Source organism: Mauremys reevesii, linkage group 4 (assembly GCF_016161935.1).
Source record: "Mauremys reevesii isolate NIE-2019 linkage group 4, ASM1616193v1, whole genome shotgun sequence".
Lineage (NCBI taxonomy): Eukaryota > Metazoa > Chordata > Testudines > Geoemydidae > Mauremys > Mauremys reevesii.
Genome location: NC_052626.1, coordinates 125,343,762 through 125,414,378, shown reverse-complemented (window position 1 = coordinate 125,414,378; position 70,617 = coordinate 125,343,762). Strand labels below are relative to the sequence as shown.

The window sequence follows — 70,617 nt, the reverse complement described above, 5'->3', positions numbered from 1 at the left end:
GCTGTTCTCACGACCCTAACCCGCCGGTGAGGCTCATCTGAATGAAGAGCACCATGGCCAGGATGTGTCGCCTATCGTCCCGACAGTTGAGGATGGCCACGAGATGGTGGAAAATCCAGTTACGCTCCTGGAAACGGAGCAAAACCATGGCCTTGGCATAGGAAACACAAACACCACATCATCGAGGTGGGCAAGGACTGGTCCTCCATTTACAAATCTAACCAGACCAGTGCCACATGTAACCCCTCTGGGTTCTTCCCTTTGGAGCCGGAGGCGAGAGGGGGAGGGGGAGGTGGCCCTGGCCCAGCAGGGACCCACGGGACGGCCTGGTTGGCGTACACCCACCACTCGGCTTGCTGGGCTGCCTCATGGTGCAGGGGGCAGTCTGCATCGTCACCCAGCAGCTGGGGGACGGCGCGGTGTCTGGGGGCTCGGCAAGCACAGCTTGGGGGGTCCCAGCACAGCTGGTCACGCAGCTGCTGCTTTGCACCTGGGCCCCAGATGAAGGGCTCCTCCTCTCCCGTGGGAAAAAGATTTAAAGGGGCCATGCTCTCTAAACCCCAGAGGGGTTACACACAGGACAGGGGATCCCGGGCGACTAGTCACACGCAGCTGGCATGGACTAGTTCCTGCTGGCTTAAAATGCCTAGTGGCCTACGTGCTAGAGACCCAAACCCATAATCACTCGACTGGAAGCCCTTCCATGAGGCCAGCTCTGAGCACGTAGTGCTGGGGCTGCAAGAGAACTGCAGACAAAGAAGGGTGTCGGTGGGGTCGGTGGCCTTCCTCATGTGCCCAGAGATTGGGTGATGAGAGACAGAAGGGTGGGTGAGAGAATATCTTAGATTCACCCAAGACAAGCGCTGGAGCTTTCTGTGTTAGCTTCTCTCTCACCCACAGTCACTGGGCCAACCAAAGACATTCCCTCCCCAACCTTGTCTCTCTCATGTGCTGGGCCTGACAGGGCTACACCAACGCTGCGGAAAGACATGGCGGAGGCTGTCTTTGCCCAGCCATGCCTGCCAGAGCCACGCAGGAAGCGGTTTCGCCAGGCAGCGCAGGGTGGAGAAGTAGCCGACTGACCCCTCGGTCAACAGCCTTTCCCTCCGCTCTCCTCTGCTGGAGATGAAGGTCACAGGTCTGCTCTCTTCCCTGGGTTGCCCCCAAACCAGCCACTGCCCTGCCTTTTAACTCCTCCTGCAGCTGGAGCATTTCCTGCAAGTGTGGTGGTGCAGAGAAATGGCTGGGCCCAGAGCAGCTCCTTAACCCCGATTGCCCATTATGAGGTTTGTGCACCCCATCGCATCCCCAGTGGTTGTCTCTTCTCTAAAGTGACCAGTCCCAATCTTTTGAATATGTCCTCATAAGGAAACCATTCCATATGCTTCATCGTTTGTCGCCCTTCTCTGCAGCTTTTCCAGTTCTAATAGATCTTTTTTGAGATGGGGCAACCACATCGGTACACAGCATTCAAGGTGCAGGCATACCATGGATTTATATAGTGGCATGATATTTTCTGTCTGATTCTCTATCCTTTTCCTAATGATTCCCAACATTCTGTTCGCCTTTTTGGCTGCCGCTACACATTAAGTGGATGTTTGCAGAGAACTATCCACAATGACTCCAAGATCTCCTTCCTGAGTGATAACAGCTAATTGAGACCCCATCATTTTATATGTATAGTTGGGATTATGTTTTCCAGTGTGCATTACTTTGCACTTATCAACACTGAATGTCATCTGCCATTTTGTTGTCCACCCAGTTTTGTGAGATCCCGTTGTAACTGTTCTCAGTCTGCTTTAGACTTAACTATCTTGAGTAGTTTTGAATCATCTGCAAACTTTGCTATCTCACCTTTTACCCCCTTTTCCAGATCATTTGTGAATACGATGAACAGCACAAGTCCCAGTAGAGAGGACAGGTCACCTCACCCGGGACACCCCACCCCTATCGGTCATATCTCCTCTTGGGGGTGGGTTAAACACAACAAGTCCTGCATCGTGGCAGGGGGCTGGATGAGCTGACCCTGCAATCCCGTCTCACCCTGAGGTTCTGAGTGCTGCTGAATAGCACCAGGAGAGAGTTTCAGCGTGTTCTGGCTCGACTATAGCACTGGCTAGAGTCACGCTGTCTCTCTTCAACCCAATGACTAGACCCAGTGGGAGGCTGAGAGACCCCCTCAGGCCGTGATGCGGACATACAGCGCTCCCTCCCTTGCTGCAGGGGCTGGTACTTACGGCCAAGGGGGCAATGCCAGCCTCTCTCTGAGAGATGTCATGATGCTGACACAGAGGCTGCTCCGCAGCCTGTTGAGCAGCTCCCGTAGGACCTTTCCCGTGGTCTCGGGGTGGGACGTCAGCATCCTCAACATCTCCGCAGCAATGCTGCAAAGGGAGAGAGCCAATGGCACCTGGTCAGAGTCCTGCCAGCCTCCTTCACCTTCCTGGCACCAATGCTGGGTCTCCCACCACTGGCCAGCCCTTTGTTGCCCTCCTGCTGCAGTAAGGCCCCCATTGGCTGGTGCAAGCTTCATGGGGCCGGATCTGAGTGTCAGCCCCAGGGGAGGCCAAGGGATGCCGTACAGGGTTTTGCAGATTGGCCTGTCTCCAGGGCAAGCCAGCCTGCAAAACCCTCCAGGAGAAGCAGCAGCTCTGCAGGGAGCAGGAGATCTCTGGAGGGTTCTGCACTCCCCTATCCCTGGCAACACGACCAGTCCAGGGGACCCAGAGTGCAAGCAGCGGCAGCCCCAGCCCTGTACCTGTCACATGACAGTAAGCAGCCCAGCAGGGTTCTGACCACCTCCTCGCTGTACTGGTAGCCCAGCAGGAGAAGGGCCCTGAGCAGTTCCTGCTGGGCCAGCAGCTCGCTGATAGAGTCCAGGTTGTGGTACATGCTCCTCAGAGCCTCAGACACCTGGAAGGGAAATGGGTAGAGGGGGGCCTTGGCTTCTTCGTGCTCCTATTGATCTGGGGTGCAAGGGACCTGCTGCACCTGAGAGCCATCTACCATCCCACATCCTCTTCTCCAGCCCCAGACCTAGAGCACAGGACCAGTTCCTGGCTTATCGATTCATAGACTGCAAGGCCACAAGCGGCCATGGTGATCACCTAGACTGACCCCCTCCTTCCCCGCATAGCACAGGCCAGAGACCTGCCCCCCAGTAATGCCTAGCACCCAGAGACAGAGACACTCATGGATGGGCTCCCCCAGCAGGGTGTTCTCACTGCAGCTCTTACCCACTCCAAGTTTGGGCCGGGGACCCCCAGGATCACATGCAGCATGTGCCTGGCTGCCACGGAGTCATGGACTCTGATAGCATTGAGGAGGAAGTCCATGCACTCAGACGGGTGAAAGTACTTCCCAGACTTCTGAAACAAACCTGCCAGTGAAACCCCTTTTGCTGCCCAGCGCGGTTCCAGTCGGTGGCTGAGCAGCCAGGACTGGCTCAGCCAGGAGTGCAGGCAAACCCCACTTTGCTGGGACAAGGCTGGGTTACTGCACCTAGGCAGCACAGTACCCAGCCAGCAATCAGAAGCTGTAGTGTATGGCAGAGGCCAGCATGGCAGTGCACAGGGGCACAATACTGTGCAGCACGGCTACACTCTCTAGTGCTCAGCAGGGGTTGGCACTGATGCACAGATACAATGATGCCTTTTATTGCATTAATCTTTGGGGAAGCTCCCACCACACCTGACAAGGAGCGGGGAACACGTTTGGGTGAGCTCCAGTGCATCTTGGGATGTGGCATGTAGGCAGGCATATTGGGCTGCATTAGTAGAAGCATTGCCTGCAGATGGAGGGAAGTGATTATTCCCCTCTATTCGGCACTGGTGAGGTCACATCGGGAGTGTTGCATCAATTTGGGTCCCCCACAAGAGAAAGGATGTGGACAAATCAGAGAGTCCAGCAGAGAGCAAGGAAAATGATTAGGGGCCTGGGGCACATGACTTACGAGGAGAGGCTGAGGGCACTGGGCTTATTTAGTCTGCAGAAGAGAAGAGTGAGGGGGGATTTGATAGCAGCTTTCAACTACTTGAACAGTGGTGTAGCAGGGTGCACACTCAGCGACGCAGAGCCTCCTGCTAGTTGTTCAGGAGTTAGCTCATCCCAGTCTTGGAGTGCCTCCTGCTGGCCGGCGCTGCTGTCCCTACTTCTCTTTCATTATCAGTCTCCACCACTATACTCCAGGCCCTGCATCCCTCCCATCCCATGGTGCCCTATCTCCTGGGCACTGCCCCATGGCAGTACCCCCACACTCTGGGTCTTCCCTCCCAGGGGAACCTGAATCCCCTAAGCCCACCTTGCAGCAGTGGCTACTGCCAGTCATCATCTAGTCCCCTCTCACTGGGGCAAACCGCAGTCTGTAATGGCCCCTCATCATTGGTAAGGGGGTTGGACCTACTGCCTTTCCCTGCAGCCCCAGTACCTCCCCTGGTCTTTAGCCTGGGGACTCACCTGACCCGAGCTTCCCAGCTCTGCCTTCCTGTCCCCAGCACTGCTCTGCTTGAGATACCCTGTGCTCCCAGGCAGCTAGGCCCTTCTCACTCCAGGGCTGGAATAAGCCTGACCCAGTGCCTCACTTAGGCCTTATATCAGGGCCAGCTGTGGCTGCCTCCCCAATCAGCCTACCTCAGCTGCCTTTAACCTTTTTCTCTGGGAGTGGGGTAACTGCCCCGCTCGGGGGGGGGGGGGGGGTCCAAAGAGGATGGAGCTCGGCTGTTCTCACTGATGGCAGATGACAGAACAAGGAGCAATGGTGTCAAGTTGCAGTGGGGGAGGATTAGGTTGGATATTAGGAAACATATTTCACTAGGAGGGTGGTGAAGCACTGGAATGGGTTACCTAGGGAGGTGGTGGAATCTCCTTCCTTAGAGGTTTTTAAGGCCCGGCTTGACAAAGCCCTGGCTGGGATGATTTAGTTGGGTTGGTCCTGCTTTGAGTAGGGGGTTGGACTAGATGATCTGAGGTCTATGATTCTATGAGGTGGAGTGGGCCATAGGCAGGGCGCTGGCCCAGCTGGATGGGGTCAGTCACACGCCTGGGTCTGTCTCTTCCCCCTGACTCCTAGGGTGTTAATTCCTGATAACTCTGGGCACAACAATCCCATGAAGCACTGACTGTAATTACCATGGCGATATCGCTGGTGTTGGTGAACCAGAAGGTGTTCTCGACTTGCCAGTCCCTGAGAACCTGTAGATACTCTTCACTCTTCTTTGCCAGCATCATGCCTGCACCAGGAGGAAACAGACAGGAGGCAATATAAATCAGATGTTAGGTTAGCAAATGGGGGAGTTTTGCAAGGAAGTTTAGAGAGGGTGTGTGACAGACAAGTACATCTAACAAACATACTGTAAAATCAGGCCAATAATCCCCCACCCCCTCTCAACTAAACAAATTAATCTCCCCTGGAAGAGTAAAAATAAACCAGGCAGAAGTGCAGCAGCAGCGTAGGGCTTTCCAGTTGATTGCACTGAATGCAGGATGTACGATTACCGTCCCTGTGGGCAGGTAGCATATGTGGGCATTTGGCCCAAGGAGCTACTGGCCCTCAGAGACCAGTAGGCCAGAGGGGCAGAACTGCTGGAGCCAAGAGAGATAGTGAGGTACATAGAGGAGACTTTTAGGGATGCAGTAGAGTGGTTCCACCCCCAGTCTGACAGCCTCTGTGCTGCTGCTGAGGAGGGTGAAAATTTCCAGGAAGCAGAACATTGAGCTAGAGCAGAGGGAGATGATCCTGTAGTTGGGACCTACCTTCCAGATGAAGTCATGATGTCCTCTCACACTGAGGCTACCCCACCTGAGGGGGGAACCCCACTTACAAAGAAAAACCAGGTAATAGTAATTGGGGATTCAACCAATAGACATATAAGCAGTTGGGTTTATGATGACTGGGAGAACCGCATGGTAAATTGCCTGCCTGGTGCAAAGGTTGCAGGTATAACGAGACATTCAGACAGACTTATGTGCAGTGCTGTGGTATGTAATCTAGCGTTTAAATCGGCCTCTGTATGAAATAGCTAATGTGACAGTGAATTTTTAAAGAGTCTCCAGATGTGATCCCTAGTAAGCCTGACTTCAGTACCAGGCAAATTGCTGAAACTTCAGGAAAGAACAGAATTATCAGACACATCGGTGAACACAGTTTGTTTGGGCAGAGTCAACATGGCTTTTGTAAAGGGAAATCGTGCCTCACCAATCTACTAGAATTCTTTGAAGGGGTCAACAAGAATGTGGAGAAGGGTGATCCAGTGGATATAGTGTACTTGGACTTTCAGAAAGCCTTTGACAGGGTCCCTCACCAAAGGCTCTTAACCAAAGGAAGCTGTCATGGGAGAAGAGGGAAGATTATCTCATGGGTCAGTGGTTAAAAGATAGGAAGCAAAGGACAGGAATAAATGGCCAGTTTTCACAGTGGAGAGAGGTCAATAGCGGGTCCCCAAGGATCTGTGTTGAGACCAGTGTAGTTCAACATAGTCATAAATGATCCAGAAAAAGGGATAACCAGTGAGGTGGCAAAATTTGCAGATGATACAAAATGACTCAAGATAGTTAAGTCCAAAGCAGACTGCAAAGAGCTACAAAGGGATCTCACAAAACTGGGGGACTGGGCAACAAAATGGCAGATGATATTCAATACTGATAAATGCAAAGTAATGCACATTGGAAATCATAATCTCAACTATACATACAAAATTATGGGGTTTAAATTAGCACTCAAGAAAGAGATTTTGGAGTCATTGTAAATAGTTCTCTGAAAACATCCACTCAGCATGCAGTGGCAGTTAAAAAAGCAAACAGAATGTTATGAACCATTAGGAAAGGGATAGATAATAAAACAGAAAAATATCATAATGCGTCTATATAAACCCATGGTGCGCCCACACCTTGAATACTGCGTGCAGTTCTGGTCACCCCATCTCAAAACAGATATACCAGTATTGTAAAAGGTGCAGAGAAGGGCAACAAAAATGATTAGGGGGATGGAACAGCTTCCATATGAGGAGAGATAAAAAAGACAGGGGGCAAGTCTACACTTCAAACACTGTATCGCTGTAGCTGCACTGGCGCTGTAGTGTTTACGTGAAGATGCTCCTATGCCAACAAGCTCTTAATCCACCTCCCTGAGAGGCGCTAGCTGAGTCAGTGGGAGACATACTCCTGCTGACATAGCGCTGTCCACGCAAGGAGTTAGGTCAGTAGAAATACATCGCACAGGGGTGTGGATTTTTCACACCCCTGAGCAACGTAGTTATAACAATATAGGTCTGTAGTGTAGACTTTGGACCATTTAGTTTAGAAAAGAGATGACTAAGGGGGGGATATGATAGAGGTCTATAAAATCATGACTGGTGTGGAGAAAGTGAAAAGGGAAGTGTTATTTACCCCTGCACATAACACGAGAACTAGGTGTCACCCTATGAAATTAATAGGAAGAAAGTTAAAAACAAATAAAAGAAGGAATCTAGTCACACAATGCACAGGCAACCTGTGGAAAGTGTTGCCGTGGAATATTGTGAAGGCTAAAAGTATAATTGAGTTCAAAGAAGAATTAGATACGTTTGTGAAGGATAGGTCCATCGGTGGCCATTAGACAAGATGATCAGGGCATGCAGCCCCATACTCTCCATGTCCCTAAACCTCTGACTACCAGAACCTGGAACTGTATGACAGAGGATGGATCATTCAAAATTTCCCGGTTCAGTTCATTCCCTCTGAAGCACGAGGCACTGGCCACTATCAGAAGACACAATACTGGGCTAGATGAACCATTGGTCTGAGTCAGTATGTCCATTCTATATAAGTTATGACAAGTAGAATATGGATAAGGGATGCTAAAGCCATCCGGGGAAACGTCATGGCTTGCAGGACTAAGGATAATAAGGAGGTTTTTTAAAAAGGGTATTAGGAACAAAAGAAATCCTAGGAATGGTGTAGGCTCTATTACTAGATGGAGACTGTTTAAAAGGATTCAGAAAAGGCAGAAGTGTTCAATAAATATGTTTTCCATGTTTGGAAACCCCATGTCAGTGTATTTAGGGAGGACAAGGGGTGCTCTTATATTTTTGCAGCATGAAGGAGTGGAGGTGGTGAAGTCCATCCACAGCCTATTGGCAGATCTCCTGCTCCTGCTTCGCACAGCACAGAGTGAGACACCCCACCAGCTGGCCCAGGACTCTGAACTCCTCCACTACCTGATGGAGAGAGGAGCAAAGGAGTCACTCGCCCCTGCAGACCTAGCGCAGCGAGTCCCCCTGGCATTGCCCTAGCAATGGGTTAGAACCGAGGAGGCAGAGACCCACCGCAGAGAGACTGGGGACAATGACAGCAGGAGGAGCCGTGGGGCTCATCACCAGGGGCTGAGGAAAGCTCATCAGGGATGGGGAAATCTGGGCAGCAAAGTCAGCAAATGCTGCCCCTGAATGGGGACCCAGGTAACAACTGAACTAATGTCCAGTCACCATCTCAAGGGCAAACTCCTAATCCCAGCCCTTTCTCCCACCCCACTCCCTTCTCTGACGTCAGGCCCAGGAACTTGGGGTCACCTTGGATTCCTCTGCTCTGCATCCTGCCTCTCTCACTCCATCCTGGAGCTCCCCAGAGCCCTCCCTTTCTGCGCTGTCCCCAGCCTGCTGGCTTTCTCCCCAGGCTGCAGCCTTGTCCTCTCAACTCCCCCTCCTGCCAGCCCTTCCCTTTTCCCTCCTGCAGCTTGCTCCCTCCTCCTCCCCATGTCGCCCCAAGCCCCTTGCCCTCCTCTCCTGGGGTCTGCACAGCTTCCCCCCACCCACTCCCTAGTGCTCTGGCTCCTTTGGCCCCTCCCAGTCCTTTCACTTTGTCCCCTCTCACCTCCCTTCTTCAGTCAGGGGCTCCAGGTTTGTATAATTTTTGTTGGTGCCCAAGCAGGGCCGTGCTGTGCATAGGACGGACCGGGAGAACTGTCCCAGGCTCTTTGCTTGGGGGGCTGGCTCTGTGCTTTGGGGGACCCCACGCTTCAGGGGGACACCAGGCTCCCCTCTTGCCCCCCAGGCCACCCTGGACCCCGCATCCCTCTGAAGCGCGGGGCAGGGGTAGACACCACCATGTTGCACAACGGATACTTGACAAAATTACCGGACTTAGTGAGGAACACTGGGGAAGGGGCGGGGGGGGGTGTATTATGTCATTCAACCCCTAAAATAGCACACCATTTTTCACACTGAAAACCCCCCCACAGTAATCTAGCTAATAACAACAACAATAAAAATAAATTAAACTAATAATGAAAAATATGTGTAGACTGTATATGAGATTATTACATGAAAAATGAAAATGAGCTTACTTTGGGCTTTTACAAGGCACTTATATCATTTAAACACATTTGGTACCCTGAGTAATGATAACACTTCTTGCAAATCACATAACTAGGGAACCCACGGTCACCTTCCCTCACCCCATTGCAAAGGCACAGGGGTTATTGCTGGCTGCCCTAGGGCTGCAGAAAACCTTATGGGCAAAATATATGGAAAGAAGGGGATCAATTTGTACAGAGGGTTGAAGGGGGACTCCCACAGTGCATTAATTAACACTTAATAAATACATCAAAATTAAATATAGTACAAAGATAAGAAGCTGTAATGACAAACTTTATTTCATGAGAAGCATCAGGGAAAGAAACCCAGAAGGAGTAATGGTAGGGGGAATCCTAGGGAGACCAAAGGGGCTGGTAGAGGGAGCAGGCAGAGAACAGGGGTAGAGACAGAGTTGCTGCAGGGTTGCCCCAGTTTTCTGCATCTCCTCCGGAAACACTGATTTCTATCACTATAGGAGGGAACAATAAATGGAATGCCCAGAAGAATGAATGACTTGAGGACAGTTTCCTGAAGGGACCCTTACCCATCTTTTCTAGCTTCAACATTTATATTTCTACTTAGGGTGCTTTGGCCCACAGAAATAAAAATCCGCACATCTTTCATGTGGTTTTGGACCAATGGAAAAAACTAGGTACAATTCAAGTGACTTTTAAAATTGCCTATGAAACCGAGTTAACAAAATAAATGAGCTTATGAACAATTATAGTTTCAAGTGAAAAACTTTGCAAAGAAATTGTAAGTTTTCTTACAGGAAAAGCCACAAACTGTCTGGAAAGAAAGAGAAGACTGAATTACTTGCCTAAGTGAAATTAAATACCCAGAGAATTGCTGGGCCTGCAATGATGATGACAGGGGCTTGCTCACCTGTGGCTCCCCCTCCCTGGGCTGTTGAGGCACAGCCAGGCATGTCTGCATCTGCAAGCAGGCACCCTGCTACAGATGGAGCTCCCCTTAGCCCTGGTGGTTGGGAGCATTCCAGCCAATGGACTTGGGAGGAGGGGGAAGGCAAAGTGGGAGATTGTAGGGAGCAGAGGGGGAGGGGAGCTGTCACTGGAGGCAGAAGCGGGGGCTCTCTGGTGAGGGGTGATGGGGGCAAAGGGGCCAGTGGGGGTCTTTTTGGGGGGCAGAGGGTTGTGTGGGTCTCTGTGGGGTGGGGGGGGGGGTGATGGACAGAACCAGCTGCAGCCCAGGTCTGCTCTGTGGGGGTTGCTATAGCCCCCCCAAGGAAACCCCCTCTGTACTTTGTATTTAACATCAGCCCCGGAGTGCCCATTGCTGCTCCCCCACCCCCAGGGCTGCGTCTGTCTCACAGTGACAGGCTCCTCCTGCTTTCGTCCGGCGGCTCCCTGGTGTGGAGGCGTGGCCAGGCAGCTCTGGCAACGCCCTCCACAGCTGCCATTGGCTGCTGTTCCCGGCCAATGGGCTGGCAGCAGGGTCAGGGCTGGTGTGGGAGGGGGACGGAAGCAACGTGCGGAGCTGCGCTGCCTGTGCCCAGACTCTCTGTGGCGCGCGGGGACGCTGGGGGGGGGGAGGCGAGATCCGTTGGCGGGAGTCACGCCTGAGGTGAGGGGGCCCCCGAAAGCCTTTTTAAACACCCACTCGTCTCTCTAGCTTGGGCCCCTGAATCGCTAACCATTTAAACATTAAAGCCAACTCTTCTAAGAAGACAACCCCATTTAAAAAAGCAAAACTATTTTTTTTTCAGAATAAAAACGAAACTGCTTTTAAAAACCATTTTGACCCCTCCATTTTTTGGGGAGAGTAGGGTGACCAGATAGCCAGTGTGAAAAATCAGGGTGGGGGGTAACAGGAGCCTATATATGAAAAAGACCCCCAGATCAGGACTGTCCCTATAAAATCGGGACATGTGGTCACCTTACTCTCCCCTAACATTCACCTTTGTGATCTGGGGAGGAGGAATTAAGTTGTCTGCATGACTGGGCTGCTTTTGGCTAATTTTTTTCTTTTAGTTAAAATACATTTTTCTTTGGGGGCCTTTCAGTATTAAACATTAAATCACCATACACAACAATCCTTAATGTTACTCTACCAATTCCCAAGTGTAGGGCCCCTTGCAGATATCAACGAATGTCTTGGGGATTGTTTGTTTGTTTTTTAAACATGTTTCTTTCATGCTTAAAATTTGGGGGCTGTTTTTGAAATAAAATGGGTGCATCACAACCATAGTAAGCACCCTACAAATACCCAGAGCTTTTACATGTTTGATTTTCTTTAGCACAAATGCTTGTTCTAAAGTATTGTGGAGGTTTGTGAACCCTGGAAACATTTCAGTTTTGGGTTAGACCCATGTTTATTTTTGTAAATTATTATTTTAATGACTTTGAGTTGCTAGAAAGAGTGAGGCATAGCATTTGACCAACCCCTGGGTTATATTTAAACTGTCCAATAGCTTTCAACCAACTCCTGGGGTCATATTTAAACTATCCAATAGAATTCAACCAACTCCTGGGGTCATATTTAAACTGTCCAATAGAATTCAACCAACTCCTAGGTTATAGTTAAACTGTCCAATAGCTTCTGCTAACTCCTGAGGTTTTATTTCAGTTGCATATTAATCAAAGCTCACCATCCTCACTCACTCTCCTCTCTTACTGTGGGTGTACACCCATCAAATTTAATTACTGATCCCTTATACCATTAACCCCATGGCAACAAGGGTGGCTAATCTCAGTCACTTTGGCTATGACCTGGGGGTGTGGTTAAAACCATTCAGTTCAACAGAGTGGGTCAGCTCTATTGTACTCAAACATGTCTGAACCATCCCTGGTTTTTTTAAATGGTAAACAGATTTTTAGGGAGGTTCCCCCCCCCAGCCACGATTCTACAACATATATTTCAGCTTTTTGTTCTAAATGGGTATCTTTTACACAAAGACAACAGATCACACTGCAATAAGACTGGTGCCATTATTTAGTAAGGACAGAATGGCCAAAGAGTGACATTATGTAATATATATTTTCAAAGTTAAAAACAGGGAGCACACCTCCTCTTGCAGTCCAGCACAAATTCAGTTCAAGATAGTTTCTGTTGAAAGAGGACAGTCTCCAAAAAACTGAGATTTTTACACCAGCCTAACTCTTTGTTTCAAACAGATTTCAAAAGTCTGTAGTTAGCAGGTAGATTCGATCATCACAACTCTGAATTAATAGATACTTAAGGACTTTAGGCCCTCCTCCCCTAACATTCCCTTTTGTGATCTGGGGAGGGGGAATTAAGTTGTCTGCACAACTGGGCTGCTTTTGGCTAATTTTTTTTCTTGTAGTTAAAATACATTTTTCTTTGAGGCCTTCTTAAAGTATTAAACATTAAATCACCATCACAACAACCCTTAACATTACTGTAAAAATGTTTTTGTTTTAGCTTGTGAATTTTCTCTATGCTAAGAGGGAGGTTTATTCCTGTTTTCTGTAACTTTGAAGTTTTGCCTAGAGGGGAATCCTCTGTGGTTTAAATGTTATTACCCTGTAAAATTATCTTTCATCCTGATTTTACAGAGATGCTTCTTTTACTTTTTTTCTTTATAATAAAGTTCTGCTTTTAAGAACCTGATTGGTTTTAGTGTCCTAAAACCCAAGAGTCTGGTTTGTGCTCACCTTGTTTATCTATTTGGTTGGTATATTATTCTCAAGCTTCCCCAGGAAGGGGGGGTGAAGGGGCTTGGGGGGATATTTTGAGGAAACTGGAACTCCAAGTGGTCCTTTTCCTGAATTTTTGTCTAACTCACTTGTTGGTGGCAATGATACTGCCCAAGAACAAGGAAGAATTTGTGACTTGGGAAGTTTTTAGACCTAAGCGGGTAGAAATAAGCTGAGGGGGTCTTATATGTGGGTCCCCACATCTGTATCCCAGAGTTCAGAGTGGGGAGGGAACCCTGACAATATTGCATGTTTATCCCCTCACCATTCTCTAACTTAATCCTTTTAGATTTCTTACAAATAGTCTTTTTCTTAAGCAGGGTTCTGTAACATTTTCCGTGGACCAGACAGTCAATATAACACTGCAAGCAGGCAATGTCCAGTTTGGTCATGTTCTTTAAAACACGGTCAAGGTCTCCACTGAATTGCACAACATTTATCCCTTGCACTAAATGTTCTTGAGTTAAGCACGGACATTGAATAGCATAACCTATGGCAATAACACCAGCATCTTTAGCCTTCTCAAAGAAGTAGTTAGGAATAGAACAATTTCCTAATGCTCTTTTCACTGCATCAGAGGAGTGCTGGCTGTAACAGACAGTTGTGCTGGAGATGTGATTTAGCTTGCCTACTATGTGTGTTCTGGCTGGACTACATTATTGTTGTCTGGTGTTGTTTAACATCTTTATTAATGACCTGGATGTAGGTAGAGAGAGTAGACTGGTCACGTTTGCAGATAACAAAAAGCTAGGAGGAGTTGCCAACACTTTGGAGGATAGAGCTAAAATTCAGAGGTATCATGGTAAATTGGAGGACTGGTGTTCTTAAAGGAACAGCGGGGAAAGTCCTTGGAGATAGAATTATGGAGCTTGACCCAAAGCCCACTGGAGTCAGAGGACAGACCCATCAACATCATGTCATATTAGATTGGACTCCTACGGAGGACCTTGCTGAGTCACTATTCCTGGCCTGGATTTTCCCTGCCAGGGAGTGCTGCATGACGAGATTGCTCAGTGCAGTTAGGAGGCAGACAGAGTCACGTTGAATCTGTGATGACCAGACCATGAGTTTGATCAGCTAGGCGATCCTTTCCATTGTTGTCAGCTGCCCATGCACCTCTTAGGACACGGTTCAGGGGAGCAGGACCTGAGAGAAACAAATTGGGACAAATTGCTAAGGAGAAGTACCAAAAAATAGCTCAAGCACATAGGGAGAAAATCAGCTAGGCTAAGGCAAAAATGAGTTCTAACTGGCAAGGGACATAAGACAATCAGAAGCAGCTCTATAAATGCATTAGGAGCAAGAGAAAGACAAAGGAAAGTGTGGGGCCTGTTATATCCTTTGGGCAGCCGGTTTAGGAATAAATCACTTGAGGCCAGAGAGCAGACAGCTAACAAAACCACCATTTTATTTACAGACACAGAGCTCACCCAACCGGCGAAACCGGCTGGGCTATCCCCTAATAATCTAACTCAGTTGCCATAGGAACAAAAACCATGACAACCAAATACACAACAGGGCCACTACTCAGCAGGGAAGGAGAGCAAATAATGGATGACACAGACAAAGCCAAGGTGTTAATGCCTTTTTTGCTTCAGTTTTCACTAAAAAGGTTAATGAGGACTAGATGCTTAACACAATATTAACAACAAGGGGGAAGGAATACAGGCTAGACTAGGAGAGAACAGGTAAAAGACAATTGAGGTCAGTTAGATGTATTCAAGTTGGCAGAGCCTCATGATATTCACCCTAGATGGAGCTAGGCAAAGCAATCGCTGCATCTTTAGGAGGGCTGAGGCTCCAGAGGACTGGAGAAGGGCAGACACAGAACCTATCTTCAGAAAGGGGAACGAGGAGGCCCCAAGGAATTATAGACCTGTCAGCCTAACATTGGTACCCAGAAAGATACTGAACAAATTATTAAACAGTTTGTAAGAATCTAGAGGAGATAATAGGGTAATAACCAATATCACCATGCCAAACCAATCTAATTTCCTTCTTTGACAGGGTTACTTGCCTAGTGGATGGAGGGAGGCAGTATATGATGATGTATATGAAGTTTAGTAAGGCTTTTGACATGGTTCCACAAGACATTCTCATAAGCAAACTAAACCAGTCTGATCCAGATGAGATTGCTATAAGGGGGGGCGCACAACTGATTGAAAGACAGAACTCAAAGAGGAGTTATCACTGACTACGAGGCAAACTGGGAGGGTGTCTCAAGTGGGGTCCCCCAGGGGTGTGCCTGGTCCAGTACTAATCAATATTTTCATTAAGAACTTGGTTAATGGAGAGGAGATTATGCTTGCAAAGTTTGCAGATGACACCAAGCTGGGAGGGGTTGCAAGTACTTTGGAGGACAGATTAGAATTCAAAATGAGCTTGCTAAATTGGAGAGTTGGTCTGAGGTCAACAAGATGAAATTCAGACAAAACAAATGTGACACTTGGGAAGAAAGAATCAAATGCATAAAAACAAAGTTGGGGATAACCGGCAAGGTGGCAGTGCTGCAGAAAAGGGTTTGGGGGTTATCATGGATGTCACACTGAATTTGAATCAACAGTGTGATGCTGTTGAGAAAAAATGGGAAATGTCATTCTGAGGTGTATTAGCTTGGAGCACTGTGTCCAGTTCTGGGCACCACGCTTTAAGAAAGATGTGAACAAACTGGAGCCAGTCCAGAGGAGAGGCAAAAAATGATCAGCAGTTTAGAAAACCTGAACTATGAAGAAAGGTTGAACAAATTCAGCATGTTTCATCTTGAGAAGATGGAAAGGGCACCTGATAACAGTCTTCAAATACATTAAGGGCTGTTATACAGAGGATGGTGACCAATTGTTCTCTATAATCGCCTGAAGATAGGACAAGAAGTAATGGGCTTAATCTGCAGCAAGGGAGATTTAGGTTAAATATTAGGAAAAACTCTAAGGGTGGGTAAGGACTGGAACAGGTGACCTAGGGAAGTGGTGGACTCCCCATCATGGAGGTTTTAAAAAGCAGGCTGGACAAACACTCATCAAGGACGGTCTAGGAATGCTTGGCCCTGCCTCAGTGCAGGGAATGGAGTAGATGACCTCTTGAGATCCCTTCCAGCCCTACACTTCTATGATTCCCTCTTCCCGGGCTCTGGAATCGAGGAGACCGAGTCTCTGCCAAGGACATTTCCCTCTTTTTGGGCAACAAACCACCCACAGAATCTACTTTCTGTGGCCCCAAAACTAGAACATTGGGGGAATCTAGCTCTGGGCTCTGGCCAGGTTGGTGGGGCCCATGGGTGGTGCTCCAGGCCCACCGCCTAAGGATCCTAGTGTGATTGCTGGGTGGGGGTCTCTCAAGCCAGGAAGGGCTACGAGAGCTTTACCATCTCCCTGCAGTCCCACCACGCCTGCAGGCTGCTCAGTTGTGGTGTTGATGGGCTCTGGAGGCAAGGACCTGTGCACAGCCAAGGACACGGCCTGAGTGCCAGGGTCAGATGGGGGCTCAGTGGAGAACACAGCAGATCCCGTGCTCCTCCATCCCCATCCCCACCCCCACCCCATGCAGACGTCTCTTAGATATAGCTAGGGCACTTGGCCCTTCAGCCCAAGAACCTTTCTAGAGAGCTTACTCTGAGGAACAGAAGAAGAGGGGTGAGGTGTCCCATGCTTGGGATTCAATGAAGCCTTGGTCGCCGAGCCCCACCCGAACTACAGGACTAGGCCCCTTCCTGCACTCATGCCTCCAGACCTCCAAGATGTTCTGCAGCTCCACAAGGTTGGGCTTCTCATCCTCAGACATCAAGGTCTTCAGCACCTCACTCATGGCTTTCAGAGTTTGCATGCAGAGCAGAGGAGAAGCTGGAGGAAGTGGTGTTACCCAGCCAGGCGATGAACCAATGCCTTGTGTGACAAAGTTCCTCCTCTACCTTGGTGGGTCCTGCGCTTATTGGTGGATTTCCTCACCTCAGCGATCTTCCCCTCTGGTGGAACCCACATTCTGGGTCAATTCCTCCTGTGTCTGATGAGGAGTTGGGAGGTTTGGGGGGAACCCGGGCCCGCCCTCTACTCCGGGTTCCAGCCCAGGGCCCTGTGGATCGCAGCTGTTTATAGTGCCTCCTGTAACAGCTGCATGACAGCTACAACTCCCTGAGCTACTTCCCCATGGCCTCCTCCAAACACCTTCTTTATCCTCACCACAGAACCTTCCTCCTTGTGTCTGATAATGCTTGTAATCCTCCAGCAGTACACCCTCTCACTCTCAGCTCCTTGCACCTCTTGCTCCCAGCTCCTCACATGTGAATCTTATTGACTAACTGGGAGGCTTTTAACTAGTTCCAGCCAGCCCTTGATTGGTTTCAAGGTGTCCCAATCAATGTAGCTATCTCCACTGCCTTCTAGAAAGATCTTAATTGGCCCAAGGTGTCTTGATTAACCTGGAGCAACTGCCATTTGGTTACCATGGTACCAGGGATTTGTGTAGCTTGGGGCTAATATACCTGTTCCTCACTACTTTATTGTAGCCATCTGGCCTTGCCCCATCACACCTGGCGTGTGACACCTCCCAGGCCATGGCAGCTCCTGGTATTCCAGCTCACTCAGTCACTTGTACCCACAGGGGACCTACTGCAAACTCCTCCTGGCAACAGGACCCCACCTGCCTTTGCTGTCCCCAGGGAGGCCACTGCACGCAGTCCAACCCACTGGAAGAGTCAGACAGGATTCCGCATTTGGAGGGGGAGGGGAGATTTCCAGCCAAGCTTCGGTTCCCCTGGCCTGTGTGCGTCTGAAGCCGCCAATCTCAGGCCTGTGCCCCCAGCCACACACTGAGGATGAATGTGCTTGTGAAGGGAGTGTCTGTTCCGCAGTAATTGCAGGTGCATGTGAAGGATAAATGCCTACTACTGCTACCCTAGGAGGGAGTTACTCTTTTATCTCGGGCAGTGGGGCCTGTGCTTTGGTGCTGCAGGTCCTGAGCTGAAGTCCTGCCAAGGAGCTGTGATCATTACACTCTTATGCTAGTGCCAGGTAACTTAGGGGGCAGGTACATAAACAACGAGCAGGATTCCCACTCGGTTTGGGGCAGCTCCGCACGGCCAGTTTGGGGCTTACCTTGGCATACAGAGCAGCCTCCACTCCCTACATGGTACGGGGTCCCAGTGCTACAGAGCTCTGTGCCAGGGGCTGGCTTTGTGGGGGTTTCGCAGCTCATCTCTTCAAGGCCTGTGTGGTAGCAGCCGCAGCAGAGAATCCCAGGCCTGATTCCCCCCACGCTGGGTCTCCTGAATGGCCCCTGCCCTGGGGGGACTCCATTCCTCCCCCTACCAGCAGACATGACAGGGTGAAGGGGCAGCTGATCAGGAGTTTGGGGATCTACATTTAACATCCCTTTGCAGCTCTCGCCCGAGATCACATTGCTGGCGTCGGAGATTGAACCCAGTCCCATAAAGCAGGAGGCCTTAGAAGGTGATGGTGACTCTGATCAAAGACAGAGCAGTGGAAATACCTGGGTCTGCCAAGCTGCAGGCTGTGTGACAGAGATCTTAGAGAAAACTCTTGCCCCCTCACTCCCGCCCCAGCAGGGATCCAGGGCCTGCCTGTTCTGCTTGCTCTGACTGCCTCTCCTGCCACCAACAGACAGCCAGAGCCATCGGGTGTAACCTGGGCAGGCACTGGGCTCCCATCATCAACCCACCCCTGAAATGCCCTGTGCTTCAACATGCGTGGCCCCCCTGCAAAGGAGCCAGCAGACGGGGCTGCAACACCAGGGGGCATCTCATGCTCTGACCAGTCCCCTGCAATCCTAGGCTTTAACAACCCACCGTGCACCGACCATCCCCTTTGATGAGTGGAAAACATCCTCCAACCCTGCAGCGTGATGGATCAGGGTGGGCAATTCAGTCAGTCTCCACCTGATGCTTCTGCTGCCACCCGTAATGCCCCAATCAGCTCTAGAGGCTGCAGCTGCTGCCAGCAGGAGGGGCCATTCCCCCCGCCAGGGTTTTCCTGTCTCTCCATCTCATGGCAGCCCAGAGCAGTACAAGGTCTATGGAGTTTTCTCCCCCCAGTGACACCGTGATCTTGCCACCCAACCCCCAGAGGGCCAGGCCCCACCACAATGCAGGGCCATGGCTCCGGCCATTTTTACAGCCCCCTCTGTCCACTCAGGAGGCGCCACTCACAGGCACGAAAGGGCTGAGGCACACACAGCTCCTGCTGCTGCTGTGGGCTCTTCCGCCAATTCTTCCCTGGCTCCAGGAGGCACTTGGCTCCCAGCCCCGCTGGGAACTGAAATGCCAGGCACCCCAGGGCCTTATCACCAGCTCATTCCCAGGCTTGGCATGGCAGTACATTTCCTTCCCAGTCACCGTCCCCTGGCATTAAACAAGGGACTCCGCGCTGGGCATGTGCACCTGGCAGCACACAGCCCCTGAGAACAGACAGGCCAGGCTGCAGGGCAAGGGCTCCCAGAGACAAACGGCAGGAGGGCAATGCTGGGAACTCCCAGGCCGCCTTCAGCTAGAGCATGAGGGCGCCCCGGCATCCTGGAGAGCATGAAGCTAGCTTCAGCTCAGTCTTTGTCCCCCCCCAGTTCTCTGCACTAGATGGGTCGGACTCCTGGAGGGACGAAAGTGTCGATCAGGAGTTCCTGGCTTATCCAGTGTCGGTTTCCAGCTCTTGTAAAAAACTGGTGACTTCCCTTACACAGGAGCTGGCGTTCTTCAGGCTGTGCTGAGCCCGTAGACGTTCCACTGTAGGGGCGTGTGCACCCAGGGCATGCGAGTCGCAGACGTTTGCCAGCAGTACCACGGAGCGGAGCCTGCGCCCGCCCCCCCGCCCCAGCGCACAGGCACGGGCATCAAAAGGGCACATCCGCCACCTCCCTCTCCAGTCCTTCACACCTGCATGCTGCCAGGTGAACATCCCTATTTCTACTGAGACCTCAGGGGCAAGGTTTATAGGAACTGGCTGGGGTTGGTTCCCCGCCCGTGTTTCACCCCTACAGCTCGCTGGGGATCTAAACTGCCACTCACCGGTTTGAGCCTCTACCTAGCCAGGGCCTGTTCTCTCCACCCAGGCAGTTGCTAGCCCTGAACCCCTGCAGGAAGCCATGACACACAGGTGCTTGGGGCTCGTGAGAAAGGCTATCGCCGGCTGAATGATCCCTGCCTGTATGGTGGGGATTGAGGCCACTTTGCCAGCAGGTGCCCCCAAGTCCTGTGCTGTGGTGAGTCATTAGAGGGGATGCGGCTGGACAGAAAGGCAGAATTGGGTCCCCAAGCAGAGCCCCTCTACTACCTGCCTGTGTCCTAACCGCCAGGATAGTGGCCAATCCCACCTTCAGGTCAGGTTCCAGCATCAGGCCCTGTCGATACCCACAGCTGTTGCACCCAGCGTGTGCTGATAGACTCTGGAACATCCAGTATGTTTACAAACACTAGAAACTGCCTAACACCAGGCACGGGGGCTGGGAGACGGGGGATGTGTAGGGTACAGAGCATAGCTCCCCCAAACGCTGAGCAGAGGGGCTGGGAGACGGGGGATGTGTAGAGTACAGAGCACAGCTCCCCTAACGCTGGGCAGGAGGCTGGGAGATGCATAGGATACAGGGCACAGCACCCCTAATGCTGAGCAGGGAGGCTGGGGATGTGTAAGGTACAGAGCGCAGCACCCCCTAAGTTGGGCAGGGGGGCTGGAGATGGGGCAATGTAGGGTACAGAGCACAGAACCCTAACGCGGGGCAGGGGGGCTGGGAGATGCGTAGGATACAGAGCACAGCGTCCTCTAACACCTGGTAGGGGGGGCTGAGAGATGGGGGGTGTAGGGTACAGAGCACAGCACCCCCTAATGCCTGGCAGGGGGCCTGGAAGCTGGGGGAATATGTAGGATACAGAGCACAGTGCTCCCTAACACCAGGACACGAGGCCTCGTCCATGTCAGGGCAGAAATGATCACACCCTTCGAATGGGGAATCTGGCAGGAGCACTGCTTTACATTAAGGTTCTTTTGGTGATAGGCTAACCTTACCCCTGTCCTGCATTTTGAGTGTGAACAGCTGTAGATGGAAACCCAGATGGCAGAGATGGAGCAGGACTAACCGTGATCACTTAGTCTAGCCCTCACCCTGTGTCTAGCCTGTACAAGTGTTGAAAACAGCAGGTGCCTTTTCTTGCCCTGAGATGATTTTGGAGATGTCAACGCTTGCTACGGCTTTCTCCCTATATGGGTTGTGGGATCCAGTGGAGCGGTCTGTGTTCTGTTTACAGGACAAGATGTGTAAATCTTTTATACCTCTATGTATTACTGTAAATACAGTTATTTAATATATCAAAGAAATAAAATAAATAAAAGCATAAAAATACATCAGAAAGCACCAAATTGAAACAGAGGATTGCTATGTACAGGGGGGATTGCTATGTACCGGGAGGGGAGGGGGAGCACATGACTAGTTAACTGCTCAATAGCTTTATTCAACATGTACTTTTTGACATGTTCCCACACCTGGTGTAGGGTTTATGTTCTACCCTCCGTTCCCATTTCCAGTCGTGTACATTTTTGGCGCTGTACCTGGTGACTGGACAGGGCAGGAAGCCAATGGGGAAGAAGTCATGGTCTGGCACGAAGTGTTCCACCTTGCTCCAGGCGGGGTCTGATGCCAAAAGCCCCCAGAGAAGGGAGGCTGGCTTTTCCCAGAGCTAGGGCAGCTGGGCAGCTTCAATGACCGGGCTCTCCGCAGTGCACATTGTGGTCATCCTATGGACAAATGTCCATAGGCCGCAGCAGGCTGGAGGCTGGATCTTGAAGGCCTCCAGGATGAAGATGGTCTGAGAAGCCAGGCATCAGACTGTGGACTTGCTGTCCTGCTGCAAGCCTTTGAGGTCTAAGATTGAAAGGAAGGAAATGGAGGTCAGAGCCATGGCACTCTGGAGAGCCCCGGCAGGCCAAGCCAGCTCTGTACCTCTCGGCCCACAACAAGGAGGCAGCAGGCCGGGTGGCAGGAGGCAGGGGACTAGTGGGAACAACCGCAACCCTCACTAAACATCCCCGCCGCCCTCCACAGCTGGGGGAGCCTCCAGACACAGGCAAGAAGTCCCAATGAACCCCATTCACTCACTATTTCTAGGACTGCCTCATCCCTGCAGTATCTGAGAGCTCATCCCTGCCTGTATTTACCCTCCCCCTTCCCCCACAATGCACAGATGGGCACTTAGGCCTAGAGAGGGAGAGTCACAAAGGGGCTTGGGCATTGTTAGGCGCCGCCTAACTTCAGGTGCCCTGCTGCCCTCCAGGAAATGCCGAGGAGGAGCTCAGCCATTCTCTAGCTCCGTTGGGAGGCCCAGCTATGAACCTGCTCTGGGAGTGAGGAGTCTGAGCTATGTCACCCACCCTTCCCTTTTCCCGAACAAATGTGGTGGAAATGCTGCTCTGCCCTGGTAGGGGCCATGGCCAGGGTTGTGCTCTTCCCACCAGCACAGCCAGGGGAGTGTGCGGAGGCCAGTGGCTGTAGGAGTGGTGAGGCAACTCCTCGCCCCACCCAATCTCTCAGCCTGGCTGCAGGGGGGTGTTGAGCTCAGAGGATGCAGAGAAGACTCAGCAGTTGGGTGGGGCACCATGATCATGGCACTACTGGACTCAACATTCAAGTGATTTTGAGTGCCTGATTGTCACAGCACTGAGCACCTGCCCTCTACCGGCCAGACCCTTTAAAGGGGGGTGTCACATGTTGCCCCCCCCAAACAAATTACTGGTCGCTCTGTAATTATCTCAGCCGCAGACTCCAGTTCGTGGCCTCACCTGGGACACGTTGGGACACTCACCATGCACAAGGAGGAGCAGTGGGACCAGGCTCTGGAGCACATGCTCCTTCATCTGCCTCCGGTTGGGCCCCCTTACAAGCTCCAGCAGGTCTTTTAAAAGGGTGATGGAGAGCACCCGGAGCTTGCTGGACACCTGCAAGAGACGATATAGGGAGGGGAGGAGACACTGTGACAGTCATTCTCATCCAGCGGGGCGAGCACACACTGTGCCAGAGATGTCTGCTCTGCAGGGGGTATTGGTAACTCACCTCCAGCCATACAGCCACAGCTGGGGCCAGAGTCTCATGGGCATAGCGCCATTGAAGGCAATAGAGATGCAGATTTCCACCAGCTGAGGGGCTGGCCTGGTAACTTCTTGGCCAGGGAGAGCAGTAAGCTGGGGTGAGACTGCCACTGGGCTCTCACAGCCAGCTCTGGGTGCACTGACATCAGCACCCGCCTTTGTCAACCAAGGGGAAACGTTCAGGGTGGAGCTGCGCCAGGACAGGGGCGGCAGAGAGGGAGCGATGAGGAAAGATTCAAAGAGCGAAGGGGGGGTGTAGTTTGTCCACCCGCTTTGAAGGCGCAGCTCACACTGGTGTTGACCCACAGCGGCCCTCTAGCCAGGCCAAGGGGGCCAGGCATGGGGGGCAAATTCCTACATTGGTGTTTGTTTGGGCCATGCTCAGGGACCTGGGGTGAATTTAACCAGGGCCAAGGGGTGGTAAATGTGCAGGAGCTCCCAGATAGGGGGCCTTGGAAGCCATGACTGGAAGCCACCCAGCCTCCAGCGGTTTGGGGTGGGGCGAGAGGTCAGCTCAGAACAGCTGGGCAGGCTCTGTACAAAACACGTGGGAGGGGTATAGGGGCATCAGGGCTGCACTGCAGTGGGCACAGGCAGATGTTGAACTGGCACCTCTCTCGTCTTCCCTCCAGTTGTTGAGGCCTGTTTGCCTTTCCCTGGTGATGGGTGTAGTAAGTGCAGGCCATGATAAAGGCCCAGTATGAGGCCTGAGGCCTGAACTAAAGTAATGAACAAGACTTTGCTAACATAAAGCAAAGTTAAGCTGTGAGCCAGAGGCAGGCCCTGCTCACAGAAGCTGGCAAGGAAAGGGCTGATACGTATCTAAAAGGTACTGAACATTCACATACTTGCACATTCCACACAGATAACAAAGAACAGGCTGGCCCATCCCAATGACAGGGGCAAAGGGTAAAATGATGGATAGAGTTGTTTTGCTCGAACCATCATGTAGAAGGTAGAAGGCGTCACCTAAATACGTATAAAGTTTGTACCGTTCTAGGTGGAGGTTTTGTACCTCATACGTCATGTGTGATGTGTAACTTGTTTGTGTCTGTGTATAAGAATGCATCCCTGGGGCGGTGCCTTTGTCCGGCCGAGGGGGCAGTGGAAAGTCCCGCCACTGAGCCGGGTCCATTGCCAAGAGGCACTTTCTCGTAGTATGCCCTGAATTAGGCTAAGAAACCTACAGGGAACTGCAATTGTGTCGAGGTCGCAATAAACCTAGCCGACGTGGCTTTGCATCTTACTGGACTCTGTGGTTGTGGGGTTCTCGTTGGGTCTGCTGTGTCAGCTATCTGCAGAGCTGGGGCAGCACACAGAGGAACACGCACGCAGCCGAGTGATATCAACAAGGAGAAAGCAGAGCACCACACCGGTAGCACTCTGACAACACACTTCTGACAACAATGGGCGTTGTGTTCATTAACACTATTTGGATATAACCCCTGCCCCATAAAGAACCTGTTCTGTTCCCCCCGGGCCTGAGAGGGGTTTGGTTTAAAGGGCTCGCCCCAGGGCGAGATCCTGCATCCTTGGTCCAGGCTGCCCTGTCCCTTTGGCCAGCTGGGGATCCAGGAGACCCTGGGAACAGCTTTAGCCAGGCCTGTGCCACTACTAAATAAAGAGCGGCAGGGTCCCAGCAGAATTCGGGAGGGCTGAGAGTAGGATTTACCGTTATGAGAGCTGGGGAGTCCCTCCAGGAGCCCCCACTGGGGCATTACCCCTGGAAGGCAGTAACGGATGGGCCCCTTTCTCCTGCCCGCTTGCTGGATCTCGCCACCCAGTGTGGGACTGAACATCAGTCTGGTGAATGCGCCGGCGGGGGCTAGTTTGTGGGTACAAAAGATCTGAGGAGAACTTTCCCCTCCTTTGACGCTGCCCTGCCATGAGAACGAAGGGGAGAGGAAAGGGCGGTAGCTGCAGAACCTACAGACAGAGCCATTTCCTTATGGAGCTGACAGGCCAGCTGTAGGATTCCTGGCCAGGGAAAGGAGGGGCAGATTTTCACCAAGGTACCATCACTTGTCACCCTGGAAGCCAGCAAGAGCATTGCAGCACCCTGTGCTGCAGAGGCCCCCTCGCTGCATGCAGGCTCAGGAATGCACGTCCTTCCCCAAGGGGAGCCTCGTCCCCAGGCTGCCCTCATCCTTGTCAGTAGGCCTGCGGGACACCAGGGTTCCCATCCTTTCTGCCATGTGCTCTCATGGAGAGTGAGAGGAAGGTGGGAATGGGCTCATGATTTATGACAATCCGTTTTCTGGCTAGGACCATAGCACAGGCCCTGCTAGCCCACCCCCTAGCCCCCATTCACATGTCCGCAGTTTGATGGGATCTCCTGTGAGCTGCCAGGCCTTACATCATCAAACAACGGCAGGAGTTGCTCAGCCACTTGCACAGCCGCGCGGCTGGCGCTCTGCCTGTCCATGCCGGCGAGGAGGTGTTTCAGCACGGCGATGGCCTTGCGGATGAGGTCTCTGTCTACCTCCTGGAGTCGCTCCAGGACATCTGGCAGCAGACGCTGGAGTTTCCCCACCTGTGTGAAAGGAGGAGCTGCTTTACGAAACACCCTCCAGTGACCCAACAAGCCATTTCCAAAACAATGTCTGCCTCCCCTGCAGACAGAGGCATGGGAGCTAGGGGTGCTGGGGGTGCTGCAGCACTCCCAGGTTTTACGCAGGGCTCTGCTCCTGGCCCCACACACAGGGTCCCAGCTGCCGGCCCTGAGCCAACCCCCAGCTATGGCCCCAGCCTTGGTCCCCTTGCCCCATCCACCCCCCGCCCCCGCCTCCTGGAGCCATGGCCCTGCTCCTGACCAAAGCTCTAGTGGTGGAGGGGTGTGTGGACAGAGGTAAGGGGGGGGGGGGGCGCAGCACCTCCACTATAAAAACTCTTCCACCGCCCCTGCCTCCAGAGACATATTACAGCCTCAATGCCTTTGCACAGCCAGCTAAAATCACGGGCAGTGGGTCCGGCAACCTGCAACATAAGCAGCTGCTTCCTTGTACCCCAGATCTCAGGGGATGGTTTTTATTAGCAGATATCATCCGTGGAAAGTTCTCTACACAACACGTTGACCCCAAATAAATCAAGTGTATTATTGTTCGAATAGCACCTCGAGGGCCTGTCTGCAATAAGGGCTTGTGCTGGGGGCTTTCCAGGCACAGTAAGAGACGGTCCCTGCCCTAGAGCTTACAGGCTAGACACACGAAGGAAGGATTTCTATCCCCATTGTACAGACATGGAACTCAGGCACAGAGAGGTTACGTGACTCGCCCACAGTCACTTAGGGAGTCTGGCAGAGCCAGGAACCGAACCTGGGTTCTCCTGAATCCTGGTCCTTACAGCCCAGCCTAGGGGAGGGAGTCGATTTTGCACACTAGTTCTAGGGTTAGTCTGTTACTAAAAGCCAGATTCAGTCATTTCTGTATTTGGTTTTTCAACCTTTCAAAGACAGCCCCACAAAATCTCAACCGGCATCAGGGAAAAAATAGGTCATATACAGGCTAACCGTTTCCAGAAAGGAAAATGAACCACAAGCAAGTGAAAACCAGGCTGAAGTGCATGGAACGATGGGAATGGTGTATAACAAAGAGAATTACAGTCACGCCCTCTCCATGTCTGATCTAGTCATAGTCCGGGTTTAATAAACCGGACTGACCCCCTATTCTCAGGCGAAGTAAATTATCATTAACGAGAGTTGCCTTCAGATTGTCTCCTCTTTACCAGGCTGTCAGATCTGTGTATTTAAGCCCCAAGGGCTTTCTCTGCCTTCACTATATTGTGGGTATCAAACTTGTTATGAGATCTTAGCAGCAAAAGGCCCTTCCAGAGCTCTTCAGAGGAGCGAGTGCTGCGGGACAGAGCCGTGATGTCAACAGTTAAAACCTATGAGGCTTTAAAAGTGGATTTGTAGGAAAAAATGGTTCCTAATTGTAGTGAAAGGGCTCTATCCAAGCGTCCCTGATCACTGGGGTCGCCAGCATTCCCTGGGGGTCTAGAGTCTGCAGCTCTGCTGCTACTTTAGTGCTAGGGTTCTTTGGATCACAGAGACCCCAGACACAATCAGGCCCAGCTGTGCCAGATGCTCCACACACCTAGAGACGCACCCTGCAGGAGCCAGGCCCTGCCCTGCAGAACAGCAGACAAAGGCCAGGCAGGGGCTTGCCCAAGAGCACCCCGCAGGTCAGTGGCAGAGCCAGGAATAGAAGCCAGGGCTCCTGACTCCAGGCCAGGGCCATACCCCCGGGAAGGTTTCAATGACCCCAGCCCTGCAGCAGCTCCCTGCGGTTCTGGGTTTATCCCCCAGCCCTCCTCCCCTCTCACCTTCTCTGGGAAAAGGGCCAGATTGAGGAGGCCTTTGAGCGCCAACCAGCGCACCACGGTCTTGGGGTCTCTCAGCTGCCTGCTCATCTCCTCCACGATGGCGTCTTCCAGCTCGTTGCCAAGGTCAGGGCACTGGAGGAGCTAACACAGCAACAGCAAATCAAGCTAGAGAACGGGGCTGGCCTCTCGCGACTCATCTCTGCCACGGGGCCCTTAGCTCCACTGGCCAAGGCCCAGCATGGGCTGCATGCAGGGCATCGCGATTGGTCACCGTGTGGGCCCCACTGAAACGCTGCTAGCGCGACGGCCCCTCGAGGCTCCAGCTGAGATCAAGGCCTACCCTGCTCCCTCACTAAGGCTCAGCTGCACACGGAGCAGTGGTGTGAGGCGGGGGGGTCTGCAGCCTTGTGCTCCAAAGGGTCGCCCGGTCTGCAGGGGGCAGGTGAACTGGCCATGAATGGGCAGGTGGCTGCCCGGCCTGCGCATGGCACACGGATGTCAGAGGGGGCTCGAGGGCCAAGGTCACACAAGGGACCATTCTATGGAACTGAGCCTTGGGGAACAAGAGACACCTGACCCTGGGCCTTGCTCCAGACCCTTTAAAGGGGGGTGTCACATGTTGCCCCCCCCAAACAAATTACTGGTCGCTCTGTAACTATCTCAGCCGCAGACTCCAGTTCGTGGCCTCACCTGGGACACGTTGGGACACTCACCATGCACAAGGAGGAGCAGTGGGACCAGGCTCTGGAGCACATGCTCCTTCATCTGCCTCCGGTTGGGCCCCCTTACAAGCTCCAGCAGGTCTTTAAAAAGGGTGATGGAGAGCACCCGGAGCTTGCTGGACACCTGCAAGAGACGATATAGGGAGGGGAGGAGACACTGGTGACAGTCATTCTCATCCAGCGGGGCGAGCACACACTGTGCCAGAGATGTCTGCCCTGCAGGGGGTATTGGTAACTCACCCCCAGCCATACAGCCACAGCTGGGGCCAGAGTCTCATGGGCATAGCGCCACTGAAGGCAATAGAGATGCAGATTTCCACCAGCTGAGGGGCTGGCCTGGTCACTTCTTGGCCAGGGAGAGCAGTAAGCTGGGGTGAGACTGCCCCTGGGCTCTCACAGCCAGCTCTGGGTGCACTGACATCAACACCCGCCTGTGTCAGCCAAGGGGAAATGTTCAGGGTGGAGTAGCACCAGGATAGGCACGGCAGAGGGGGAGCGATGAGGAAAGATTCAAAGAGCGAAAGGGGGGGTGTAGTTTGTCCACCCGCTTTGCAGGTGCAGCTCACACTGGTGTTGACCCACAGCGGCCCTCTAGCCGGGCCAAGGGGGCCAGGCATGGGGGGCTAATTCCTACACTGGTGTTTGTTCAGGCCACGCACAGGGACCTGGGGTGGATTTAACCAGAGCCAAGGGGTAGTAAATGTGCAGGAGCTCCCAGATAGGGGGCCTTGGAAGCCATGACTGGAAGCCACCCAGCCTCCAGGGGCTTGGGGTGGGGCGAGGGGTCAGCTCAGAACAGCAGGCTGTGCACAAACACATGGGAGGGGTCTGGGGGCATCAGGGCTGCACTGCAGTGGGCACAGGCAGATGTTGAATTGGCACTTCTCTGGTCTTCCCTCCAGTTGTTGAGGCCTGTTTGCCTTTCCCTGGTGATGGGTGTTGTTTTCATTAACACTATTTGGATTTAACCCCCGCCCCATAAAGAACCTGTTCTGTTCCCCTTGGGCCCGAGAGGGGTTTGGTTTAAATGGCTCACCCCAGGGCGAGAGGCTGCATCCTCAGTCTGTGTTGTCCTGTCTCTTTGGCTAGCTGGGGATCCAGGACTTTGGCCCATGCCTAGCTTCATGTGCCCTGCTGCCTAGTGGACTCACAGCCCTGGGTTAAGTGCCCAGGCTCCGTATATGCTCCAGAGGGAGAGTCGGTTGGGCCATTTGTTAAAGCGGGTGAAAAGGATGGCGTGGGTAATTTCAGGCCTGTCAGCCTGACATCAGCCTGGGTTCTTCCCTTTGGAGCCAGAGGCAAGAGGGGGAGGTGGCCCTGGCCCAGCAGGGACCCACGGGACGGCCCGGTCGGCGTACACCCACCACTCGGCTTGCTGGGTCGCCTCATTGCGCAGGGGGCAGTCTGCATCGTCACCCAGCAGCTGGGGGATGGCGCGGTGTCTGGGGGCTCGGCAAGCACGGCTTGGGGGGTCCCAGCACAGCTGGTCACGCGGCTGCTGCTTTGCACCTGGGCCCCAGCTGAAGGGCTCCTCCTCTTCCGTGGGAAAAAGATTTAAAGGGCCATGCTCTCTAAACCCCAGAGAGGTTACACACAGGACAGGGGATCCCGGGCGACTAGTCACACGCAGCTGGCATGGATTAGTTCCTGCTGGCTTAAAATGCCCAGCGGCTTATGTGCTAGAAACCCAAACCCTTAATCACTCGACAGGGAGCCTTTCCACGAGGCCAGCTCTGAGCACGTAGTGCTGGGGCTGCAAGAGAACTGCAGACACAGAAGGGTGTCGGTGGGGTCGGTGGTCTTCCTCATGTGCCCAGATATTGGGTGATGAGAGACAGAAGGTGGGTGAGAGAATATCTTAGATTCACCCAAGACAAGCACTGGAGCTTTTTGTGTTAGCTTCTCTCTCACCCACAGTCTCTGGGACAACCAAAGACATTCCCTCCCCCACCTTGTCTCTCTCATGTGCTGGGCCTGACAGGGCTACACCAATGCTGCGGAAAGACATGGCGGAGGCTGTCTTTGCCCAGCCATGCCTGCCAGAGCCACGCAGGAAGCGGTGGAGAAGTAGCCGACTGACCCCTTGGCCTTGTTACTGAGTGAGCCCAGGCCAGGCCCTGCCGCGTGCCTGCAAGCGACGGTGCAGAACCCAGGCTGGGTGTCGGGCTGGCAGTACCTGACGGGGCTGAGGGGTGTGGGCGTGTCCTCCTGGATATACTCCCTCTCCTGCGAAGCAGTGTGCTGCACTGTGTAGGTGATGTGGAAGAGCAGAGCGATGTAGAGCTGAGGGAAGAGCTCTTTCATCTTCTGCCTGCAGGCCTGCTCCTGGAGGATCACATACAGGGCTCTTGTTGCCTGCAGCTAAGAACAGGAGACAGACATCGCTCTCCCCACTGGGCACTGGCTTCCTGACAACGGGGCAGGCGACGGCATTGGCCATGATCCCGTCTCTGCAGGCGTGAGAGGGGGAGGGCTTTGCGTCAGCAGTGGGCGTAGCTGTTCCTCACTGGCTGCCGCCTGCCACGAGGGGTCCAGCTCTGTCCTGCAGGGGCAGCTCAAGTAGTCACCTGGCACCTCATTGCATGTGCTGGGGCCATGCTCTGGGGAGTCACACACTGGCTGACTTGTGACTCGCCTGCCCATTGTGACATGCCCCCTGCTGGCTGGCACAGCCTCATCCCCTCACTGCCAGGCTTGGCTCTGACAGAGCGAGAGCCGGCACGTGCTGCTGAGGAACGCTGAGCCAGCCATTTCAGCTCTGCCACCGGCAGCAGAAAGTGGGTGGCCCATTTACACGCAGTCTTCTGCCCACCCCTGACTCCAGGTAGGAGAATCTTCTATTGGCCACCTCTGCTCAGCCACTGCCATGATGGGGCCAGGTAAGTGTCCAGACAGGGAGGCAGCTGGTGGCCAACTTGGTCCATGTGGCAGTGATGAAAGGCAAACGGGAAGACGCATGAGAGGTGAGGAGCTGGAGAGTCCGTGGGAAGCTCCCTCTCTGGTGAAATCAACCACCCCAAGACGGTGCGGGTCCCTCGCAGGCCTGGGGGTGCTGATCTGGGCTTTGCACGCTATCCGATGCTCTGATCCTGGCTCATTCCCAGGCAGCTGCGAGCGTGAGTGGTGGAGCTGCCGGCTCTGGGCATCTCCCTTCTAAGCACGAGATTGTCTCTGGGGGAAGCCCACCCCAGGATCTGGTGTTTGTTGGTCTCTTCCACAGAGCGCTGGAGTCTCAGCCGCTCCGGATCGGGGGGAGGGGCCAGCTGTGAATTTGGAGCCTGATCTAGGTTTGGATCTGAATCCGCCAGTGTTGCGGAGCGTTCAGCTGTGGGGAGCTAGTTCCTGCCCGCGCCACATCACAATGTCCCACTCCTGCCTCCCTAATCTCCTCCCTGGCTCTGCACCTCGCCCCCTGCACCTGGAATGTCATTAGCGAGCTAGGCCTGACCACCTCCATCACCTTTGCTGACCCCATCACTTCCATAAGGAATGGCACTGAGGATGCCAGGGGAACAGGCATTCTCAGGTTGCCAGGAGCCATTGTTCTATTTACCAAGACAGTCCGATGCCAGGACAGTGCCCCTGAGCTCTGGACAGGGCTAGGGCTGCATTAGGACACCTGCCGTTTAGGAGGTGGCCATTTAGGAGACCCATCATGGGGGGAATCAGGCCTGGGATGCTTTCCAGCGGCTGCTGCCACACAGGCCTTGGAGAGATGAGCCGTGAAACCCCCAGAAAGCGTGGCCCCTGGCACACAGCTTTGTAGCACTGGGACCCCATACACATGAGCCGCCATCCAGCAGGGCCTTGGGCCAGCCCCACCCTCTCCCACTGCCCCACTCTGGGAGGCCAGGGAACAGTTCACAACTTTGCAATGACCAGCTGCAGGGATCCTGGCGGGCCCTGGTATGGTTTTAGCAGCATTTTCAATGTTCGGGAAAAGTGAGATCTGTGCAATAGGCAACGTTGTTCCATCTGGGCACCAGCCAGCTCCTGTGCCCCAGAGAGCTCTCACAGCTCACACTGAACCAGGGACAAAGGGGGCAGGAGGTTGGAAGAGAAGGTGCCAGCCTGGGACCCAGGAGACCCATGGCCATTTCCCAGCTCTGCCAGAGATAGTCTGCGTAGCCTTGGGCAAGTCCCTTATTCCCTCTGTGCCACAGTTCCCTGTCTGTTCAGTGGGGGTAGCAGCCAGGCCCTGCCCTGCAGGGGGCGGTCAGGATAAATGCAATTGAGGTTGGGCACGTTGGAAGAGAAGGTACCAGCCTCTCTGCTGCTCTCCCACCTTCTGCTCCTGCCCTTTCACGGGGGCGGGGGGTGAGCAACTCCTGCTGCTCACGAGCCCGCCCCAGCTGCCCCACCCCCCTGGCCTCGCCCACCTGGGAACTGCCATGGCCCCAATATTCCTGGGGGAAGGGATTAGGGTAATTTCCCTGGGCAGGAAGAATCCTGAGTGGCTGGATCCAGCCTATCTGCTGTGCAGCTTGTGAACCAGCAGAAGGAGAGGTGGGAGTGACCCAGGGAGGCCGTTTGGCCTGCGGGATGGGGTGCTGGCTGGGCATAAGGAGACCTGGGTTCTAATCCTGCCTGTCCTGCTGACTGGCTGGGTGACTTTGAGCACATCCCTTCACTTGTTTCCCTGCTGGCTGCCTTGGCTAGTTAGAGTCTGAGCCCTGTGGCCCAGGGATTGTCTGCAGCACCTGGTGCAACAGGGCCCTGATCTCAGCTGGCATCTGTAGGCGCTGGTGGAACAGAAATAATTGGGCTGGCCCTGATGCTGAACGGGGCAGTCGCCTCTCGTCACTCACAAGCAATGCCTTGTCCTGGCTTCTTGCAGGATGGCTGAGGAAGTCCCCAAGGGCCCCTCAAAGCCCATCCGTGTCTGGGAGGAGACGAAACCTCCCCAACGGAAGAGTTGGCGAAAGAGCCCACAGCGGAAGCAGGAGCTGTGTGTGCCTCAGCCCTTCCGTGCCAGTGAGTGGGCACCTCCTGGGTGGGCGGAGGGGGCTGCAGAAATGGCCGGGGCCATGGCCCTGCATTGCGGTGGGGCTTGGCCTCTCTGGGGGTTGGGTGGCGGGACTAGGGTGTCACTGGGGGGAGAAGACTCCATAGACCTTGTACTGCTCTGGGCTGCCATGAGATGGAGAGACAGGAAAACCCCGGCAGGGGGAAATGGCCCCTCCTGCTGGCAGCAGCTGCAGCATCTAGAGCTGATTGGGGCATTAGAAACGGCAGCTGAAGCATGGGGTGGAGACTGACTGAATCGCCCACCCTGATCTGTCACGCTGCAGGGTTGGAAGATATTTTCCACCCGTCGAAGGGGCTGCTTGGTGCAGGGTGGGTTGTTAAAGCCTAGGATTGCAGGGCACCGGCCAGAGCATAAGATGCCCCCTGGTGTTGCAGCCCCATCTGCTGGCTCCTTTGTTGCATGTCCCAGCACAGGGCATTTGGGGGGGAGTGTTGACGATGGGAGCCCAGTGCCTGTCCAGGTTACACCCGATGGCTCTGGCTGGCTGTTGGTGGCAGGAGAGCCAGTCAGAACAAGCAGAACGGGCAGGCTCTGGGTCCCCATCTCTCACACAGACTGGGCAACTGTTCCCTCTCCTACACGAGGACCAGACCAATTCACTGCCAGTCCCTCTGCCCCCTCCAGCAATGGCCTGGAGAGTTGGGACACCACTCATGGCCTGACATCATCCCTCCTTCCAGATGTGACGCTCTCCAAATCCCCAGACTGAGCCTGCATGCTGGGCGGGGAAGTGGGGTGGCTGTTGGGAACCAGAGCTCTGACTGGATCTTTGCTGGGCTGGGCAGCAAAGAGGTGAGGAATCCAGGAATCGCTGTGCCAGACCCTGCTGTGCATCGGGGCTGCTCCCCTGCTGGGGCGGGAGTGAGGGGTAAGGGTTTTCTCTAAGATCTCTGTCACCCAGCTTGCAGCTTGGCAGACCCAGGTATTACCACCGCTCTGTCTTTGATCAGATTCACCATCCTATTGTAACGCCTGCTTTAAGAGGCTAGACTGGGAGGAGAAAGAGGCCCTGGAGTACATCAACACCTTTCTCAGGAGCAATGAACAGGTACTAAGAGCCCTCCTCTGACCTGTCAGCTAGTGCCCTGTCCACATGCACCATCCGCCCTTCTCCGGGAGATGCATGGATTCTAAGGCCAGATGGGACCACTGTGACCTCCTGTATAACACAGGCCAGAGACCAGCCCCCGAATAATTCCTGTTTAAACTAAAGCATCTTAAAAATGCCCTGCCTTGAGTTACAAAAGGTCACCCACCATGCCACTTACTCAGTTGTTCCAATGGTCTATTACTTTCTCAGTTAAAAACGTACATTTCCAGTTTGAATTTGTCTACTTTGAATTTCCAGCCCCTTTGAGGTGCCACCTGATGTATCGGGATACCACTGAGCCTGCCTGTTCTGCCAGCCTGGGCCCCCTTTACCTTGTCTTGCTGGGCTTGGGCAGGGCCACCCAGAAGGGGGGGAAAAGTGGGGCAATTTGCACCAGGCCCTGGGCCATGCAGAGGCCCCCACGAGAATGCCGGAGGCTCCCTCCGCCTGCCCCCATCCCCCGGCGCCTCAGCGCACCGCCTCCAGGAGTGGCCCTGGACAGAGCTAAAGCAGCGTGGCTTGGGCGGGGCCTGAGCTCCTCCCACTTGGAGCCACGTGGTAAGCGGGCGGGGCCAGAGCGCCTCCCGCTTGAGCTGCATGGTAAGGAGGCATGGCCTGAGCACCTCCTGCTCAGAGCCACATGGTAAGGGGGCATGGCCTGAGCACCTCCTGCTCAGAGCCGCATGGTAAGGGGGCATGGCCTGAGCACCTCCTGCTCAGAGCCTCATGGTAAGGGGGCATGGCCTGAGCACCTCCTGCTTGAGCTGCATGGTAAGGGGGCATGGCCTGAGCACCTCCTGCTTGAGCTGCATGGTAAGGGGGCGGGGCTGAGCTCCTCCCACTCAGAGCTGCGTGGTAAGGAGGCATGGCCTGAGCACCTCCTGCTCAGAACCGCATGGTAAGGGGGCGGGGCTGTGAGCTCAGGTCCCGATGGAGCCAGGCTGCTGCAGTGCTGTCCAGGGGCCAGGAAAGCTCCTGGACGCGGCGCGCTCTGAGGCTCTGGGAGAGTGGGGAGGTGGGAGTAAGCAGCATGGTAAGCCCCTCTGAGCTGGACACCCTCCTGACAGGCCCCCCCAACCCTGAGCCCAGCTCCCCACCCAGCCCTGGGCAACAGCAGCGCCACCCCCAGGCAGCGCCGGCCCATTGGCACCAACCATCACCATCACCCAGCGACAGCCCATTATGTAATTGCAAATGTATATATACTGTCAAGGTTCCTTCCCCACTCTGAACTTTAGGGTACAGATGTGGGGACCTGCATGAACACCTCTAAGCTTAACTACCAGCTTAGATCTGGTTTTGCTGCCACCACTCCTAAATACTAACTCCCTTCCCTAGATAGTCTTGAGAGACTTCTTCACCAAGTCCCTGGTGAACACCGATCCAATCCCCTTGGATCTTAAAACAAGGAAAAATCAATCAGCTTCTTAAAAAGAAGGCTTTTAATTAAAGAAAGAAAGGTAAAACTCATCTCTGTAAAATCAGGATGGAAAATAACTTTACAGGGTAATCAGATTCATAGAGCCCAGAGGAACCCCCTCTAGCCTTAGGTTCAAAATTACAGCAAACAGAGGTAAATCCTCTTAGCAAAAAGGAACATTTATAAGTTGAGAAAACAAATTAAACCTAACACGCCTTGCCTGGCTGTTACTTACAAGTTTGAAATATGAGAGACTTGTTCAGAAAGATTTGGAGAGCATGCATTGATGTCCGGTCCCTCTTAGTCCAAAGAGCGAACACCACCAAAACAAAGGGCACAAACAAAAGCCTCCTCCCCGCCCCCAAGATTTGAAAGTATCTTGTCTCCTTATTGGTCCTTTGGGTCAGGTGTCAGCCAGGTTACCTGAGCTTCTTAACCCTTTACAGGTAAAAGGATTTTAGTGTCTCTGCTGAGGAGGGATTTTATAGTATTGTACACAGGAGGGCAGTTCCCTTCCCTTTATAGTTATGACACACACATTAAAGCATTGAATGTTTTAAAATCATGTATTTCGTGTATACCTCTACCCCGATATAACACTACCCAATATAACACGAATTCGGATGTAACGCGGTAAAGCAGTGCTCTGCGGGGGGTGGGGCTGTGCACTCCAGTGGATCAAAGCAAGTTCGATATAATACGGTTTCACCTATAATGCGGTAAGACTTTTTGGCTCCACAGGACAGCGTTATATCGAGGTAGAGGTGTATTTTCAAATTATTAAAAATTAATTTTTGAATGTATTTCACTGGTTATTTTTTACATTTCCAAATACATGATACTATAGTATTGCAACTATTTTTTTATGGAAGGGGCTCCTGAAATTGCTTTGCCCCAGCCCCCCGAATCCTCTGGGCGGCCCTGGGCTTGGCTCACAAGCCACTTTCAGCCATACACTCAGGCAGGGTCACGCCCAGCTGCAGAAAGACACAGACCCTGAGATCAGCTCTGGGAAGACTCAGCTGAAGGGGCTTGTCCCAGTACTCTGGTGCCCACCTCCTTTGGAGTACAGACCCAAAGGTTTTATGAAATTTGCCTCCTCCCTTGATGTGGAAAGAGGCATGCACAACTCTTTGCCCCTCCCCCCAGTTACTAATTGTACAAAGTGGGTTATGGTATAAACAAGAAATAAGATTCTTAACTACAAGAGGTAGATTTTAAGTGGTTCTAAGAGATAGGAAACAGAACAAAGCAGATTACCTTAGTAAATAAACACAACATGCAAACTAAGCTTTCCACACTAGATAGATAGGATCTACACTAGCAAATTCTCAGGCTGGCAGATTCTTAAGATTCTTTGCTGTGCAGCTTGGATTTCCCAGGTTTTCTTACACAGGTTAGGAATCTCTCTCCAGCCTGAGACCATCACTTCTCATAGTTCAATCTTTGTCCCTCAGGTGTTTCCAGGTGTCTTATTGCAGGGAGCGTGAGGTCCCCCCGATGTCATTGTTCCCCTTTTATCTCCTCTTCCCACCTGCTGGAAAACTCTTTTGCTGCGACCTGGGTCCAACAGTTCCCACTGTGTAGCGTTATCTCGAAGAGGTTTCTATGCTGTTTGTGTGCATTTCCTCAAGAAGCCATTGTTTGGCATTTTTACTGTTGTACCTGATAGGCTGTTTTGAACCTCACAACGTGTTTCAGGAACACATACATTGCTGAACTTCATAACTGCACATACAGCGATAGCACATACAATCCAACGAGACATTAATGTCTAGCAGATAAAGACTTTTACAATACCTTACAATATGTACTTTGTACAAAACATATCCTAATGACATGACAGTGGCGAATATTGGGGTGTCAGGGTGTCCCACCCAGATGTTCCTCCCACTCTGTCAAGCCCCTGCTAACACTGTCTGGCTGCTTAGCTGCCATGTTGCAGTTCCTCTCTGGACACCTACCCCGTGAGATCTGCTCCCTCTCTGGTCCGGTTTCATACAGAGCTGCCCTGCCCTCCCCAGATAGTCACTCCTGTTGCCAGATGAATGGCCTTATAGTAATCTCATCTGGATCAGACTGGCTTAGTTTGCTTATGAGAATGTCTTGTGGGACTGTCTCAAAAGCCTTACTAAACTTCATATACATCATCATATACTGCCTGCCTCCATCCACTAGGCAAGTAACCCTGTCAAAGAAGGAAATTAGATTGGTTTGGCATGGTTTGTTCTGGACAAATCCATGGTGCTATTCGTTATTACCCTATTATCTCCTCTAGATTCTTACAAACTGTTTAATAACTTGTTCAGTATCTTTCTGGGTACCAAAGTTAGGCTGACTGGTCTATAATTCCTTGGGGCCTCCTTGTTCCCCTTTCTGAAGACAGGTTCTGTGTCTGCCCTTCTCCAGTCCTTTGGGACCTCAGCCCTCCTAAAGGTTCAGCGATTGCTTTGCCTAGCTCCATCTAGGGTGAATATCATGAGGCTCTGCCAACTTGAATACATCTAACTGACCTCAATTGTCTTTTACCTGTTCTCTCCCTAGTCTAGCCTGTATTCCTGCCCCCTTGTTGTTAATATTGTGTTAAGCATCTATTGTCCCAATTTGTTTCTCTCAGGTCCTGCTCCCCTGGACTACATCCAAGGAGGTACATGAGCGGCTGAGGGCAGTGGGAAGGATCAGGTGGCTTATGGAACTCATGGGGTCTCAGCGCAAATTCCAGGTGAGCAGCCTGTGACCCTGGCCACCTCCTAACTACACTGAGCAGCCTCGTGGTGCAGCACGCCCTGGCATGGAAAACGCAGGCCTAGAATAGTGACTTAGCAAGATCCTCAGTAGGAGTCCAATCTAACGAGCCCTGATGTCGATGGGTCTGTCCTCTGACTCCAGTGGGATTTGGGTCGAGTCCCATCATTCTGTCTCCAAGGACTCTCCCCGCTGTTCCCCTAGCACCAAAGTCTGCTCCGAAGGGTCAGTGCATTTACACAGGATTGCCCTGAGAGCAGCCTGTGAACCCAGGTATCTGTTCACCCCCTTTGTCAGACGCCTGTGGGATGCTTTGGCATCAGCTCCTGCCAGGCTGCCAGATGAACGCCCCTTGCTCTGCATGCTCAGGGCCATTGAGCTGCTCCAGCTGCTCCATCCCCACTGTGGAAGGGCTTCCCCTCTGGCAGCTGGAGGGGGTCGCTCGGATGATGTGGCCCCAGAGGCTGGGGCAGCAGAACAGAAGGAGGGAGGTGGGAGGGGACACAGTGAAAGGGATGGGCGGGGCCAAAGGCGCCAGAGAACTGGGGAGTGGGAGTGGGGAGGCTGTGCAGACCCCGGGAGAGGAGGGCAAGGGGCTTGGTGCCAGGTGGGGAAGAGCAGGGAGCCAGTGCAGGGGCTGCAGGAGGGGGAGACGAGAGGACAAGGCCGCAGGAGAGAGCCGGCAGGAGAGAGCAGGCAGGCTGGGGATGGCGCGGAAAGGGAGGGCTCTGGGGAGCTCCAGGATGGAGTGAGAGAGGCAGGATGCAGAGCAGAGGAGTCCAAGGTGACCCCAAGCTCCTGGGCCTGAGGTCAAAGAAGGGAGGGGGATGGCAGAAGGGGCTGGGATTAGGAACTTGCCCTTGAGATGGAGACTGGACGTTAGTTCATTCGTTACCTGGGTCCCCACTCGGGGGTAACGTTTGCTGACTTTGCTGCCCAGATTTCTCCATCCCTGCTGAGCTTTCCTCAGCCCCTGGTGATGGGCCCCACAGCTCCTCCTGCTCTCATTGTCTCCAGTCTCTCTGCGGTGGCCTCTGCCTCCCCCTGTTCTAACCCATTGCTAGGGCAATGCCAGGAGGACTCGCTGCGCTAGGTCTGCAGGGGCGAGTGACTCCCTTTGCTCCCTCTCTCCGTCAGGAAGTGGAGGAGTTCAGAGTCCTGGGCCAGCTGGTGGGGTGTCTCACCCTGTGCTGTGCGGAGCAGGAGCAGGAGATCTGCCAATCGGCTGTGGAGGGACTTCACCACCTCTACTCCTTCATGCTGCAGCTAAAATGTAAGAGCACTGGAGACCCTTGTCCTTCCTAAATACACTGACATGGGGTTTCCAACATGAAAAACATATTTATTGAACACTTCCACCTTTTCTGCAACCTTTTAAACAGTCTCCATCTAGTAATGAGCCTACACCACTGCTACGATTTCTTTTGTTCCTAATACACTTTTTTTAAAGAAATCCTCCTTATTATCCTTAGTCCTGCAAGCCATGGAGTTTACCCTGATGTTTACCCTCTATCCATATTCTACTCTTCATAACTCACATAAGAATGGACATACTGAGTCAGACCAATGTTTCATCTAGCCCAGTATTGTGTCTTCAGATAGTGGCCAGTGCCTCATGTTTCAGAGGGAATGAACTGAACAGGGAAATTCTGAGTGATCCATCCCCTGACATGCAGTCCCAGCTTCTGGTAGTCAGAGGTTTAGGGACATGCAGAGTATGGGGTTACATGCCCTGATTATCTTGAACCCAATTATACTTTTAGCCTTCACAACATCCCACGGCAACAATTTCCACAGGTTGCCTGTGCATTGTGTGCACAGATACCTTCTTTTGTTTCTTTTTAACTTGCTGCCTCTTCATTTCATAAAGTGACCCCTAGTTCTCCTGTTATGTGCAAGAGTAAATAACACTTCCCTAATAACTTTCTTCATACCAGTCATGATTTTATAGACCTCTATCATATCCCCCCTTAGTCATCTCTTGTCTAAACGAAATAGTCCCAGGTCTCTACTACGGACCTATATTGTTATAACTATATTGCTCAGGGGTGTGAGCAATACAATCTCATACAGAGGCCGATTTAAACGCTAGGTTACATACCACAGCACTGCACATAAGTCTGTCTGGATGTCTCGTGATAGCTGCAACCTTTGCACCAGGCAGGCAATTTACCATGCCGTTCTCCCAGTCATCACAAACCCAACTGTTTATATGTCTATTGATTGAATCCCCCATTACTATTTCCTGGCTTCTCTTTGTAAGTGGGATTCCCGCCTTAGGAGGGGTAGCCTCAGTGTGAGAGGACATCATGACTTCATCTGGAAGGTGGGTCCCAACTATGGGATCGTCTCCTCTGCCCCAGCTCGATGTTCTCCTTCCCGAAACTTTCACACTCCTCAGAAGCACAGAGGCTGTCAGACTGGGGGTGGGACTACTCTACTGCATCCCTAAAAGTCTCCTCTATGTACCTCACTGTCTCCCTTGGCTCCACCAGTTCAGCCCCTCTGGTCTCCTGGTCTCCGAGGGCCAGTAGCTCCTTGGGCCAAATGCCCACATATGCTACCTGCCCACAGGGCTGGTAATCGTACATGCTGCATTCAGTGCAATCAACTGGAGAGCCCCATGCTGCTGCTGCCCTTCTGCCTGGTTTATTTTTACTCTTCCAGGGGGTTTAGTTTGTTTAGTTTGGGGGAGGGATGGGGGAACAGGTTATTGGCCTGAGTTTACAGTATGTTTGTTAGATGTACTTGTCTCTCACACACCCTCTCTAAACTTCCTTGCAAAACTCCCGTTTGCTAACCGAAGGTCTGATTTATATTGCCTGTTGTCTGTTTCCCCTCCCTGGGTCAGCCAAAATTTCGGAGAAGCTTGGTGCAGCGTATTGGCAGCCCCTCAACGACAGTCAAGTTGAGACAGCCTTCTGGGTCACCAACACCAGCAATATCACATTGGTAACTACAGTCAGTGCTTCCTGGGATTGTTGTGCCCAGAGTTATCAGGAGTCAGAAATTAACACCCTAGGAGTCAGGGGGAAGGGACAGACCCAGGATGTGACTAACCCCATCCAGCTGGGACAGAGACCTGCCTATGGCCCACTCCACCTCATAGAATAATAGACCTCAGGAAATTATCTAGTCCAACCCCTTACTCAAAGCAGGACCAACCCAACTAAATCATCCCAGCCAGAGCTTTGTCAAGCCTGACCTTAAAAACCTCTAAGGATGGAGATTCCACCACCTTCCTAGGTAACCCATTCCAGTGCTTCACCACCCTCCTAGTGAAATAGTGTTTCCTAATATCCAACCTAAACCCCCCCCACTGCAACTTGAGACCATTGCTCCTTGTTCTCTCATCAGCCACCACTGAGAACAGCCGAGCTCCATCCTTTTTGGAACCCCGCTGCAGGTAGTGAAGGCTGCTATCAAGTCATGTGCCCCAGCCCCCGCATCATTTTCATTGCCCTCTGCTGGACTCTCTCTGATTTGTCCATATCCTTTCTCTTGTGCGGGGCCCAAAACTGGACGCAATACTCCATGTGTGACCTCACCAGTGCCGAATAGAGGGGAATAATCACTTCCCTCCATCTGCAGGCAGTGCTTCTACTAATGCAGCCCAATATGCCTCCCTACATGACACATCCCAAGATGCACTGGGGCTCATCCAAACCTGATCCCAGCTCCTTGTCAGGTTTGCTGGGAGCTTCCTCAGAGATTAATGCAATAAAAGGCATCATTGCATCTGCGCATGAGCGCCAGTCCCTGCTGAGCACTAGAGAGTGTATCCGTGCTGCGCAGTATTGTGCCCCCGTGCACTGCCACGCTGGCCTCTGCCATGCATGACAGCTTCTGATTGCTGGCTGGGTACTGTGCTGCCCAGGTGCAGTAAGCCAGGCCTGTCCCGGAAGAGTGGGGTTTGCCTGCACTCCTGCCCGGGCCAGTCCTGCCTGCTAGGCCACTGACCGGATCCGCGCTGGGCAGCAAAAGGGGTTTCACTGGCAGTTTGTTTCAGATTTTTGGGAAGTACTTTGACCCGTCTGAAGGCATGGACTTTCTCCTCACTGCTATCAACGGCATGAGAGACTCCAGCGTCCATGACGCAGTGACGGCCAGGAACATGCTGCATACGATCCTGGAGGTTCCCGGCCTCAGCTTGGGGAGGGTAAGAGCTGCAGTGAGAACACCATGCTGGGGGAGCCCATCCGTGGGAGACTCTGTCTCTGGATGCTAGGCATTCTTGGGGGGCAGTTCTCTGGCCTGTGAAATGCAGGGGGTCAGTGTAGGTCAGGGGTCAGCAACCTTTCAGAAGTGGTGTGCCAAGTCTTCATTTATTCACTCTAATTTAAGGTTTCACGTGTCAGTAATACATTTTAATGTTTGTAGAAAATCTCTTTCTATAAGTCTACAATAAATAACTAAATATTGTTGTATATAAAGTAAATAAATTTTTTAAAATTTTTAAGAAGCTTCATTTAAAATGAAATTAAAATGCAGATCTCCCTGGACCAGTGGCCAGGCCCCGGCAGTGTGAGTGCCACTGAAAATCAGCTTGCGTGCCACCTTCAGCACACGTGCCATAGGTTGCCTACCCCTGGTCTAGGTGATCACCATGGCCGCTTGTGGCCTTGCAGTCTATGAATCGATAGGCTGGGAACTAGTGCTGTGTTCTAGGCCTGGGGCTGGTGAAGAGGTTCTGGGAGGGCAGATGGCTCTCAGGTGCAGCAGGTCCTTGGCTCCCCAGATCAATAGCCATGTGAGGAAGCCAAGGCCCCCACCTCCCCATTTCCCTTCCAGGTGTCAGAGGCTGTGAGGAGCATTCATAACCACCTGGACTCCATCAGCGAGCCACTTGCCCGGCAGGAGCTGCGCAGGGCCCTTCTCCTGCTGGGCTACCGGTTCAGCGAGGAGGTGGTCAGAACCCTGCTGGGCTGCTCACTGTCATGTGACAGGTACGGGGCTGCGGCTACCACCACTTGCACTCTGGGTCCCCCGGACTGGTCCCGCTGCCAGAGACAGGGGAGTGCAGAACCCTCCAGAGATCTCCTGCTCCCTGCAGAGCTGCTGCTTCTCCTGGAGGGTTTTGCAGGCTGGCTTGCCCTGGACACAGGCCAATCTGCAAAACCCTGTACGGCATCCCTCGGCCTCTCCTGTGGCTGACACTCAGACCTGGCCCCATGTAGCCTGCACCAGCCAACGGGGTCCTTGCAGGAGCAGGAGGGCAACAAAGGGCTGGCCGGTGAGGGGAGACCCAGCAGGCGTGCCAGTGCCGAGGGGTGCAGGAGGCTGGCAGGGCTCTGATCGGGTGCCACTGGCTCTCTCCCTTTGCAGTGTTGCTGCGGAGATGTGGAAGATGCTGACATCCCAGCCCAAGACCACAAGAAAGATCCTTGGGGAGCTGGTCAGCAGGCTGCAGGAGCCGGCTCGGCGACGGCATCAGCTCTCTGAGAGACCGGCTGGCTTCCCCCTCTTGGCCGTAAGTACCAGCCCCTGCAGCAAGGGAAGGAGTGCCGTGTGTCCCCATCATGGCCTGAGGGGGTCTCTCAGTCTCCCACGGGGTATAGTCATTGGGCCAAAGAGAGAGAGAGTGTGACTTTAGCCAGTGCTATATTCGAGCCGGAACACGCCGAAACGCTCTCCTGGTGCTATTCAGCAGCACTCATAGAATCACAGGGTGAGAAGGGATCGCAAAGTCAGCTCGTCCAGCCCCCTGCAACAATGCAGGACTTCTTGTTTCTAACCCACCCTGGACAGATGGCTCCAGCCTCCTTCTGAAAACCTCCAGCGAAAGAGTTTCCACAAGCTCCCTAGGCATCTTTCCCATCGTCCTACTCTTCTTACAGTTAGGAAGTTTTTCCTGAGGCTTAATCTATATCTGCTGTGCTGTAGTTTGACCCCATCGCCTCTTGTCCTGCCCTCTGTGGCAAGAGAGAACAACTTTTCTCTATCTTTTTTTATGGCAGCCTTCCACGTATCTGAAGACCATTATCTAGTCCCCCCTTAATCTCCTCCTTTCCAAACAAAACATAGCCAGTTCCTTCAGCCTTTTTTTCTTATGGCTTGTGTTCCATCCCTCTGATCACCTTTGTCACTCACCTCTGGATCCTTTCCAGTTTCTCCACATCCTTTCTAGACATTGGTGACCAAAACTGGACACCGTACTCCAGCTGAGGCCTAACCAGCACTGAGTAGAGTGGTACTATCGCCTCCCATGACTTGCATGCTATACCCAGGGGCGGCTCTAGTAATTTCGCCGCCCCAAGCAGGGCGGCACGCCACGGGGGGTGCTCTGGCGGTCGCTGGTCCGCGGTTCCAGTGGACCTGCTGCAGACGTGCCTGCGGAGGGTCCGCTGGTCCCGCAGCTCCAGTGGAGCATCCGCAGCCATGCCTGCGGGAGGTCCACCGGAGCCGCGGGACCAGCGGACCCTCCGCAGGCACTCCTGTGGGAGGTCCGCCGGAGCCACCTGCTGCCCTCCCGGCGACAGGCAGAGCGCCCCCTGCGGCTCTCATTGCCGCCCTAAGCGCGCGCTTGGCACGCTGGCGTCTGGAGCCGGCCCTGGCTATACCTCTGTTAATGCAACTTAAAATTGCATTTGCTTTTTTTGCAACAGCATCGCATTGCTGACTCATGCTGAGGTTGTGATCCACCACAGCTCCCAGATCCTTCTCAGCTGGTTATCCTCCATTCTGTATCTGTGCATTTGCTTTTTCTTCTCTAAATGTAGCACCTCACATTTGTCTGTGGTGAATTTCATTTTGTTATCTATAGCCCTGTGACGCTGTAGGGAGAGGGATGGATTGACCTGGAAATGGTGTTTAGTTTTACTGGGACTGTCTGCATGGGGGATGGGAGAGCAGGGGATGACTTTAGGTGAGGGTCAGTACCTGAGGCTGTAACCTGAGCCAGAAAGGGGGGTGGGATGAGTCGATACTGCGTACTAAGGTTATTCCCTGTTTACACTGGTGCCCCAGCGCAGCAGCAGCAGTGCAACACTCTTTATTCCTCTCGAGGAGGTGGAGTACAAGCAGCGCTGTAGCCAGGGAGATACAGCGCTGTATATGCCTTGCCAGTGTGGACGGGGAGTGAGTTACAGCGCTGTTGGTGGCTTTATTGTGCTGTAACTCTCAAGTGTAGCCAAGGCCTAAATCCACGTTCACACTCAGGGCTAGTCTACACTTACCATCTGGGTCGACGCGGTGAGTTTGACTTCTCGGAGTTCGAACTATCGCGTCTGATCTAGATGCGATAGTTTGAACTCCGGAAGCACCGCGGTCAACTCCGGTACTCCACCACTGCAAACGGCGGTGGTGGAGTCGACGGGGGAGCCGCGGAGTTCGACCCCGCCGCGTCTGGACGGGTGAGTAGTTCGAATTAGGGTACTTCGAATTCAGCTACGCTATTCACGTAGCTGAATTTGCGTACCCTAATTCGAACCCCCTTTGTAGTGTAGACCAGGCTTCAGCCATGCTGCATGAAATCACACGCGTGGAGCTGAGCAGTGGTTTCAGCTCAGCTGGCACTTCTGACCAGTATAATCAAGAGAGTCATGCTAGGCATTGACAATTCCTGTCAGTGACAGACCAGATTGGTTACACAGCTGCCCTACCTCCTTTTCACTTTATCTAAGGCCTTGGCCACACTTGAGAATTACAGCGCAATAAAGCCACCAACAGCGCTGTAACTCACTCCCCGTCCACACTGGCAAGGCACATACAGCGCTGTATCTCCGTGGCTACAGCGCTGCTTGTACTCCACCTCCCCGAGAGGAATAAAGAGTATTGTGCTGCTGCTGCTGCGCTGGGGCACCAGTGTAAACAGGGAATAATCTTAGTATGCAGTGACTGATCTCCGGAAGCTTCCCATAACCCTTTTAAGTGAAGGTTCCGCTCTTTGTTTTGTTGTAAACTCTGGGCTCCGGGAGCTGCTTATCAAAAAAACAAACACAGCTCCTGTTTGCTGTAAATGAGCAGAGGCAGAGGGCTCCCTTTGGAAGGCCCACAGCTAGTGTTTGCTTGAATAGAGGGGGAGGGAGGAGGGTCCGTTTCGGTGAGCGGGTGCTTATCTGCTCTGTGAGGAAAAAACAAAGAGGTGCTGTTCACTTTCAGTGAGTCAGAGAGGGCTAGGGGAGGGGGTTGGAACTTGCAAGGCAGCTGCTGACACAGTGTTGGCTCCAAAAATCCACTCTCTCTCTCCCCCACGCTCCCTGTCACACTCCACCCCCCCTTTTGAAAAGCACGTTGCAGCCACTTGGAACGCTGGGATAGCTGACCATAATGCACTGCTCCCAATGCCGCTGCAGATGCTGCAAATGTGGCCACAACAGCGCGCTGGCAACTGTCAGTGTGGACAGACTGCAGTGCTTTCCCTACTCAGCTGTACGAAGACAGCTTTAACTCCCAGTGCTGTACAGCTGCAAGTGTAGCCATACCCTCAGCCACATGACTATGATTGTGAATGGAAATGTAGCAAGGGGCTTATTCCGCATACGTCATCACTCATGTTTAGCAAGTTACATGGCCCTTCATTTTCCATGTGGCATCCTCTCAGCTGTGCCAGAAGTTGGCTCAGACATCCTTGTTCTCCCTCTGATTCACAGACACAGAAAATACAATATGGAGAAAGACGCTTTGTGGAAATACTTGTAAAAATTAGATCAATGCATTACAGCAGGCCTTTGCTACTCCAGCCCGTTATGCCTTGATGTATTTTGTGTTACTTGTGTAGCCTACTAGCTACATTTAAAATAAACTTTTATTATTTCAGCCTGATACAGTAATGTCTGTAGTGCAGCAGCATGATTTATTTTCTATTTTCATTAGCCTATAGGCTAAAGTACATAAGAACATAAGAACATAAGAAAGGCCGTACCGGGTCAGACCAAAGGTCCATCTAGCCCAGTATCTGTCTACCAACAGTGGCCAATGCCAGGTGCCCCTGAGGGAGTGAACCTAACAGGCAATGATCAAGTGATCTCTCTCCTGCCATCCATCTCCATCCTCTGACGAACAGAGGCTAGGGACACCATTCTTACCCATTCTGGCTAATAGCCATTTATGGACTTAGCCACCATGAATTTATCCAGTCCCCTTTTAAACATTGTTATAGTCCTAGCCTTCACAACCTCCTCAGGTAAGGAGTTCCACAAGTTGACTGTGCGCTGCGTGAAGAAGAACTTCCTTTTATTTGTTTTAAACCTGCTGCCTATTAATTTCATTTGGTGACCCCTAGTTCTTGTATTATGGGAATAAGTAAATAACTTTTCCTTATCCACTTTCTCAACATCACTCATGATTTTATATACCTCTATCATGTCCCCCCTTAGTCTCCTCTTTTCCAAACTGAAGAGTCCTAGCCTCTTTAATCTTTCCTCATATGGGACTCTCTCTAAACCCCTAATCATTTTAGTTGCTCTTTTCTGAACCTTTTCTAGTGCTAGAATATCTTTTTTGAGGTGAGGAGACCACATCTGTACACAGTATTCGAGATGTGGGCGTACCATGGATTTATATAAGGGCAATAATATATTCTCAGTCTTATTCTCTATCCCCTTTTTAAGATTTCTAACATCCTGTTTGCTTTTTTGACCGCCTCTGCACACTGCGTGGACATCTTCAGAGAACTATCCACGATAACTCCAAGATCTTTTTCCTGACTCGTTGTAGCTAAATTAGCCCCCATCATGTTGTATGTATAGTTGGGGTTATTTTTTCCAATGTGCATTACTTTACATTTATCCACATTAAATTTCATTTGCCATTTTGTTGCCCAATCACTTAGTTTTGTGAGATCTTTTTGAAGTTCTTCACAATCTGCTTTGGTCTTAACTATCTTGAGTAGTTTAGTGTCATCTGCAAACTTTGCCACCTCACTGTTTACCCCTTTCTCCAGATCATTTATGAATAAATTGAATAGGATTGGTCCTAGGACTGACCCTTGGGGAACACCACTAGTTACCCCTCTCCATTCTGAGAATTTACCATTAATTCCTACCCTTTGTTCCCTGTCCTTTAACCAGTTCTCAATCCATGAAAGGACCTTCCCTTTTATCCCATGACAGCTTAATTTACATAAGAGCCTTTGGTGAGGACCTTGTCAAAGGCTTTCTGGAAATCTAAGTACACTATGTCTACCGGATCCCCTTGTCCACATGTTTGTTGACCTCTTCAAAGAACTCTAATAGATTAGTAAGACACGATTTCCCTTTACAGAAACCATGTTGACTATTGCTCAAGAGTTTATGTTTTTCTATGTGTCTGACAATTTTATTCTTTACTATTGTTTCAACTAATTTGCCCGGTACCGACGTTAGACTTACCGGTCTGTAATTGCCAGGATCACCCCTAGAGCCCTTTTTAAATATTGGCGTTACATTAGCTAACTTCCAGTCATTGGGTACGAAGCCGATTTAAAGGACAGGTTACAAACCTTGGTTAATAGTTCCGCAACTTCACATTTGAGTTCTTTCAGAACTCTTGGGTGAATGCCATCTGGTCCTGGTGACTTGTTAATGTTGAGTTTATCAATTAACTCCAAAACCTCCTCTAGTGACACTTCAATCTGTGACAGTTCCTCAGATTTGTCACCTACAAAAGCCAGCTCAGGTTTGGGAATCTCCCTAACATCCTCAGCCGTGAAGACTGAAGCAAAGAATCCATTTAGTTTCTCCGCAATGACTTTATCATCTTTAAGCGCTCCTTTTGTATTTTCATCGTCAAGGGGCCCCACTGGTTGTTTAGCAGGCTTCCTGCTTCTGATGTACTTAAAAAACATTTTGTTATTACCTTTGGAGTTTTTGGCTAGCCGTTCTTCAAACTCCTCTTTGGCTTTTCTTATTACACTCTTGCACTTAAGTTGGCAGTGTTTGTGCTCCTTTCTATTTGCCTCACTGGGATTTGACTTCCACTTTTTAAAGGAAGTCTTTTTATCTCTCACTGCTTCTTTTACATGGTTGTTAAGCCACGGTGGCTCTTTTTTAGTTCTTTTACTGTTTTTCTTAATTTGGGGTATACATTGAAGTTGGGCCTCCATTATGGTGTCTTTAAAAAGGGCCCATGCAACTTGCAGGGATTTCACTTTAGTCACTGTACCTTGTAACTTTTGTCTAACTAACCCCCTCATTTTTGTATAGTTCCCCCTTTTGAAATTAAAGGCCACAGTGTTGGGCAGTTGAGATGTTCTTCCCACCACAGGGATGTTGAATGCTATTGTATTATGGTCACTATTTCCACGCGGTCCTGCTATAGTTACCTCTTGGACCAGCTCCTGCGCTCCACTCAGGATTAAATCTAGAGTCGCCTCTCCCCTTGTGGGTTCCCGTACCAGCTGCTCCATGAAGCAGTCATTTAAAGTATCGAGAAATTTTATCTCTGCATTTCGTCCTGAAGTGAAATGTTCCCAGTCAATATGGGGATAATTGAAATCCCCCACTATTATTGGGTTCTTAATTTTGATAGCCTCTCTAATTTCCCTTAGCATTTCATCATCACTATTACTGTCCTGGTCAGGTGGTCGATAATAGATCCCTACTGTTATATTTTTACTAGAGCATGAAATTTCTATCCATAGAGACTCTATGGAACCTGTGGATTCGCCTAAGATTTTTACTTCATTTGAATCTACACTTTCTTTAACATATAGTGCCACTCCTCCCCCTGCACGGCCTGTTCTGTCCTTCCGATATATTTTGTACCCTGGAATGATTGTGTCCCATTGATTGGTCTCAGTCCACCAGGTTTCTGTGATGCCTATTATATCTATATCCTCCTTTATCACAAGGCACTCTAGTTCACCCATCTTATTATTTAGACTTCTGGCATTTGTGTACAAGCACTTTAAAAACTTGTCCCTGTTTATTAGCCTGCCTTTTTCTGATGTGCCAGATTCTTTTTTATGTGATTGTTTATCATCTGATCCGGCCCTTACATTATACTTCTCATTCCTCTGCTCCTGACTATAACCTGGAGATTCTCTATCATCAGACTCTCCATAAAAGAAGTCTGTGTCCGATCCACACGCTCCTCTGCAGCAGTCGGCTTTCCCCATCTCCTAGTTTAAAAACTGCTCTACAACCTTTTTAATGTTTAGTGCCAGCAGTCTGGTTCCACTTTGGTTTAGGTGGAGCCCATCTCTCCTGTATAGGCTCCTCCCATCCCAGAAGTTTCCCAGTTCCTAATGAACGTGAACCCCTCCTCTCTACACCATCGTCTCATCCACGCATTGAGACTCTGCAGCTCTGCCTGCCTACCTGGCCCTGCGCGTGGAACTGGGAGCATTTCTGAAAATGCCACCATAGAGGTCCTGGATTTCAGTCTCTTCCCTAGCAGCCTAAATTTGGCTTCCAGGACATCTCTCCTACCCTTCCCTATGTCATTGGTACCTACATGTACCACGACCACCGGCTCCTCCCCGGCACTACACATAAGTCTATCTAGATGCCTCGAGAGATCCGCAACCTTCGCACCAGGCAGGCAAGTCACCATACGGTTCTCCCGGTCATCACAGACCCAGCTATCTACATTTCTAATAATCGAATCTCCCATTACTAACACCTGCCTTTTCCTAGAAACTGGAGTTCCTCCCGGAGAGGCAACCTCAGTGCGAGAGGCAACCCCAGAACCATCTGGAAGGAGGGTCCCAACTATGGGAAGGTTTCCCTCTGCTCCCATTGACTGCTCTACTTCCCTGGGCCCTTCTTCCTCCTCAACAGCACAGGAGCTGTCTAAGCGGAGGTGGGACAATTCTACAGTGTCCCGGAAGGCCTCATCAACATACCTCTCTGCCTCCCTCAGCTCCTCCAGTTCCGCCACCCTGGCCTCCAAAGTCCGTACATGGTCTCTGAGGGTCAGGAGCTCCTTGCACCGACCGCACACATACGCCACCCGCCCACAGGGCAGGTAATCATACATGCGACAGTCAGTGCAATAAACTGGATAGCCCCCACTCTGCTGCTGGGCTTCTGCCTGCATTGTCTCCTAGTTAGTGAAAGGGTGGTTTAAAGGAAGAGGTTTTGAATGTAGTTTGGTTTATAGGTTTTAGGGGGGGGCCACGGGGAAGGGGTTAGGGCTGGCGAGGGGCTCCCACTCCCTTCCCACTCCCCTTCTAAACTCCCTTGCGAAACTCCCTGTTAGCAGCCCCTGGTCGCTTGTGCGCGGCTTTATAAAGCCCTGGCCTGGCCTGAGTGAATGCCCCGCCCACTGATTAAGGCTCAGCCAATTACCAGAGGCTTCGAGCTTTCAAACCTGCCTCCAACTGCCAGCCAGAGCACACGGTCCCTCAAACAACCAAACAAACAAACAGACTGACAAACACAAGCTCAGCACACAGCAAGTAACCCCCAAACACAAACAAACACACACTACAGACAGTCACTTACCCCACAGATGCTGTATTAGCTCCTCCTTCACCTGGAGAACTCCCTTGCGAAACTCCCTGTTAGCAGCCCCTGTTCGCAAAGCTCCCTGGTCGCTTGTGCACGGCTTTATAAAGCCCTGGCCTGGCCTGAGTGAATGCCCCGCCCACTGATTAAGGCTCAGCCAATTACCAGAGGCTTCGAGCTTTCAAACCTGCCTCCAACTGCCAGCCAGAGCACACGGTCCCTCAAACAACCAAACAGAAAGAAAAAAGTAAAAAGAAAACTTGCTACGCATTCATTGGGTTTTTACCACTGTACTGTACACTACTGTCTAGAGTTATATCTTTTACATATTCTATTGTAGACACAGTAATGGCATTTCTATTGTATTCTATTGCATACACAGTAATGGCATTTCAGCACAATGATTTCAACATTTAAAATAAATTGAATAGCTACTATGGGGGGGGATGTACAATTAAAAAAAAATCCAATACCTTGTTATTTTGGACAGCTGGCCTGTCTCCAGTCATGCCTGGTTTAGCCAAGGATTACTGTACCAGAAATTCAGTAGACAAATAAAATGTGAATTTCTATAATTCATATTGAAGAAAATCAGTATTTTAGTGGCATTCCAGGACCTTCATATTTTCGACTACACCACTGTCTCTAGCCCAGTGGTTAGGGTACCCAACTGGGAGACCTGGGGTCAAAACTCTGCTCCAATGACTATTTAAGTGTTCCCAAGTAGAGATAGATACCAAATTCCCTTTAGGGGTGGGGCTTAGGCCACATCCCTCTCCTCCGCATTTCCTATTGGTTGGTTTAGGCAGCTCCTCACTCTTAGCTTCATAGAGTTCAAGGCCAGAAGGGACCTCTGCGATCATCTAGTCAGATCCCCTGCCTGACACAAGCCAGAGAACTGCCCCCAGATCATTCCTAGAGCAGGTCTTTGAAGAAAAACATCCCATCGTGGTTCAAAAACAGTCAGTGATGGAGAATCTATCACCACCCTGGGTAAATTCTTCCAATGATTAATTACTCTCACTGTGACGTTTATGCCTTATTTCCAGTCTGAATGTCTACCTTCAACTTCCAGCCACTGGATCATGTTAGACCTTTCTCTGCAAGACTGAAAAGCCAATTACTAAATATTTGTTTCCCAGGGAGATACCTATAGACAGTAATCAAGTCACCCCTCAACCCTCTCTTTGTTAAGATGAATAGATCGAGCTTCTTGAGTCTCTCACTATATCTCTCACCAGAGGTCCTGATTTTTATAGGGACAGTCCTGATTTTAGGGTCTTTTCCTTATATAGGCTCCTATTACCCCCAACCCCTGTCCTGTCTGGTCACCCTATCACTATAAGACATGGTTTCTAGTCCTTTAATCATTCTTATGGCTCTTCTCTGAACCCTCTGCAATTCATCAACATTCTTTTTGCATTGAGGCACCGGAACTGGACCCAGGATCCCAGCAGTTGTCACACCAGTGCCAAATACTCCCACTGTAGATTCTTCTGTTTATTTATCCCAGGATCACATGAGCTGATTATCCACCAGGACTCCCAAGTCCTTTACAGAGTCTCTGCTTCCCAGGATAGAGTCCCTCATCCTGTTCCTAGATGTATTCATTTACAATGAGCCATATTAAAACACATACTGTTTGATTGCTCCCCAGTTTACCAAGTGATTCAGATCGCTCTGTATCAGTGACTTATCCTCTTCATTATTTACCACTCACCCAATTCTTGTGTCATCTGCAAACTTTATCAGTGATGATTTGATGTTTTCTTCCAGGTCATTGATGAAAATGTTAAATCACGTAGGGCCAAGACCTGATCCCTGCAAGGACCATCCTGGAAACACACCTGTGCAATGCTGATTCCCAGTTTACAATTACATTTTGAGACCTATCAGCCACTTTATAATCCAATTCATGTGTGCCACGTTACTTTTGTAACTTCTAGGTTTCTGATCAAACTGGAGTGCAGTGCCAACTCAAGCGCCTTACAGAAGTCTACATACATTATGTCAATACCATTTCCTTTATCTACCAAACTTGTAATCTCATCGAAAAATTGTTGATTTGCATTAAATAAATTATCCTCTTTAATTCTTTATTAATTGAATCTTATATCAGCTGCTCCATTATCTTGCCTGGGATCGATGTCAGGCTGACAGGCCTGAAATTACCCAGGCCATCCCTTTCACCCGCTTTAACAATTGGCCCAACTGACTCTCTCTCTGGAGCGTATACGGAGCCTGGGCACTTAACCCAGGGCTGTGAGTCCACTGGGCAGCAGGGCACATGAAGCTAGGCATGGCCACGCTGGGCCGAAGTCCCTTGTGTGGTTCTAGCCAAGGTCTCACAGGCTAGGAATTGAACCCAGCGTCCCAGGCCTTAGCCCCCAGCCCACCCCACCCCACCCCTCTAGGTGCCCTGGGGGAGCGTGGGAAGGACAAAATCCCTGCAGCGATGTCTGTCTCCTGTTCTTAGTTGCAGGCCACAAGAGCCCTGTATGTGATCCTGCAGGAGCAGGCCTGCAGGCAGGAGGTGAAGGAGCTCTTCCCTCAGCTCTACGTCGTGCTGCTCTTCCATGTCACCCACACAGTGCAGTACACTGCTTCGCAGGAGAGGGAGCATAACAAGAAGGACACGGCCGCACCCCTCAGCCCCATCAGGTACCGCCAGCCCGACACCCAGCCTGGGTTCTGCAGCGTCGCCCGCAGGCACGCAGCAGGGCCTGGCCTGGGCTCACTCAGTAACAAGAGGCTCGCTCTGCACACAGGTTCACGGTGAAGGCCATGGAAGCTTTGCTTCTATGCACTGGCTACAAGGAGCAGGTCACCTTCATGATGAAGCAGGGCGGCTGGGACCTGCTCATGAGCTCTGACACGCACCACAATGGTGTCTGCCTGCTTGCCCGGTGAGTGCTGCCCAGAACCGATCACAGTAACAGCTCCCCTCCCTGGCCCAGGACACGGCCACATTGCCTTCCCTGCTGGGTGAGACGCGGCTCCCAATCGCCTGCATGGAACAGGCTGCAGCCTCTGTGCTGTTGGCCAAGGGGTCAGTCGGCTACTTCTCCACCCTGCGCTGCCTGGCGTAAACCGCTTCCTGCGTGGCTCTGGCAGGCGTGGCTGGGCAAAGACAGCCTCCGCCATGTCTTTCCGCAGCGTTGGTGTAGCCCTGTCAGGCCCAGCACATGAGAGAGACAAGGTGGGGGAGGGAATGTCTTTGGTTGGCCCAGTGACTGTGGGTGAGAGAGAAGCTAACACAGAAAGCTCCAGCGCTTGTCTTGGGTGAATCTAAGATATTCTCTCACCCACCCTTCTGTCTCTCATCACCCAATATCTGGGCACATGAGGAAGACCACCGACCCCACCGACACCCTTCTTTGTCTGCAGTTCTCTTGCAGCCACAGCACTACGTGCTCAGAGCTGGCCTCATGGAAGGGCTCCCTGTCGAGTGATTAAGGGTTTGGGTCTCTAGCACATAAGCCGATGGGCATTTTAAGCCAGCAGGAACTAGTCCGTGCCAGCTGCGCGTGACTAGTCGCCCGGGATCCCCTGTCCTGTGGCACTGGTCTGGTTAGATTCGTAAATGGAGGACCAGTCCTTGCCTACCTTGATGATGTGGTGTTTGTGTTTCCTATGCCAGGGCCATGGTTTCGCTCAATTTCCAGGAGCGAAACTGGATTTTCCACCATCTCATGGCCATCCTCAACGATCGGGACGATAGGCGGTACGTCCCGGCCGTGGCGCTCTTCATTCAGGTGAGCCTCACCAGCGCGTGAGGGTCGTGAGAAGAGCCCCGGCCCAGCGGTGACTGGGGCATGGGGCTGACCTATGGCCAGGGACAGCAGATTTGTAGAAATTTTGCTGGTGCTCAGCAGAACCTGCCCCTCCAAACTCTGCCCCCCTAAACTCTGCCCCCAACCTGCCTAAGTCTCTGGGAGGGAGTTTGGGTGGGGGAGGGGGCCTGGGGTGCAGGCTCTGGGATGGGTCAGAGGGTGGGAGTGCAGGAGAGGGTGGGGATGCAGGCTCTGGGAGGGAGTTTGGGGACAGGAGGGGGTGGGGAGGGAGGGGGTGCAGGCTCTGGAAAGGAGTTTGGGGGCCAGAGTGGGGTGCGGGAAAGGGGTGGGGTGGCAGGCTCTGGGAGGAGTTGGGAGAGTGCGGCGCTTATCTGGGGCTCCTAGGCAGGGTGGGCCAGGGGCCCTCCATGTGCTGCTACCCCGAGGCACTGCCCCCACAGCTTCCTACTGGCTGCAGGGGCGCGCCCACCCCACCCAGGGGCCACAGGGAGGGGCCGGCAGCCATGGGAGCAAGCAGGCAGGAGGCCGCTCAGCTCTGCTGCACTGCCAGTGGTGGTGGGGGCCCCAGGCTGTTTTAAATGGCCTGGGAGACGTGGGGGGAAAGGTGGGGCTGAGGCCCATGGTGCCCAGGCACCATGGGCCAATGGAACTTGCCGCTCATGCCTATGGCCAGGAGAGGGGTGGCCCTGAAGGCCCTGGGGGTGGGTGGGTGAGCAGGGGCAGGGAAAGCTCCTACAACCTTAGGGGTGGAGTCACTCAGTCTGGGCATTGTTACCTGCCCCAGCTGGTGTCACGGGGCTGGAGCAAGGCCCAGGGTCAGGTGTCTCTTGTTCCCCAAGGCTCAGTTCCATAGAATGGTCCCTTGTGTGACCTTGGCCCTCGAGCCCCCTCTGACATCCGTGTGCCATGCGCAGGCCGGGCAGCCACCTGCCCATTCATGGCCAGTTCACCTGCCCCCTACAGACCGAGCGCCTCTTTGGAGCACAAGGCTGCAGACCCCCCGCCTCACACCACTGCTCCGTGTGCAGCTGAGCCTTAGTGAGGGAGCAGGGCAGGCCTTGATCTCAGCTGGAGCCTCGAGGGGCCGTCGCGCTAGCAGCGTTTCAGTGGGGCCCACACGGTGACCAATCGCGATGCCCTGCATGCAGCCCATGCTGGGCCTTGGCCAGTGGAGCTAAGGGCCCAATGGCAGAGATGAGGCGCGAGAGGCCACCCCCGTTCTCTAGCTTGATTTGCTGTTGGTGTGTTAGCTCCTCCAGTGCCCTGACCTTGGCAACGAGCTGGAAGACGCCATCGTGGAGGAGATGAGCAGGCAGCTGAGAGACCCCCAGACCGTGGTGCGCTGGTTGGCGCTCAAAGGCCTCCTCAATCTGGCCCTTCTCCCAGAGAAGGTGAGAGGGGAGGAGGGCTGGGGGATAAACCCAGAACCGCAGGGAGCTGCTGCAGGGCTGGGGTCATTGAAACCTTCCCGGGGGTATGGCCCTGGCCTGGAGTCAGGAGCCCTGGCTTCTATTCCTGGCTCTGCCACTGACCTGCGGGGTGCCCTTGGGCAAGCCCCTGCCTGGCCTTTGTCTGTTGTTCTGCAGGGCAGGGCCTGGCTCCTGCAGGGTGCGTCTCTAGGTGTGTGGAGCGTCTGGCACAGCTGGGCCTGATTGTGTCTGGGGTCTCTGTGATCCAAAGAACCCTAGCACTAGAGTAGCAGCAGAGCTGCAGACTCTAGACCCCCAGGGAATGCTGGCGACCCCAGTGATCAGGGACGCTTGGATAGAGCCATTTCACTACAATTAGGAACCATTTTTTCCTACAAATCCCCTTTTAAAGCCTCATAGGTTTTAACTGTTGACGTCACGGCTCTGTCCCGCAGCACTCGCTCCTCTGAAGAGCTCTGGAAGGGCCTTTTGCTGCTAAGATCTCATAACAAGTTTGATACCCACAATATAGTGAAGGCAGAGAAAGTCCTTGGGGCTTAAATACACAGATCTGACAGCCTGGTAAAGAGGAGACAATCTGAAGGCAACTCTCGTTAATGATAATTTACTTCGCCTGAGAATAGGGGGTCAGTCCGGTTTATTAAACCCGGACTATGACTAGATCAGACATGGAGAGGGCGTGACTGTAATTCTCTTTGTTATACACCATTCCCATCGTTCCATGCACTTCAGCCTGGTTTTCACTTGCTTGTGGTTCATTTTCCTTTCTGGAACCGGTTAGCCTGTATATGACCTATTTTTTCCCTGATGCCGGTTGAGATTTTGTGGGGCTGTCTTTGAAAGGTTGAAAAACCAAATACAGAAATGACTGAATCTGGCTTTTAGTAACAGACTAACCCTAGAACTAGTGTGCAAAATCGACTCCCTCCCCTAGGCTGGGCTGTAAGGACCAGGATTCAGGAGAACCCAGGTTCGGTTCCTGGCTCTGCCAGACTCCCTAAGTGACTGTGGGCGAGTCACGTAACCTCTCTGTGCCTGAGTTCCATGTCTGTACAATGGGGATAGAAATCCTTCCTTCGTGTGTCTAGCCTGTAAGCTCTAGGGCAGGGACCGTCTCTTACTGTGCCTGGAAAGCCCCCAGCACAAGCCCTTATTGCAGACAGGCCCTCGAGGTGCTATTCGAACAATAATACACTTGATTTATTTGGGGTCAACGTGTTGTGTAGAGAACTTCCCACGGATGATATCTGCTAATAGAAACCATCCCCTGAGATCTGGGGTACAAGGAAGCAGCTGCTTATGTTGCAGGTTGCCGGACCCACTGCCCGTGATCTTAGCTGGCTGTGCAAAGGCATTGAGGCTGTAATATGTCTCTGGAGGCAGGGGCGCTGGAAGACTTTTTATAGTGGAGGTGCTGCACCCCCCCCCTTACCCCTGTCCACACACCCCTCCACCACTAGAGCTTTGGTCAGGAGCAGGGCCATGGCTCCAGGAGGCGGGGGCGGGGGGTGGATGGGGCAAGGGGACCAAGGCTGGGGCCATAGCTGGGGGTTGGCTCAGGGCTGGCAGCTGGGACCCTGTGTGTGGGGCCAGGAGCAGAGCCCTGCGTAAAACCTGGGAGTGCTGCAGCACCCCCAGCAACCCTAGCTCCCATGTCTCTGTCTGCAGGGGAGGCAGACATTGTTTTGGAAATGGCTTGTTGGGTCACTGGAGGGTGTTTCGTAAAGCAGCTCCTCCTTTCACACAGGTGGGGAAACTCCAGCGTCTGCTGCCAGATGTCCTGGAGCGACTCCAGGAGGTAGACAGAGACCTCATCCGCAAGGCAATCGCCGTGCTGAAACACCTCCTCGCCGGCATGGACAGGCAGAGCGCCAGCCGCGCGGCTGTGCAAGTGGCTGAGCAACTCCTGCCGTTGTTTGATGATGTAAGGCCTGGCAGCTCACAGGAGATCCCATCAAACTGCGGACATGTGAATGGGGGCTAGGGGGTTGGCTAGCAGGGCCTGTGCTATGGTCCTAGCCAGAAAACGGATTGTCATAAATCATGAGCCCATTCCCACCTTCCTCTCACTCTCCATGAGAGCACATGGCAGAAAGGATGGGAACCCTGGTGTCCCGCAGGCCTACTGACAAGGATGAGGGCAGCCTGGGGACGAGGCTCCCCTTGGGGAAGGACGTGCATTCCTGAGCCTGCATGCAGAGAGGGGGCCTCTGCAGCACAGGGTGCTGCAATGCTCTTGCTGGCTTCCAGGGTGACAAGTGATGGTACCTTGGTGAAAATCTGCCCCTCCTTTCCCTGTCCAGGAATCCTACAGCTGGCCTGTCAGCTCCATAAGGAAATGGCTCTGTCTGTAGGTTCTGCAGCTACCGCCCTTTCCTCTCCCCTTCGTTCTCATGGCAGGGCAGCGTCAAAGGAGGGGAAAGTTCTCCTCAGATCTTTTGTACCCACAAACTAGCCCCCGCCGGCGCATTCACCAGACTGATGTTCAGTCCCACACTGGGTGGCGAGATCCAGCAAGCGGGCAGGAGAAAGGGGCCCATCCGTTACTGCCTTCCAGGGGTAATGCCCCAGTGGGGGCTCCTGGAGGGACTCCCCAGCTCTCATAATGGTAAATCCTACTCTCAGCCCTCCCGAATTCTGCTGGGACCCTGCCGCTCTTTATTTAGTAGTGGCACAGGCCTGGCTAAAGCTGTTCCCAGGGTCTCCTGGATCCCCAGCTGGCCAAAGGGACAGGGCAGCCTGGACCAAGGATGCAGGATCTCGCCCTGGGGCGAGCCCTTTAAACCAAACCCCTCTCAGGCCCGGGGGGAACAGAACAGGTTCTTTATGGGGCAGGGGTTATATCCAAATAGTGTTAATGAACACAACGCCCATTGTTGTCAGAAGTGTGTTGTCAGAGTGCTACCGGTGTGGTGCTCTGCTTTCTCCTTGTTGATATCACTCGGCTGCGTGCGTGTGTTCCCTCTGTGTGCTGCCCCAGCTCTGCAGATAGCTGACACAGCAGACCCAACGAGAACCCCCAATAACCACAGAGTCCAGTAAGATGCAAAGCCACGTCGGCTAGGTTTATTGCGACCTCGGACACAATTGCAGTTCCCTGTAGGTTTCTTAGCCTAATTCAGGGCATACTACGAGAAAGTGCCTCTTGGCAATGGACCCGGCTCAGTGGCGGGACTTTCCACTGCCCCCTCGGCCGGACAAAGGCACCGCCCCAGGGATGCATTCTTATACACAGACACAAACAAGTTACACATCACACCTGACGTATGAGGTACAACCCCTCCACGTAGCACGGTACAACCTTTCTACGTATTTAGGTGCCGCCTTCTACCTTGTACATGTTGGTTCGATCAAAACAACTCTATCCATCATTTTACCCTTTTGCCCCTGTCATTGGGATGGGCCAGCCTGTTCTTTGTTATCTGTGTGGAATGTGCAAGTATGTGAATGTTCAGTACCTTTTAGATACGTATCAGCCCTTTCCTTGCCAGCTTCTGTGAGCAGGGCCTGCCTCTGGCTCACAGCTTAACTTTGCTTTATGTTAGCAAAGTCTTGTTCATTACTTTAGTTCAGGCCTCAGGCCTCATACTGGGCCTTTATCATGGCCTGCACTTACTACACCCATCACCAGGGAAAGGCAAACAGGCCTCAACAACTGGAGGGAAGACGAGAGAGGTGCCAGTTCAACATCTGCCTGTGCCCACTGCAGTGCAGCCCTGATGCCCCTATACCCCTCCCACGTGTTTTGTACAGAGCCTGCCCAGCTGTTCTGAGCTGACCTCTCGCCCCACCCCAAACCGCTGGAGGCTGGGTGGCTTCCAGTCATGGCTTCCAAGGCCCCCTATCTGGGAGCTCCTGCACATTTACCACCCCTTGGCCCTGGTTAAATTCACCCCATGGCCCAAACAAACACCAATGTAGGAATTTGCCCCCCTTGCCTGGCCCCCTTGGCCTGGCTAGAGGGCCGCTGTGGGTCAACACCAGTGTGAGCTGCGCCTGCAAAGCGGGTGGACAAACTACACCCCCCCTTCGCTCTTTGAATCTTTCCTCATCGCTCCCTCTCTGCCGCCCCTGTCCTGGCGCAGCTCCACCCTGAACGTTTCCCCTTGGTTGACAAAGGCGGGTGCTGATGTCAGTGCACCCAGAGCTGGCTGTGAGAGCCCAGTGGCAGTCTCACCCCAGCTTACTGCTCTCCCTGGCCAAGAAGTTACCAGGCCAGCCCCTCAGCTGGTGGAAATCTGCATCTCTATTGCCTTCAATGGCGCTATGCCCATGAGACTCTGGCCCCAGCTGTGGCTGTATGGCTGGAGGTGAGTTACCAATACCCCCTGCAGGGCAGACATCTCTGGCACAGTGTGCGCTCGCCCCGCTGGATGAGAATGACTGTCACAGTGTCTCCTCCCCTCCCTATATCGTCTCTTGCAGGTGTCCAGCAAGCTCCGGGTGCTCTCCATCACCCTTTTAAAAGACCTGCTGGAGCTTGTAAGGGGGCCCAACCGGAGGCAGATGAAGGAGCATGTGCTCCAGAGCCTGGTCCCACTGCTCCTCCTTGTGCATGGTGAGTGTCCCAACGTGTCCCAGGTGAGGCCACGAACTGGAGTCTGCGGCTGAGATAATTACAGAGCGACCAGTAATTTGTTTGGGGGGGGCAACATGTGACACCCCCCTTTAAAGGGTCTGGCCGGTAGAGGGCAGGTGCTCAGTGCTGTGACAATCAGGCACTCAAAATCACTTGAATGTTGAGTCCAGTAGTGCCATGATCATGGTGCCCCACCCAACTGCTGAGTCTTCTCTGCATCCTCTGAGCTCAACACCCCCCTGCAGCCAGGCTGAGAGATTGGGTGGGGCGAGGAGTTGCCTCACCACTCCTACAGCCACTGGCCTCCGCACACTCCCCTGGCTGTGCTGGTGGGAAGAGCACAACCCTGGCCATGGCCCCTACCAGGGCAGAGCAGCATTTCCACCACATTTGTTCGGGAAAAGGGAAGGGTGGGTGACATAGCTCAGACTCCTCACTCCCAGAGCAGGTTCATAGCTGGGCCTCCCAACGGGAGCTAGAGAATGGCTGAGCTCCCTCCTCGGCATTTCCTGGAGGGCAGCAGGGCACCTGAAGTTAGGCGGCGCCTAACAATGCCCAAGCCCCCTTTGTGACTCTCCCCCTCTCTAGGCCTAAGTGCCCATCTGTGCATTGTGGGGGAAGGGGGAGGGTAAATACAGGCAGGGATGAGCTCTCAGATACTGCAGGGATGAGGCAGTCCTAGAAATAGTGAGTGAATGGGGTTCATTGGGACTTCTTGCCTGTGTCTGGAGGCTCCCCCAGCTGTGGAGGGCGGCGGGGATGTTTAGTGAGGGTTGCGGTTGTTCCCACTAGTCCCCTGCCTCCTGCCACCCGGCCTGCTGCCTCCTTGTTGTGGGCCGAGAGGTACAGAGCTGGCTTGGCCTGCCGGGGCTCTCCAGAGTGCCATGGCTCTGACCTCCATTTCCTTCCTTTCAATCTTAGACCTCAAAGGCTTGCAGCAGGACAGCAAGTCCACAGTCTGATGCCTGGCTTCTCAGACCATCTTCATCCTGGAGGCCTTCAAGATCCAGCCTCCAGCCTGCTGCGGCCTATGGACATTTGTCCATAGGATGACCACAATGTGCACTGCGGAGAGCCCGGTCATTGAAGCTGCCCAGCTGCCCTAGCTCTGGGAAAAGCCAGCCTCCCTTCTCTGGGGGCTTTTGGCATCAGACCCCGCCTGGAGCAAGGTGGAACACTTCGTGCCAGACCATGACTTCTTCCCCATTGGCTTCCTGCCCTGTCCAGTCACCAGGTACAGCGCCAAAAATGTACACGACTGGAAATGGGAACGGAGGGTAGAACATAAACCCTACACCAGGTGTGGGAACATGTCAAAAGTACATGTTGAATAAAGCTATTGAGCAGTTAACTAGTCATGTGCTCCCCTCCTCCTGGTACATAGCAATCCCCCCTGTACATAGCAATCCTCTGTTTCAATTTGGTGCTTTCTGATGTATTTTTATGCTTTTATTTATTTTATTTCTTTGATATATTAAATAACTGTATTTACAGTAATACATAGAGGTATAAAAGATTTACACATCTTGTCCTGTAAACAGAACACAGACCGCTCCACTGGATCCCACAACCCATATAGGGAGAAAGCCGTAGCAAGCGTTGACATCTCCAAAATCATCTCAGGGCAAGAAAAGGCACCTGCTGTTTTCAACACTTGTGCAGGCTAGACACAGGGTGAGGGCTAGACTAAGTGATCACGGTTAGTCCTGCTCCATCTCTGCCATCTGGGTTTCCATCTACAGCTGTTCACACTCAAAATGCAGGACAGGGGTAAGGTTAGCCTATCACCAAAAGAACCTTAATGTAAAGCAGTGCTCCTGCCAGATTCCCCATTCGAAGGGTGTGATCATTTCTGCCCTGACATGGACGAGGCCTCGTGTCCTGGTGTTAGGGAGCACTGTGCTCTGTATCCTACATATTCCCCCAGCTTCCAGGCCCCCTGCCAGGCATTAGGGGGTGCTGTGCTCTGTACCCTACACCCCCCATCTCTCAGCCCCCCCTACCAGGTGTTAGAGGACGCTGTGCTCTGTATCCTACGCATCTCCCAGCCCCCCTGCCCAGCGTTAGGGGTTCTGTGCTCTGTACCCTACATTGCCCCATCTCCAGCCCCCCTGCCCAACTTAGGGGGTGCTGCGCTCTGTACCTTACACATCCCCAGCCTCCCTGCTCAGCATTAGGGGTGCTGTGCCCTGTATCCTATGCATCTCCCAGCCTCCTGCCCAGCGTTAGGGGAGCTGTGCTCTGTACTCTACACATCCCCCGTCTCCCAGCCCCTCTGCTCAGCGTTTGGGGGAGCTATGCTCTGTACCCTACACATCCCCCGTCTCCCAGCCCCCGTGCCTGGTGTTAGGCAGTTTCTAGTGTTTGTAAACATACTGGATGTTCCAGAGTCTATCAGCACACGCTGGGTGCAACAGCTGTGGGTATCGACAGGGCCTGATGCTGGAACCTGACCTGAAGGTGGGATTGGCCACTATCCTGGCGGTTAGGACACAGGCAGGTAGTAGAGGGGCTCTGCTTGGGGACCCAATTCTGCCTTTCTGTCCAGCCGCATCCCCTCTAATGACTCACCACAGCACAGGACTTGGGGCACCTGCTGGCAAAGTGGCCTCAATCCCCACCATACAGGCAGGGATCATTCAGCCGGCGATAGCCTTTCTCACGAGCCCCAAGCACCTGTGTGTCATGGCTTCCTGCAGGGGTTCAGGGCTAGCAACTGCCTGGGTGGAGAGAACAGGCCCTGGCTAGGTAGAGGCTCAAACCGGTGAGTGGCAGTTTAGATCCCCAGCGAGCTGTAGGGGTGAAACACGGGCGGGGAACCAACCCCAGCCAGTTCCTATAAACCTTGCCCCTGAGGTCTCAGTAGAAATAGGGATGTTCACCTGGCAGCATGCAGGTGTGAAGGACTGGAGAGGGAGGTGGCGGATGTGCCCTTTTGATGCCCGTGCCTGTGCGCTGGGGCGGGGGGGCGGGCGCAGGCTCCGCTCCGTGGTACTGCTGGCAAACGTCTGCGACTCGCATGCCCTGGGTGCACACGCCCCTACAGTGGAACGTCTACGGGCTCAGCACAGCCTGAAGAACGCCAGCTCCTGTGTAAGGGAAGTCACCAGTTTTTTACAAGAGCTGAAACCGACACTGGATAAGCCAGGAACTCCTGATCGACACTTTCGTCCCTCCAGGAGTCCGACCCATCTAGTGCAGAGAACTGGGGGGGGACAAAGACTGAGCTGAAGCTAGCTTCATGCTCTCCAGGATGCCGGGGCGCCCTCATGCTCTAGCTGAAGGCGGCCTGGGAGTTCCCAGCATTGCCCTCCTGCCGTTTGTCTCTGGGAGCCCTGGCCCTGCAGCCTGGCCTGTCTGTTCTCAGGGGCTGTGTGCTGCCAGGTGCACATGCCCAGCGCGGAGTCCCTTGTTTAATGCCAGGGGACGGTGACTGGGAAGGAAATGTACTGCCATGCCAAGCCTGGGAATGAGCTGGTGATAAGGCCCTGGGGTGCCTGGCATTTCAGTTCCCAGCGGGGCTGGGAGCCAAGTGCCTCCTGGAGCCAGGGAAGAATTGGCGGAAGAGCCCACAGCAGCAGCAGGAGCTGTGTGTGCCTCAGCCCTTTCGTGCCTGTGAGTGGCGCCTCCTGAGTGGACAGAGGGGGCTGTAAAAATGGCCGGAGCCATGGCCCTGCATTGTGGTGGGGCCTGGCCCCTCTGGGGGTTGGGTGGCAAGATCACGGTGTCACTGGGGGGAGAAAACTCCATAGACCTTGTACTGCTCTGGGCTGCCATGAGATGGAGAGACAGGAAAACCCTGGCGGGGGGAATGGCCCCTCCTGCTGGCAGCAGCTGCAGCCTCTAGAGCTGATTGGGGCATTACGGGTGGCAGCAGAAGCATCAGGTGGAGACTGACTGAATTGCCCACCCTGATCCATCACGCTGCAGGGTTGGAGGATGTTTTCCACTCATCAAAGGGATGGTCGGTGCACGGTGGGTTGTTAAAGCCTAGGATTGCAGGGGACTGGTCAGAGCATGAGATGCCCCTGGTGTTGCAGCCCGTCTGCTGGCTCCTTTGCAGGGGGGCCACGCATGTTGAAGCACAGGGCATTTCAGGGGTGGGTTGATGATGGGAGCCCAGTGCCTGCCCAGGTTACACCCGATGGCTCTGGCTGTCTGTTGGTGGCAGGAGAGGCAGTCAGAGCAAGCAGAACAGGCAGGCCCTGGATCCCTGCTGGGGCGGGAGTGAGGGGGCAAGAGTTTTCTCTAAGATCTCTGTCACACAGCCTGCAGCTTGGCAGACCCAGGTATTTCCACTGCTCTGTCTTTGATCAGAGTCACCATCACCTTCTAAGGCCTCCTGCTTTATGGGACTGGGTTCAATCTCCGACGCCAGCAATGTGATCTCGGGCGAGAGCTGCAAAGGGATGTTAAATGTAGATCCCCAAACTCCTGATCAGCTGCCCCTTCACCCTGTCATGTCTGCTGGTAGGGGAGGAATGGAGTCCCAGGGCAGGGCCATTCAGGAGACCCAGCGTGGGGGGAATCAGGCCTGGGATTCTCTGCTGCGGCTGCTACCACACAGGCCTTGAAGAGATGAGCTGCGAAACCCCCACAAAGCCAGCCCCTGGCACAGAGCTCTGTAGCACTGGGACCCCGTACCATGTAGGGAGTGGAGGCTGCTCTGTATGCCAAGGTAAGCCCCAAACTGGCCGTGCGGAGCTGCCCCAAACCGAGTGGGAATCCTGCTCGTTGTTTATGTACCTGCCCCCTAAGTTACCTGGCACTAGCATAAGAGTGTAATGATCACAGCTCCTTGGCAGGACTTCAGCTCAGGACCTGCAGCACCAAAGCACAGGCCCCACTGCCCGAGATAAAAGAGTAACTCCCTCCTAGGGTAGCAGTAGTAGGCATTTATCCTTCACATGCACCTGCAATTACTGCGGAACAGACACTCCCTTCACAAGCACATTCATCCTCAGTGTGTGGCTGGGGGCACAGGCCTGAGATTGGCGGCTTCAGGCGCACACAGGCCAGGAACCGAAGCTTGGCTGGAAATCTCCTCCCCTCCAAATGCGGAATCCTGTCTGACTCTTCCAGTGGGTTGGACTGCGTGCAGTGGCCTCCCTGGGGACAGCAAAGGCAGGTGGGGTCCTGTTGCCAGGAGGAGTTTGCAGTAGGTCCCCTGTGGGTACAAGTGACTGAGTGAGCTGGAATACCAGGAGCTGCCATGGCCTGGGAGGTGTCACACGCCAGGTGTGATGGGGCAAGGCCAGATGGCTACAATAAAGTAGTGAGGAACAGGTATATTAGCCCCAAGCTACACAAATCCCTGGTACCATGGTAACCAAATGGCAGTTGCTCCAGGTTAATCAAGACACCTTGGGCCAATTAAGATCTTTCTAGAAGGCAGTGGAGATAGCTACATTGATTGGGACACCTTGAAACCAATCAAGGGCTGGCTGGAACTAGTTAAAAGCCTCCCAGTTAGTCAATAAGATTCACATGTGAGGAGCTGGGAGCAAGAGGTGCAAGGAGCTGAGAGTGAGAGGGTGTACTGCTGGAGGATTACAAGCATTATCAGACACAAGGAGGAAGGTTCTGTGGTGAGGATAAAGAAGGTGTTTGGAGGAGGCCATGGGGAAGTAGCTCAGGGAGTTGTAGCTGTCATGCAGCTGTTACAGGAGGCACTATAAACAGCTGCGATCCACAGGGCCCTGGGCTGGAACCCGGAGTAGAGGGCGGGCCCGGGTTCCCCCCAAACCTCCCAACTCCTCATCAGACACAGGAGGAATTGACCCAGAATGTGGGTTCCACCAGAGGGGAAGATCGCTGAGGTGAGGAAATCCACCAATAAGCGCAGGACCCACCAAGGTAGAGGAGGAACTTTGTCACACAAGGCATTGGTTCATCGCCTGGCTGGGTAACACCACTTCCTCCAGCTTCTCCTCTGCTCTGCATGCAAACTCTGAAAGCCATGAGTGAGGTGCTGAAGACCTTGATGTCTGAGGATGAGAAGCCCAACCTTGTGGAGCTGCAGAACATCTTGGAGGTCTGGAGGCATGAGTGCAGGAAGGGGCCTAGTCCTGTAGTTGGGGCGGGGCTCGGCGACCAAGGCTTCATTGAATCCCAAGCATGGGGCACCTCACCCCTCTTCTTCTGTTCCTCAGAGTAAGTAGATTCTGTGGGTGGTTTGTTGCCCAAAAAGAGGGAAATGTCCTTGGCAGAGACTCGGTCTCCTCGATTCCAGAGCCCGGGAAGAGGGAATCATAGAAGTGTAGGGCTGGAAGGGATCTCAAGAGGTCATCTACTCCACTCCCTGCACTGAGGCAGGGCCAAGCATTCCTAGACCGTCCTTGATGAGTGTTTGTCCAGCCTGCTTTTTAAAACCTCCATGATGGGGAGTCCACCACTTCCCTAGGTCACCTGTTCCAGTCCTTACCCACCCTTAGAGTTTTTCCTAATATTTAACCTAAATCTCCCTTGCTGCAGATTAAGCCCATTACTTCTTGTCCTATCTTCAGGCGATTATAGAGAACAATTGGTCACCATCCTCTGTATAACAGCCCTTAATGTATTTGAAGACTGTTATCAGGTGCCCTTTCCATCTTCTCAAGATGAAACATGCTGAATTTGTTCAACCTTTCTTCATAGTTCAGGTTTTCTAAACTGCTGATCATTTTTTGCCTCTCCTCTGGACTGGCTCCAGTTTGTTCACATCTTTCTTAAAACGTGGTGCCCAGAACTGGACACAGTGCTCTAAGCTAATACACCTCAGAATGACATTTCCCATTTTTTCTCAACAGCATCACACTGTTGATTCAAATTCAGTGTGACATCCATGATAACCCCCAAACCCTTTTCTGCAGCACTGCCACCTTGCCGGTTATCCCCAACTTTGTTTTTATGCATTTGATTCTTTCTTCCCAAGTGTCACATTTGTTTTGTCTGAATTTCATCTTGTTGACCTCAGACCAACTCTCCAATTTAGCAAGCTCATTTTGAATTCTAATCTGTCCTCCAAAGTGCTTGCAACCCCTCCCATCTTGGTGTCATCTGCAAACTTTGCAAGCATAATCTCCTCTCCATTAACCAAGTTCTTAATGAAAATATTGATTAGTACTGGACCAGGCACACCCCTGGGGGACCCCACTTGAGACACCCTCCCAGTTTGCCTCGTAGTCAGTGATAACTCCTCTTTGAGTTCTGTCTTTCAATCAGTTGTGCGCCCCCCCTTATAGCAATCTCATCTGGATCAGACTGGTTTAGTTTGCTTATGAGAATGTCTTGTGGAACCATGTCAAAAGCCTTACTAAACTTCATATACATAATCATATACTGCCTCCCTCCATCCACTAGGCAAGTAACCCTGTCAAAGAAGGAAATTAGATTGGTTTGGCATGGTGATATTGGTTATTACCCTATTATCTCCTCTAGATTCTTACAAACTGTTTAATAATTTGTTCAGTATCTTTCTGGGTACCAATGTTAGGCTGACAGGTCTATAATTCCTTGGGGCCTCCTTGTTCCCCTTTCTGAAGATAGGTTCTGTGTCTGCCCTTCTCCAGTCCTCTGGAGCCTCAGCCCTCCTAAAGATGCAGCGATTGCTTTGCCTAGCTCCATCTAGGGTGAATATCATGAGGCTCTGCCAACTTGAATACATCTAACTGACCTCAATTGTCTTTTACCTGTTCTCTCCCTAGTCTAGCCTGTATTCCTTCCCCCTTGTTGTTAATATTGTGTTAAGCATCTAGTCCTCATTAACCTTTTTAGTGAAAACTGAAGCAAAAAAGGCATTAACACCTTGGCTTTGTCTGTGTCATCCATTATTTGCTCTCCTTCCCTGCTGAGTAGTGGCCCTGTTGTGTATTTGGTTGTCATGGTTTTTGTTCCTATGGCAACTGAGTTAGATTATTAGGGGATAGCCCAGCCGGTTTCGGCCGGTTGGGTGAGCTCTGTGTCTGTAAATAAAATGGTGGTTTTGTTAGCTGTCTGCTCTCTGGCCTCAAGTGATTTCTTCCTAAACCGGCTGCCCCCAAGGATATAACAGGCCCCACACTTTCCTTTGTCTTTCTCTTGCTCCTAATGCATTTATAGAGCTGCTTCTGATTGTCTTATGTCCCTTGCCAGTTAGAACTCATTTTTGCCTTAGCCTAGCTGATTTTCCCCCTATGTGCTTGAGCTATTTTTTGGTACTTCTCCTTAGCAATTTGTCCCAATTTGTTTCTCTCAGGTCCTGCTCCCCTGAACCGTGTCCTAAGAGGTGCATGGGCAGCTGACAGCAATGGAAAGGATCGCCTAGCTGATCAAACTCATGGTCTGGTCATCACAGATTCAACGTGACTCTGTCTACCTCCTAACTGCACTGAGCAATCTCGTCATGCAGCACTCCCTGGCAGGGAAAATCCAGGCCAGGAATAGTGACTCAGCAAGGTCCTCCGTAGGAGTCCAATCTAATATGACATGATGTTGATGGGTCTGTCCTCTGACTCCAGTGGGCTTTGGGTCAAGCTCCATAATTCTATCTCCAAGGACTTTCCCCGCTGTTCCTTTAAGAACACCAGTCCTCCAATTTACCATGATACCTCTGAATTTTAGCTCTATCCTCCAAAGTGTTGGCAACTCCTCCTAGCTTTTTGTTATCTGCAACCGTGACCAGTCTACTCTCTCTACCTACATCCAGGTCATTAATAAAGATGTTAAACAACACCAGACAACAATAATGTAGTCCAGCCAGAACACACATAGTAGGCAAGCTAAATCACATCTCCAGCACAACTGTCTGTTACAGCCAGCACTCCTCTGATGCAGTGAAAAGAGCATTAGGAAATTGTTCTATTCCTAACTATTTCTTTGAGAAGGCTAAAGATGCTGGTGTTATTGCCATAGGTTATGCTATTTAATGTCCGTGCTTAACTCAAGAACATTTAGTGCAAGGGATAAATGTTGTGCAATTCAGTGGAGACCTTGACCGTGTTTTAAAGAACATGACCAAACTGGACATTGCCTGCTTGCAGTGTTATATTGACTGTCTGGTCCACGGAAAATGTTACA

At 52.4% G+C, this 70,617-nt stretch overlaps 1 protein-coding gene and 1 long non-coding RNA gene across 2 annotated transcripts; one reads left to right on the top strand and one right to left on the bottom strand.

The window, feature by feature from the left end:
• Nucleotides 1–21,428: 21,428 nt before the first annotated feature.
• LOC120402994 lies at nucleotides 21,429–22,889 on the bottom strand. Its single transcript, XR_005597408.1, has 2 exons — nucleotides 22,774–22,889; nucleotides 21,429–21,859 (listed from the first exon to the last, which is right to left on the bottom strand). It is a non-coding gene; the product is annotated as an uncharacterized LOC120402994 (long non-coding RNA).
• A 15,143-nt stretch (nucleotides 22,890–38,032) lies between these two features.
• On the top strand, nucleotides 38,033–57,451 carry LOC120404005 (maestro heat-like repeat-containing protein family member 7). The gene is made up of 11 exons (XM_039536019.1): nucleotides 38,033–38,385; nucleotides 39,546–39,681; nucleotides 41,260–41,360; nucleotides 42,418–42,567; nucleotides 43,200–43,354; nucleotides 43,734–43,878; nucleotides 54,255–54,439; nucleotides 54,547–54,684; nucleotides 55,419–55,533; nucleotides 56,823–56,909; nucleotides 57,437–57,451. Exons 1-11 carry the CDS (start codon nucleotides 38,353–38,355, stop codon nucleotides 57,449–57,451), a joined length of 1,260 nt encoding a protein of 419 aa, XP_039391953.1. The 5' UTR covers nucleotides 38,033–38,352.
• Nucleotides 57,452–70,617: the final 13,166 nt, after the last annotated feature.

Excerpts from the sequence above, each read along its gene's own strand:
- LOC120404005 (XM_039536019.1), top strand. The coding sequence starts at position 38,353 with ATGGAACTCATGGGGTCTCAGCGCAAATTCCAG. Across the intron at positions 39,682-41,259 it reads CTTCATGCTGCAGCTAAAAT|CCAAAATTTCGGAGAAGCTT; the intron begins GTAAGAGCACTG and ends TCCCTGGGTCAG. Across the intron at positions 43,355-43,733 it reads TGCTCACTGTCATGTGACAG|TGTTGCTGCGGAGATGTGGA; the intron begins GTACGGGGCTGC and ends CTCCCTTTGCAG.